The sequence below is a fragment of the Ambystoma mexicanum genome, chromosome 11 (assembly GCF_040938575.1).
Source record: "Ambystoma mexicanum isolate Mex_15411 chromosome 11, UKY_AmexF1_1, whole genome shotgun sequence".
Taxonomy (NCBI): domain Eukaryota; kingdom Metazoa; phylum Chordata; class Amphibia; order Caudata; family Ambystomatidae; genus Ambystoma; species Ambystoma mexicanum.
Window position 1 is genome coordinate 777,079,107 of NC_090934.1, and position 72,089 is coordinate 777,151,195.

Sequence of the window (72,089 nt, forward strand, 5' to 3'; positions counted from 1 at the left end):
TGCATGGGTCCCTGTGGAGAGGAGGTGAGGCTGGCTAGGCCTACAAGGGCATGGCATAGGTTCCGTGGTAGAGGAAGAAAGCATAGAGGCAGCACAGAGGAGGCCAGGAAGTGCACGGTAAATAAAGGAGAAGGTGGGGCAGGCGAAAGAGTAGTGCTGGATGAGGAAAAAAATGTCAGTTCATGGTCCATTCCACCATCTATGGGGTACCCTTATTTTCCCCTCATCACTGGCCCCTTGCCCGATTAGATCACACCTTTACTCCCCTCCCACAATTCAGGGCTCTCTTCCCCCCTGACACCGTCCCCAGGGTCCACTTTAACCTACATCCCCACGACCCTCACACCCCCCTCACCCATCCCCTCCTCCTCCTATACAGCCTCTATGGTGCAGCCACCCTGGTAGCTTAGGGTTAGGATATGTGCTCTTCAACATAAGCCTGGCCAACCAGGCCCCAGAGAGTTTCACGGCGTGCACTGTAATCCCCTAGTGATGGTGGCCTTAGTGACAATATTCTTGCTGGAATACTGATGCCTTTTTTCCTCACAGAAGCCCCAGGAGCCTAGTCAAATGAAGCGGTGTGCACCTCTCACTGGCCTCTGTTCACCCTCTGGCTAACTGAAATTAGTTGTGGGCTCTCCAGGCAAATGTATCCATTCGGGAGAGAGGTAGGAATAGGAAGGCTCTTTCTGCAGGCACGGTGGGGCAGAGTCAGAGAGCTACATCCCTGAGGCCTCTTTCCTCCTCCCTCGCTCATTGTGTTCCCTAACTTCTAACTCTCTGCCAGGCCAGGCCCTGTTTCTTTTACTGCCAACCCCCTGACCCCTCGTCGTCCACCTACTTCCCGCTCTATTATGCCTTTTCCTTTTTTGCTCTCTTCCATGGCCCTTTGAAAAGAAATGCAGGCCTAGCTGAGCCTCATGAAGGAAATCTACCAACAAAAGATGCATTCCTCGCTTATGGGAGGTGCTGTGAGAAGAGTAACAAGGGCTGAAGGGGTGATTGGGTTGTTGAGTTGGGAAGCACCAGAGGCGTAGCCAGGATTGTCTAGCAAATGGGGCCTGATGCTAATGTCGTTGGGCCCTCTGCACTGACAAAAATATCTGTAATACCCACACAGCGCTGCTGATTGGGCATTTACAGATTTTGTGTGGGCCTTGCCCTTCAGGCCCAACCCTGCCTGCGCCTCTGCTCTCTCCCTCAGGGCAAAGAGTGGGAAAAGCTTGCTACAGCAAGAGTCTTTCAAATCTTTCACTTTTGAAAGCAGAGTGTTTACATTTAAGATCTTGAACAAGCAGCAATAAGGAAGCCTACAGAAGCACAGGACAGAAGACTGCCCTGCGCATATCAGTACACCCCAATGACAAAGGCAAAGATTTAACTGACCTGCTTAGCTATTAGTGGCTCACACCTCACAATTAATATCATCTCTCCGTGAAGCAAAACATACTCTGAATTGGGGTGAAAGATAGATCTAATGGGCCAAAGGAAGGTAACATGGAAATTCAGTTTCCTGCTCTCAGAGGAAGGAGGGCAGACAGCCCAATGGGTTAATGCACCTACTGCAACCTCCTATGTGTAGCCTGCAGGCGACAAATTCAGTTGCTGGTGAGATGCTGATACAGGCTTGCTTGCTATGCAGGGGCCGGTGGTCACCTCGCAGCGCCTCGAGAAGGTGTCCTGTTTGAGTCCCTGTGCAAATATCTTATCAACCATGACCCGTAGGTTACACTCTTTCCCCTTGTGTTTTCCAGTCAGTTGGGGCCAGAGAGACAAGCTTTTGTATGGACGTTACCAAGGCCAGAGTGCAGAAAACAAATGCACAAGTGTTAGTAGGAATGCAGGTATTGAAGGGGCATTAGCTGTTGGCTGATCGCACAGGGCAATGCATACCCATTTTCAAAAAAAAGAAAAAAAGATTTTTTCCCTTTTTAAAAAAAACATGGCAAGGTGACTCCGAACATTGGGTTAGAACTCAGGTCTCCATCATTCCAAGACCAATCACCACTTGAGCAACAGGTGGCTGTGTGTCTGACTGTAGCTTTTGGGCATATATATCTTTCTTTTGCATGCCCCTGTGAGCATACCCATTTACATTGTGAAACATATTCACTGAAGAAAATGAGGAAGGAACAACTGGGCCCCAGCTCCAGCAAATACCAGCTAACTGCAGTGGCCCAGTGATTAATTGCTTGCGTTACAGCGCTGGGTTCGAGTCCTGCTAACAGCACATAAACGGAATAGTTGTGTAGTCTCCTTGTACAGTTGCAGTAGAAGAAAGCAGAGAGGCGGTGCTGTGGGAGTGAAGGCTAATGGAGGAGGTGAGCAGGCTAAAGGGGGAGGTAGGGGTATATGCATGGGTCCCTGTGGAGAGGAGGTGAGGTTGGCTAGGCCTACAACGGCATGGCATAGGTTCCGTGGTAGAGGAAGAAAGCATAGAGGCAGCACCGAGGAGGCCAGGAAGTGCACGGTAAATAAAGGAGAAGGTGGGGCAGGCGAAAGAGTAGTGCTGGATGAGGAAAAAAATGTCAGTTCATGGTCCATTCCACCATCTATGGGGTACCCTTTTTTTCCCCTCATCACTGGCCCCTTGCCCGATTAGATCACACCTTTACTCCCCTCCCACAATTCAGGGCTCTCTTCCCCCCTGACACCGTCCCCAGGGTCCACTTTATCCTACATCCCCACGACCCTCACACCCCCCCTCACCCATCCCCTCCTCCTCCTATTCAGATGGACCCCCTTCATCCAGCCACACCACCCTCTTTAACCTGCCCCGTCTCCTCCTTTATTTACCCTGCACTTCCTCTCCCCCGCTTCCGCAGTCCCGCCTCTCCACCCTCCCTTGACCACAGAACTCATTACATATCCACAGAACCTTTTATTCCACAGAACTCATTACATATCCACAGAACCTTTTATTCCGTTTATGTGCTGAAAGCAGGACTCGAACCCAGGCCCCCAGTGCTGTAACGCAAACACTTAACCTCTAGGCAACTACAGTTAGCTGGTATTTAGTGGAGCGGGGGGCCAGATATTCTGTCCTCGTCTTCGGCTTCAGTGAACATGGTTCACATCGCAAATGGGTATGCCACATGGGCATGCAGGAGAAAGATATATATGCTCAAAAGCTGTTCTTAGCAGCACTGCCACCAGTGGCTCAAGTGGTAAGTGCTTGGTCTGGGAGTGCTGGAGACCTGAGTTCTAATCCAATGTCCGGAATCTCCTGGGCATGCATCATTTTTTTATAAATGTTTTTTTATTTTTAATTGAAAATGGGTATGCATTGCCCTGCGCGATCAGCGAACAGCTCATGCCCCTTCAATACCTGCATTCCGACTAACAGTTTTGTCTTTTTTCCTGCATTCTGGCCTTGGTAACGCCCATACAAAAGCTTGTTTTTCTGGCCCCAATTGACTGGAAAAAAACCGAGGGGAAAAGGTGCAATGTACGGCTCATGGTTGATACAATACTTGCCCTGGGACTCAAACTGGACACCTTCTTGAGGTGCTGTGAGGTGACCACCGGTCCCTGCATAGCAAGCAAACCTGTTTCAGCAACTCACCGGCAACTGAATGTGTCGCCTGCAGGCTACACATAAGAGGCAGCAGTAGGTGCATTAACGCATTGGGCTGTCGACCTTCCTTCCTCTGAGAGCTGGAAACTGAATTTCCATGTTGCCTTCCTTTGACACATTAGATCTATCTTTCAACCCAATTCAGAGGATGTTTTGCTTCACGGAGAGATGATAATCATTGTGAGGTGTCAGCCACTAATAGCTAAGCAGGTCAGTTAAATCTTTGACTTTGTCATTGGGGTGTACTGATATGCGCAGGGCAGTCTTCTGTTTTCTGCTACTGTATGATTCCTAAATGTAAACACTCTGCTCTCAAAAGTGAAAGATTTGAAAGACTCTTGATGTAACAAGCCTTTCCCACTCTTTGCCCTGGGGGTGAAAGGGCTGCTTTCTGCCTTTAACACCCTGACTTTTGGAGTGGCTGGGTCCACCACTGAGAATCAGAGCCTACTGCTGGAGGGAAACAGACAGAGGTCTGCGCCCTGCGTCCTCCACGCGTCCCAAACGCGACCACAGACCTTACGGGCACAGCCCTATGTCCTGGCCGGTACAGCCTCTATGGTGCAGCCACCCTGGTAGCTTAGGGTTAGGATATGTGCTCTTCAACATAGGCCTGGCCAACCAGGCCCCAGAGAGTTTCACGGCGTGCACTGTAATCCCCTAGTGATGGTGGCCTTAGTGACAATATTCTTGCTGGAATACTGATGCCTTTTTTCCTCACAGAAGCCCCAGGAGCCTAGTCAAATGAAGCGGTGTGCACCTCTCACTGGCCTCTGTTCACCCTCTGGCTAACTGAAATTAGTTGTGGGCTCTCCAGGCAAATGTATCCATTCGGGAGAGAGGTAGGAATAGGAAGGCTCTTTCTGCAGGCACGGTGGGGCAGAATCAGAGAGCTACATCCCTGAGGCCTCTTTCCTCCTCCCTCGCTCATTGTGTTCCCTAACTTCTAACTCTCTGCCAGGCCAGGCCCTGTTTCTTTTACTGCCAACCCCCTGACCCCTCGTCGTCCACCTACTTCCCGCTCTATTATGCCTTTTCCTTTTTTGCTCTCTTCCATGGCCCTTTGAAAAGAAATGCAGGCCTAGCTGAGCCTCATGAAGGAAATCTACCAACAAAAGATGCATTCCTCGCTTATGGGAGGTGCTGTGAGAAGAGTAACAAGGGCTGAAGGGGTGATTGGGTTGTTGAGTTGGGAAGCACCAGAGGCGTAGCCAGGATTGTCTAGCAAATGGGGCCTGATGCTAATGTCGTTGGGCCCACTGCACTGACAAAAATATCTGTAATACCCACACAGCGCTGCTGATTGGGCATTTACAGATTTTGTGTGGGCCTTGCCCTTCAGGCCCTACCCTGCCTGCGCCTCTGCTCTCTCGCTCAGGGCAAAGAGTGGGAAAAGCTCGCTACAGCAAGAGTCTTTCAAATCTTTCACTTTTGAAAGCAGAGTGTTTACATTTAAGATCTTGAACAAGCAGCAATAAGGAAGCCTACAGAAGCACAGCACAGAAGACTGCCCTGCGCATATCAGTACACCCCAATGACAAAGGCAAAGATTTAACTGACCTGCTTAGCTATTAGTGGCTCACACCTCACAATGAATATCATCTCTCCGTGAAGCAAAACATACTCTGAATTGGGGGGAAAGATAGATCTAATGGGCCAAAGGAAGGTAACATGGAAATTCAGTTTCCTGCTCTCAGAGGAAGGAGGGTAGACAGCCCAATGGGTTAATGCACCTACTGCAACCTCCTATGTGTAGCCTGCAGGCGACAATTTCAGTTGCTGGTGAGATGCTGATACAGGCTTGCTTGCTATGCAGGGGCCGGTGGTCACCTCGCAGCGCCTCGAGAAGGTGTCCTGTTTGAGTCCCCGTGCAAATATCTTATCAACCATGACCCGTAGGTTACACGCTTTCCCCTTGTGTTTTACAGTCAGTTGGGGCCAGAGAGACAAGCTTTTGTATGGACGTTACCAAGGCCAGAGTGCAGAAAACAAATGCACAAGTGTTAGTAGGAATGCAGGTATTGAAGGGGCATTAGCTGTTGGCTGATCGCACAGGGCAATGCATACCCATTTTCAAAAAAAAGAAAAAAAGATTTTTTCCCTTTTTAAAAAAAACATGGCAAGGTGATTCCGAACATTGGGTTAGAACTCAGGTCTCCATCATTCCAAGACCAATCACCACTTGAGCCACAGGTGGCTGTGTGTCTGACTGTAGCTTTTGGGCGTATATATCTTTCTTTTGCATGCCCCTGTGAGCATACCCATTTGCATTGTGAAACATATTCACTGAAGAAAATGAGGAAGGAACAACTGGGCCCCAGCTCCACCAAATACCAGCTAACTGCAGTGGCCTAGTGGTTAATTGCTTGCGTTACAGCGCTGGGTTCGAGTCCTGCTAACAGCACATAAACAGAATAGTTGTGTAGTCGCCTTGTACAGTTGCAGTGGAAGAAAGCAGAGAGGCGGCGCTGTGGGAGTGAAGGCTAATGGAGGAGGTGGGCAGGCTAAAGGGGGAGGTAGGGCTATATGCATGGGTCCCTGTGGAGAGGAGGCGAGGCTGGCTAGGCCTACAAGGGCATGGCATAGGTTCCGTGGTAGAGGAAGAAAGCATAGAGGCAGCACCGAGGAGGCCAGGAAGTGCACGGTAAATAAAGGAGAAGGTGGGGCAGGCGAAAGAGTAGTGCTGGATGAGGAAATAAAATGTCAGTTCATGGTCCATTCCACCATCTATGGGGTACCCTTTTTTTCCCCTCCTCACTGCCCCTTGCCCCATTAGATCAAACCTTTACTCACCCCCCCCACAATTCAGGGCCCTCTTCCCCCCTGACATCGTCCCCAGGGTCCACTTTATCCTACATCCCCACGACCCTCACACCCCCAGCTCACCCATCCCCTCCTCCTCCTATTCAGATGGACCCCTTCATCCAGCCACACCACCCTCTTTAGCCTGCCCCGTCTGCTCCTTTATTTACCCTGCACTTCCTCTCCCCCGCCTACGCAGTCTCGCCTCTCCCCCCTCCCTTTAACACAGAACTCATTACATATCCACAGAACCTTTTATTCCGTTTATGTGCCGAAAGCAGGACTCGAACCCAGGCCCCCAGCGCAAGCACTTAACCTCTAGGCAACTGCAGTTAGCTGGTATTTAGTGGAGCGGGGGGCCAGATATTCTGTCCTCGTTGTCGGCTTCAGTGAACATGGTTCACATCGCAAATGGGTATGCTCACATGGGCATGCAGGAAAAATATATATATGCCCAAAAGCTGGGCTCAAGTGGTAAGTGCTTGGTCTGGGAATGCTGTAGACCTGAGTTCTAATCCAATGTCCGGAGTCTCCTGGTCATGCATCATTTTTTTAAAAATGTTTTTTTTATTTTTAATTGGAAATGGGTATGCATTGCCCTGCGCGATCAGCGAACAGCTAATGCCCCTTCAATACCTGCATTCCGACTAACAGTTTTGTCTTTTTTCATGCATTCTGGCCTTGGTAACGCCCATACAAAAGCTTGTTTTTCTGTCCCCAATTGACTGGAAAAGAACCGAGGGGAAAAGGTGCAATGTACGGCTCATGGTTGATACAATACTTGCCCTGGGACTCAAACTGGACACCTTCTCGAGGTGCTGTGAGGTGACCACCGGTCCCTGCATAGCAAGCAAACCTGTTTCAGCATCTCACCGGCAACTGAATGTGTCGCCTGCAGGCTACACATAAGAGGCAGCAGTAGGTGCATTAACGCATTGGTTCGTCGACCTTCCTTCCTCTGAGAGCTGGAAACTGAATTTACATGTTGCCTTCCTTTGGCACATTAGATCTATCTTTCAACCCAATTCAGAGGATGCTTTGCTTCACGGAGAGATGATAATCATTGTGAGGTGTCAGCCACTAATAGCTTAGCAGGTCAGTTAAATCTTTGACTTTGTCATTGGGGTGTACTGATATGCGCAGGGCAGTCTTCTGTTTTCTGCTACTGTATGATTCCTAAATGTAAACACTCTGCTCTCAAAAGTGAAAGATTTGAAAGACTCTTGATGTAACAGGCCTTTCCCACTCTTTGCCCTGGGGGTGAAAGGGCTGCTTTCTGCCTTTAACACCCTGAATTTTGGAGTGGCTGGGTCCACCACTGAGAATCAGAGCCTACTGCTGGAGGGAAACGACAAAGGTCTGCGCCCTGCATCCTCCACGCATCCCAAACGCAACCACAGCCCTTACAGGCACAGCCCTATGTCCTGGCCGGTACAGCCTCTGTGGTGCAGCCACCCTGGTAGCTTAGGGTTAGGATATGTGCTCTTCAACATAAGCCTGGCCAACCAGGCCCCAGAAAGTTTCACGGTGTGCACTGTAATCCCCTAGTGATGGTGGCCTTAGTGACAATATTCTTGGTGGAATACTGCTGCCTTTTTTCCTCACAGAAGCCCCAGGAGCCTAGTCAAATGAAGCGGTGTGCACCTCTCACTGGCCTCTGTTCACCCTCTGGCTAACTGAAATTAGTTCTGGGCTCTCCAGGCAAATGTATCCATTCGGGAGAGAGGTAGGAATAGGAAGGCTCTTTCTGCAGGCACGGTGGGGCAGAGTCAGAGAGCTACATCCCTGAGGCCTCTTTCCTCCTCCCTCGCTCATTGTGTTCCCTAACTTCTAACTCTCTGCCAGGCCAGGCCCTGTTTCTTTTACTGCCAACCCCCTGACCCCTCGTCGTCCACCTACTTACCGCTCTATTATGCCTTTTCCTTTTTTGCTCTCTTCCATGGCCCTTTGAAAAGAAATGCAGGCCTAGCTGAGCCTCATGAAGGAAATCTACCAACAAAAGATGCATTCCTCGCTTATGGGAGGTGCTGTGAGACGAGTAAGAAGGGCTGAAGGGGTGATTGGGTTGTTGAGTTGGGAAGCACCAGAGGCGTAGCCAGGATTGTCTAGCAAATGGGGCCTGATGCTAATGTCGTTGGGCCCACTGCACTGACAAAAATATCTGTAATACCCACACAGCGCTGCTGATTGGGCATTTACAGATTTTGTGTGGGCCTTGCCCTTCAGGCCCTACCCTGCCTGCGCCTCTGCTCTCCCCCCCCAGGGCAAAGAGTGGAAAAAGCTTGCTACAGCAAGAGTCTTTCAAATCTTTCACTTTTGAAAGCAGAGTGTTTACATTTAAGATCTTGAACAAGCAGCAATAAGGAAGCATACAGTAGCACAGGACAGAAGACTGCCCTGCGCATATCAGTACACCTCAATGACAAAGGCAAAGATTTAACTGACCTGCTTAGCTATTAGTGGCTCACACCTCACAATGAGTATCATCTCTCCGTGAAGCAAAACATACTCTGAATTGGAGTGAAAGATAGATCTCATGTGCCAAAGGAAGGTAACATGGAAATTCAGTTTCCTGCTCTCAGAGGAAGGAGGGTCGACAGCCCAATGGGTTAATGCACCTACTGCAACCTCCTATGTGTAGCCTACAGGCGACAAATTCAGTTGCTGGTGAGATGCTGATACAGGCTTGCTTGCTATGCAGGGGCCGGTGGTCACCTCGCAGCGCCTCGAGAAGGTGTCCAGTTTGAGTCCCCTTGCAAAAATCTTATCAACCATGACCCGTAGGTTACACTCTTTCCCCTTGTGTTTTCCAGTCATTTGGGGCCAGAGAGACAAGCTTTGTATGGACGTTACCAAGGCCAGAGTGCAGAAAACAAATGCACAAGTGTTAGTAGGAATGCAGGTATTGAAGGGGCATTAGCTGTTGGCTGATCGCACAGGGCAATGCATACCCATTTTCAAAAAAAAGAAAAAAAGTTTTTTTCCCTTTTTAAAAAAAACATGGCAAGGTGACTCCGAACATTGGGTTAGAACTCAGGTCTCCATCATTCCAAGACCAATCACCACTTGAGCCACAGGTGGCTGTGTGTCTGACTGTAGCTTTTGGGCTTATATATCTTTCTTTTGCATGCCCCTGTGAGCATACCCATTTGCATTGTGAAACATATTCACTGAGGAAAATGAGGAAGGAACAACTGGGCCCCAGCTCCACCAAATACCAGCTAACTGCAGTGGCCTAGTGGTTAATTGCTTGCGTTACAGCGCTGGTTTCGAGTCCTGCTAACAGCACATAAACGGAATAGTTGTGTAGTCTCCTTGTACAGTTGCAGTGGAAGAAAGCAGAGAGGCGGCGCTGTGGGAGTGCAGGCTAATGGAGCAGGTGGGCAGGCTAAAGGGGGAGGTAGGGCTATATGCTTGGGTCCCTGTGGAGAGGAGGCGAGGCTGGCTAGGCCTACAAGGGCATGGCATAGGTTCTGTGGTAGAGGAAGAAAGCAGAGAGGCAGCACCGAGGAGGCCAGGAAGTGCACGGTAAATAAAGGAGAAGGTGGGGCAGGCGAAAGAGTAGTGCTGGATGAGGAAAAAAATATCAGCTCATGCTCCATTCCACCCTCTATGGGGTACACTTTTTTTACCCTCCTCACTGGCCCCTTGCCCCATTAGATCACGCCTTTACTCACCCCCCCCCACAATTCAGGGCCCTTTTCCCCCTGACACCGTCCCCAGGGTCCACTTTATCCTACATCCCCACGACCCTCACACCCCCAGCTCACCCATCCCCTCCTCCTCCTATTCAGATGGACCCCTTCATCCAGCCACACCACCCTCTTTAGCCTGCCCCGTCTGCTCCTTTATTTACCCTGCACTTCCTCTCCCCCGCCTATGCAGTCCCGCCTCTCCACCCTCCCTTTACCACAGAACTCATTACATATCCACAGAACCTTTTATTCCGTTTATGTGCCGAAAGCAGGACTCGAACCCAGGCCCCCAGCGCAAGCACTTAACCTCTAGGCAACTGCAGTTAGCTGGTATTTAGTGGAGCGGGGGGCCAGATATTCTGTCCTCGTCATCGGCTTCAGTGAACATGGTTCACATCGCAAATGGGTATGCTCACATGGGCATGCAGGAGAAAGATATATATGCCCAAAAGCTGCTCTTAGTAGCACTGCCACCAGTGGCTCAAGTGGTAAGTGCTTGGTCTGGGAATACTGGAGACCTGAGTTCTAATCCAATGTCCGGAGTCCCCTGGGCATGCATCATTTTTTTATAAATGTTTTTTTTATTTTTAATTGAAAATGGGTATGCATTGCCCTGCGCGATCAGCGAACAGCTAATGCCCCTTCAATACCTGCATTCCGACTAACAGTTTTGTCTTTTTTCCTGCATTCTGGCCTTGGTAACGCCCATACAAAAGCTTGTTTTTCTGGCCCCAATTGACTGGAAAAAAACCGAGGGGAAAAGGTGCAATGTACGGCTCATGGTTGATACAATACTTGCCCTGGGACTCAAACTGGACACCTTCTCGAGGTGCTGTGAGGTGACCACCGGTCCCTGCATAGCAAGCAAACCTGTTTCAGCATCTCACCGGCAACTGAATGTGTCGCCTGCAGGCTACACATAAGAGGCAGGAGTAGGTGCATTAACGCATTGGGCTGTCGACCTTCCTTCCTGTAAGAGCTGGAAACTGAATTTCCATGTTGCCTTCCTTTGGCACATTAGATCTATCTTTCAACCCAATTCAGAGGATGTTTTGCTTCACGGAGAGATGATAATCATTGTGAGGTGTCAGCCACTAATAGCTAAGCAGGTCAGTTAAATCTTTGACTTTGTCATTGCGGTGTACTGATATGCGCAGGGCAGTCTTCTTTTTTCTGCTACTGAGTGGCATTACAGATTTACAGATTTTTCTGCTCTGCGCTGCTGAGTGGGCATTTACAGATTTTGTGTGGGCCTTGCCCCTCAGGCCCTACCCTGCCTGCGCCTCTGCTCTCTCCCCCAGGGCAAAGAGTGGGAAAAGCTTGCTACAGCAAGAGTCTTTCAAATCTTTCACTTTTGAAAGCAGAGTGTTTACATTTAAGATCTTGAGCAAGCAGCAATAAGGAAGCATACTGTCATGATGCCTGCCCCTGGGAAGCCAGACCAGGCCCAGCAACCCCGGAAACAGGCATCATGCCATTTGAAGCATGCCCCAAAACCCCAGTTAGGGGCTGTTTGGGTGCAGTCCTGGCGCCTACGGCGCCAGGCTCATAAGGATAAAGTCAGTCCTGGCGCCATGGGCGCCAGGCGCATTACAGAAAACTTACCTAATGCAGACCATGCTGCATACTCACCTGGTGCAGACCATGCTGCACAAAGCCACAAGCCAAATGGGGCTTAGGAGGGACTATTTTTCCTAGGGTCTACTTTTTTCTCGGGTGGGGGCTGTGGAAGAATACTTACCTGGGACTTCTTCCTAGGCTATTTAAACCACGCCCGGACAGCCACACGTGCTTCGCGTTATTCTGCATTCAGCAGCGTAACGCTCACCGTGCCTCCAGCATCTTCCAGTCTTCAGCCACGCCCGCTTCAGTCCTGGACCACCTGGAAACGAAAAGAAAGAAGGCGAAGAGGTTCAAACTTGAAACCTTACCTGAATTCTTGATCCATCGCGCCGTCGATCTTGAAGAAGGAGTCATCGCACGCGCATCATCATGCACCTCGCAGCGCCGCGCTGCACTCACCATCCAGTGCAGCTTTTCCTCACTCCATCGCAGACTCTGCATTTCCACACCGCTCTCCGATATCTAAGGGGACAAGAAAAGCCAGGTGAGCACGGGAATGCAAAAGGGCAATACAAACTACCCCCAAAGACTTACCGGATTACCATGGGGGTACTCACCTCATCTCGGGTCGGCGCAGTTAACTCTGCATCACCGCCGCACCCCGGCCCCTAAGGGGAATCCACTGGACATTACAAGCAACCCCCCAAAGACTTACCTGATTTACCGCAGGGGGTACTCACCTCATATCGGGTCGGCGCAGTTAATTCTGCATCATCGCCATACCCCGGCCCCTAAGGGGAAAACCACTATAGACTTACCTGACTCTCACCAACTGCCCTTTGGACTCTTCGTGGTGGTTAAGTCGGCAACCTACAAGGAATCGGAAAGAGTGAAGATCAGACATTTGAACTCTTACAAACTATTGGATCCTAGAGTCAATACTGGAACTCACCAATTCCTCCATGCCAGTGAAGTAACTGGTCATCTACGCGCCCCTGCGCTCGATGCAGGATGGAGAGCCCACCTTTCTAAACCATCAGGTAAGAACAAGAGAGAACATCGGGAGTGGTCAGTGGGCAGACAACGGGAGTGGAAGGTGGGTTAACGCTCGAATTACGGGAGGTTAATTCCCTTTCTCCTTTGCAGAAAGATATTCATACGAGCCGACAAACGAAGTAAGTGGGGGTGTCCAGTCAGTCATCTCGGCTCTACGTGGCACCAGGCCAGTCCAGACCAACGTCCCCCTGGGAACCAGGTGAGCGTAACAGAACACGATGCCTACCCACAAATACCCACCTGGGCGTCATGGAGACCTCGGAAACGGATCAGTTGGCCCAATTATTAGGGGAATTAAGGGCCGAAGTGCATTCTGCCCGTCAAGAAACTAATGCCCTCAGGACAGAACTGATAGTATCAAAAGAACAAACCGATGATTTGGCCAGACAACTATTGCAAAGCCAGGCTGGACAAACACCTCTACCAGGACTTGGGGCAAGTCCAGCTCCAGTACCACTGAGTAACCCGGTGCAGATAAATCTACCTGGAGCCGTTCCCTTGTCTCTGCCTGAACGCTTTGCCGGAGACCCAAAAAGGTTTGCTATATTCATGAATCAATGCCGCTTGCACTTTTTATGTAGACCCGGAGCCTTCCCGAACGATCAGGCCAAGGTGGCCTTTGTGCTGTCATATCTCAGCGGCAGTGCGGCGGATTGGTCCATTCCACTAGTCAATCAGGTTGACCCGATTCTTCGAGATTTCCAGGGTTTTCGAACAAGCATGGAAAGACTATTCGCCCGACACTCCCAAGGACAGTCTTTGGATAACAAACTTTTATCCTTACGGCAAGGTAATCAGGATCTTTTATCTTACATTGCAACCTTTAACAGATTAGTAGTGGAAACCGAATGGCCTGAAGCCAAGCGAATCACATTATTCCATCGAGGGCTTCGAGGAGAACTCAAAGATGTTTTAGCCCAAATAGTGAGCCCGCCTCAGGACTGTGCTGAATATATAGATTTAGTGGTCCAGTTGGATCACAGACTTCAAACCAGAAAGGCTGACCAAACCAAGTTTGAGAATAGGGTGTTGTTTAAAACCCACGTAAGCTCCAAGGGAGTAGATGCCCCAGAACCTATGCAACTTGGGGGGGTTAGAGGACCCCTAACGCAGAAGGAAAGAGAAAGAAAACGACAACTGCAATTATGTCTCTATTGCGGAGCTAGCGGTCATTTCCTTCGGGACTGCCCAGTAAAACCACCCAAGAAAACTATAGGAGCAGCAGACGAAAGCCATTTAGAACCTGACTCGGGAAACAATCAAGCCCGGCAAGTGTAGAGGTCCGCTTGCCGAGCCTAAAGAAGGACACTCTGACCTCGCATTTCACCATACCCATGGTCCTTGTAGATCCAGAGCAACCATCACGCATGCACGCGGTAAAGGCGTACGTTGATAGTGGAGCCATAGGAAACTATTTGGACTGTGAATTGGCTTCCAGGATGAATCTATCTCTCATCCGAAAGACCACTGCCGATGTCGTCACCACAGTGGATGGAACAGAAATTTTCTCTGGGCCCGTAACTCATTCCACTGCAGAAATGACATTTCTGGGTCAAGATGGGCACCGAGAGGTTATTGTGTTTGATTTGATCAAGGCCCAACAGTTCCAACTAATACTGGGAATACCTTGGTTAGAAAAACATAATCCCTGCATTGATTGGCGAGAGAAGAGACTAACCTTCCCAGAATGTGCTCACACCTGCTACCCTAAGAAAACTCAAAACACAGTCTTGGCCCCAGTAATCCCAGCTGCCACGCAATTACCTGCTGAATACCAAAACTTTCAGGATGTCTTCCAAAAGGAACAGGCAAACACTTTACCACCTCGCAGATCGTATGATTGTCAAATAGATCTTGTACCGGAAGCACAACCACCTTGCAGCAGAATCTATGCCCTTACGGAACCCGAAAATCTCCACTTGCGCCAGTACCTTGACCAGTACCTTGCTAATGGTTTCATTCGCCCGTCCAAGTCCCCTGCATCTTCAGCTTTGTTCTTCGTACCAAAAAAGGAAGGCGACCTTAGAACATGCATAGACTACCGCTCTCTGAATCAAATAACCATCAAGAATCGATACCCATTACCTTTGATACCTGAACTACTAGACCAGGTGAAGGACGCTTGTATATACACTAAACTAGACCTTCGGGGGGCATATCATCTGGTACGTGTCAAAGAGGGCGATGAATGGAAGACTGCTTTTCGCACCAAGTACGGATTATTTGAGTACCAGGTGATGCCTTTCGGACTATGCTATGCACCAGCAGCCTTCCAATTCTTCATGAATGATGTCCTCCGAGAGCTCATCGATGTTTGTGTGGTCGTTTACATCGAGGATATCTTAGTATACTCCTTATCAGAATCTGATCATGTAAAGCACGTCCGAGCAGTCCTAGAGAAGTTACGCCAGCATAAACAATATGCTAAACTGGAAAAGTGCGTCTTTCACACTACGGAAGTGGAATTCCTTGGATTTATTCTGACCCCGAGAGGAATCAGGATGGATACACGTAAGGTGGATGCAATTCTTAATTGGCCTTCGCCAACTTCAGTCAAAGGCGTCCAAAGCATGCTTGGCTTTGCCAATTTCTACCGCAGGTTTATCCCGGACTTCTCACACATTGTGCATCCCATTACTACGCTACTGCGAAAGAATAAACGCTTTGTGTGGACAGAGGAAGCCGAAAGCGCCTTCCAAGAGTTAAAAGTAAAATTCACATCTGCGCCTGTATTAAGACACCCGCGCCCTGAGCTTCCATACATAGTGGAAATGGATGCATCCAGTTCAGCCATGGGAGCAGTGCTCTCCCAAAGGGACTCCGAAACTAACCAGCTTCATCCAGTGGCATTCTGGTCAAGGAAATTCTCGGCACCCGAATTAAACTATGCCATTACCGACAAGGAGCTGTTAGCCATCAAGTCCGCCTTCAAGGCTTGGCGGCACTATCTGCTGGGTGCCAGACATACCATCACGGTCGTCACCGATCACCGAAACTTGCAATACCTAAAGACAGCTAAGGCCCAATCTTCGCGCCAACTCCGTTGGGCATTATTCTTCGCCGAGTTTGATTTTGTAATAACCTATCGACCAGGTTGTAAAAATGGTAAAGCAGACGCCTTGTCCCGAATTGGAATGGGAGAAACAGAATAGCCTTAGAACCTGTACCCATAATTCCCGAACAAAGGATCCTTGGCCTGACGTCCATACATTCACTGGAGGACATTCAAGAAAAGATCCACCAGCTCTTTGATTCAGTTGCCTTACAGGACTGGGTCAAGAAAGGTCCAGAGTATTCTGTCACCGATGATTTACCTTATTACCAAGGCCGGCTATTTCTGCCATAAAGGGAACTACAAGAACTTATAATTTCCCGGTACCATGATACCTTACTGGAAGGACATCCTGGTATTGCAAAAACTGAAGCCAAAATTAAGAAACAATTCTGGTGGCCCACCTGGCGCAAAGACATTAAATTGTTTGTCATGTCTTGTGGCATTTGCGCCCAAAATAAAAGTCAAAAGAAAAGACCTGCTGGACTATTGCAACCTTTGGATATCCCACCCACTCCTTGGCATACCTTGTCATTAGACTTTATAACAGATCTACCCTTGTGCAATGGCTTTAACACCATTTTAGTTATTGTGGACCTTTTTTCCAAAATGGCTCACTTTATTCCTTTAAAAGGGATACGTTCAGCTTTAGTCTTGCCCAAAGAGTTCCTTGAAAACATTGTTCGCCTACACGGCTTTCCATCCGTGTTGATTTCGGACCAGGGCAGTCAATTCATTTCGCATTTTTGGAGAAAATGTTGCCAATTGGCGCAGATAAATGTTAGGCTTTCCACCAGTCACCACCCTCAGACCGACGGTGAAACAGAGAGGACCAACCAGACTCTTGAGCAGTACTTGCGTTGTATGCTACATCAGTCTGAGGGTACCTGGAAAGACATTCTTTGGATTGCCAAGTATGCGTACAATAATTCCATACACTCGGGAACCGGACAAAGCCCTTTTTTTACCATCTATGGACACCATCCTGTTATTACACAAGCCTTTAAGGAAGCAACTGCACACTTGCGAAGGGCTAAGGAAAAATACAAGAAAGATGCGGATCTGCACAGGAGTGAAGCACCGCAATACCAGATAGGGGACCACGTATGGTTGGCCACTAAGCACATCCCACTCAATGGAACACGGACCTTTAACCCTAGGTATTTAGGACCTTACTCCATCAAGGCCATCATTAACCCGGTGGCTGTCAAGTTGGACCTACCTGCTCATATGCGGATTCATCCTGTTTTTCACGTATCCCTTTTGAAGCCAGTACAACCTGGAACAAGACTAACCAAACCTCCAGACCCCATCCTCATAGACGGAGAGCCCGAATTTGAGGTTAAGAGCATCTTGGACTCAAAAAAAGTGAGATCAAAAATCTTTTATCTAATCGACTGGAAAGGCTACAGTCCTCAGGAAAGGTCTTGGGAACCTAGTGACCACGTGCATGCACCTCAATTAGTGAAGAGGTTCCACCGAGAATTTCCTAACAAACCAAGGCCAGGGGGAAGAACGACTTTAGGAGGGGCCTTGAGGGGGAGTGCTGTCATGATGCCTGCCCCCGGGAAGCCAGACCAGGCCCAGCAACCCCGGAAACAGGCATCATGCCATTTGAAGCATGCCCAAAAACCCCAGTTAGGGGCTGTTTGGGTGCAGTCGTGGCACCTATGGTGCCAGGCTCATAAGGATAAAGTCAGTCCTGGCGCCATGGGTGCCAGGCACATTACAGAAAACTTACCTAATGCAGACCATGCTGCATACTCACCTGGTGCAGACCATGCTGCACGAAGCCACAAGCCAAATGGGGCTTAGGAGGGACTATTTTTCCTAGGAACTACTTTTTTCTCGGGTGGGGGCTGTGGAAGAATACTTACCTGGGACTTCTTCCTAGGCTATTTAAACCACGCCCGGACAGCCACACGTGCTTCGTGTTATTCTGCATTCAGCAGCGTAACGCTCACTGTGCCTCCAGCATCTTCCAGTCTTCAGCCATGCCCGCTTCAGTCATGGACCACCTGGAAACGAAATGAAAGGAGAAGAGGTTCAAACTTGAAACCTTACCTGAATTCTTGATCCATCGCGCCGTCGATCTTGAAGAAGGAGTCATCGCATGCGCATCGTCACGCACCTCGCAGCGCCGCGCTGCACTCACCATCCAGTGCAGCTTTTCCTCACTCCATCACAGACTCTGCATTTCCACACCGCTCTCCGATATCTAAGGGGACAAGAAAAGCCAGGTGAGCACGGGAATGCAAAAGGGCAATACAAACTACCCCCAAAGATTTACCGGATTACCACGGGGGTACTCACCTCATCTCGGGTTGGCGCAGTTAACTCTGCATCACCGCCGCACCCCGGCCCCTAAGGGGAAACCACTGGACATTACAAGCAACCCCCCAAAGACTTACCTGATTTACCGCAGGGGGTAGTCACCTCATATCGGGACGGCGCAGTTAATTCTGCATCATCGTCGTACCCCGGCCCCTAAGGGGAAAACCACTATAGACTTACCTGACTCTCACCAACTGCCCTTTGGACTCTTCGTGGTGGTTAAGTCGGCAACCTACAAGGAATCGGAAAGAGTGAAGATCAGACATTTGAACTCTTACAAACTATTGGATCCTAGAGTCAATACTGGAACTCACCAATTCCTCCACGCCAGTGAAGTAACTGGTCATCTACGCGCCCCTGCGCTCGATGCAGGATGGAGAGCCCACCTTTCTAAACCATCAGGTGAGAACAAGAGGGAACATCGGGAGTGGTCAGTGGGCAGACAACAGGAGTGGAAGGTGGGTTAACGCTCGAATTACGGGAGGTTAATTCCCTTTCTCCTTTCCAGAAAGATATTCATACAAGCCGACAAACGAAGTAAGTGGGGGTGTCCAGTCAGTCATCTCGGCTCTAAGTGGCACCAGGCCGGTCCAGACCGACGTCCCCGTGGGAACCAGGTGAGCGTAACACATACAGTAGCACAGGACAGAAGACTGCCCTGCGCATATCAGTACACCCCAATGACAAAGGCAATGATTTAACTGACCTGCTTAGCTATTAGTGGCTCACACCTCACAATGAGTATCATCTCTCCGTGAAGGAAAACATACTCTGAATTGGGGTGAAAGATAGATCTCATGTGCCAATGGAAGGTAACATGGAAATTCAGTTTCCTGCTCTCAGAGGAAGGAGGGTCGACAGCCCAATGGGTTAATGCACCTACTGCAACCTCCTATGTGTAGCCTGCAGGTGACAAATTCAGTTGCTGGTGAGATGCTGATACAGGTTTGCTTGCTATGCAGGGGGCGGTGGTCACCTCGCAGCGCCTCGAGAAGGTGTCCTGTTTGAGTCACCGTGCAAATATCTTATCAACCATGACCCGTATGTTACACTCTTTCCCCTTGTTTTTTCCAGTCAGTTGGGGCCAGAGAGACAAGCTTTTGTATGGACGTTACCAAGGCCAGAGTGCAGAAAACAAATGCACAACTGTTAGTAGGAATGCAGGTATTGAAGGGGCATTAGCTGTTGGCTGATCGCACAGGGCAATGCATACCCATTTTCAAAAAAAAGAAAAAAAGATTTTTTCCCTTTTTAAAAAAAACATGGCAAGGTGACTCCGAACATTGGGTTATAACTCAGGTCTCCAGCATTCCAAGACCAATCACCACTTGAGCCACAGGTGGCTGTGTGTCTGACTGTAGCTTTTGGGCGTATATATCTTCCTTTTGCATGCCCCTGTGAGCATACCCATTTGCATTGTGAAACATATTCACTGAAGAAAATGAGGAAGGAACATCTGGGCCCCAGCTCCACCAAATACCAGTTAACTGCAGTGGCCTAGTGGTTAATTGCTTGCGTTACAGTGCTGGGTTCTAGTCCTGCTAACAGCACATAAACGGAATAGTTGTGTAGTCTTCTTGTACAGTTGCAGTGGAAGAAAGCAGAGAGGCGGCGCTGTGGGAGTGCAGGCTAATGGAGCAGGTGGGCCGGCTAAAGGGGGAGGTATGGCTATATGCATGGGTCCCTGTGGAGAGGAGGCGAGGCTGGCTAAGCCTACAAGGCCATGGCATAGGTTCCGTGGTCGAGGAAGACAGCATAGAGGCAGCACCGAGGAGGCCAGGAAGTGCACGGTAAATAAAGGAGAAGGTGGGGCAGGCGAAAGAGTAGTGCTGGATGAGGAATAAAATGTCAGCTCATGGTCCATTCCACCTTCTATGGGGCACCCTTTTTTTCCCCTCCTCACTGGCCCCTTGGCCCATTAGGTCACGCCTTTACTCACCCCCCCCACCCTCCACAATTCAGGGCCCTCTTCCCCCCTGACACCGTCCCCAGGGCCCACTTTATCCTACATCCCCACGACCCTCACACCCCCCACTCACCCAGACACTCCTATCCAGATGGACCCCTTCATTCAGCCACCCCACCCTTTTTAGCCTGCCCCGTCTCCTCCTTTATTTACCCTGCACTTCCTCACCGCCGCCTCCGCAGTCCCGCATCTCCACTTACTTCCAGCCTCCCTTTACCATGGAACTCATTACATAATCACAGAACCTTTTAGAAGGAGTGTGGGTACCCATCACTGTAACGCAAGCACTTAACCTCTAGGCAACTGCAGTTAGCTGGTATTTAGTGGAGCGGGGGGCCAGATATTCTCTCCTCGTCGTCGGCTTCAGTGAACATGTTTCACATCGCAAATGGGTATGCTCACATGGGCATGCAGGAGAAAGATATATACGCCCAAAAGCTGCTTTCAGAAGCACTGCCACCAGTGGCTCAAGTGGTAAGTGCTTGGTCTGGGAATGCTGGAGACCTGAGTTCTAATCCAATGTCTGTAGTTTCCTGGGCATGCATCATTTTTTTATAAATGTTTTTTTAATTTTTAATTGAAAATGGGTATGCATTACCCTGCGCAATCAGCGAAAAGCTAATGCCCCTTCAATACCTGCATTCCGACTAACAGTTTTGTCTTTTTTTCCTGCACTCTGGCCTTGGTAACGCCCCTACAAAAGCTTGTTTTTCTGGCCCCAATTGACTGGAAAAAAACCGAAGGGAAAAGGTGCAATGTACGGCTCATGGTTGATACAATATTTGCCCTGGGACTCAAAATGGACACCTTCTCGAGGTGCTGTGAGGTGACCACCGGTCCCTGCATAGCAAGCACAACTGTTTCAGCATCTCACCAGCAACTGAATGTGTCGCCTGCAGGCTACACATAAGAGGCAGCAGTAGGTGCATTAACGCATTGGGCTGTCGACCTTCCTTCCTCTGAGAGCTGAAAACTGAATTTGCATGTTGCCTTCCTTTGGCACATTAGATCTATCTTTCAACCCAATTCAGAGGATGTTTTGCTTCACGGAGAGATGATAATCATTGTGAGGTGTCAGCCACTAATAGCTAAGCAGGTCAGTTAAATCTTTGACTTTGTCATTGGGGTGTACTGATATGCGCAGGGCAGTCTTCTGTCTTCTGCTACTGTATGATTCCTAAATGTAAACACTCTGCTCTCAAAAGTGAAAGATTTGAAAGACTCTTGATGTAACAAGCCTTTCCCACTCTTTGCCCTGGGGGTCAAAGGGCTGCTTTCTGCCTTTAACACCCTGAATTTTGGAGTGGCTGGCTCCACCACTGAGAATCAGAGCCTACTGCTGGAGGGAAACAGACAGAGGTCGGCACCCTGCGTTCCAAACGCGACCATACCTCTAACGGGCACAGCCCTATGTCCGGTACAGCCTCTATGGTGCAGCCACCCAGGTATCTTAGGGTTAGGATATGTGCTCTTCAACATAAGCCTGGCCAACCAGGCCCCGGAGAGTGTCACAGCATGCACTGTAATACCCTAGTGATGGTGGCCTTGGTGACAATATTCTTGCTGGAATACTGATGCCTTTTTTCCTCCCAGAAGCCCCAGGAGCCTAGTCAAATGAAGGGGTGTGCACATCTCACTGGCCTCCGTTTACCCTCTGGCTAACTGAAATTAGTTCTGGGCTCTCCAGGCAAATGTATCCTTTCGGAAGAGAGGTAGGAATAGGAAGGCTCTTTCTGCAGGCACGGTGGGGAAGAGTCAGAGAGCTACATGCCTGAAGAATCTTTCCTCCTCCCTCGCTCATTGTGTTCCCTAACTTCTAACTCTCTGCCAGGCCAGGCCCTGTTTCTTTTACTGCCAACCCCCTGACCACTCGTCGTCCACCTACTTCCCGCTCTATTATGCCTTTTCCTTTATTGCTCTCTTTCATGGCCCTTTGAAAAGGAATGCAGGCCTAGCTGAGCCTGATGAAGGAAATCTACCAACAAAAGATGCATTCCTCGCTTATGGCAGGTGCTGTGAGACGAGTAACAAGGGCTGAAGGGATGATTGGGTTGTTGAGTTGCGAAACACCAGAGGCGTAGCCAGGATTGTCTAGCAAATGGGGCCTGATGCTAATGTAGTTGGGCCCACTGCATTGACAAAAATATCTGTAATACCCACACAGCGCTGTTGAGTGGGCATGTACAGATTTTGTGTGGGCCTTGCCCCTCAGGCCCTACCCTGCCTGCGCCTCTGCTCTCTCCCCCAGGGCAAAGAGTGGGAAAAACTCGCTACAGCAAGAGTCTTTCAAATCTTTCACTTTTGAAAGCAGAGTGTTTACATTTAAGATCTTGAACAAGCAGCAATAAGGAAGCATACCGTAGCACAGGACAGAAGACTGCACTGCGCATATCAGTACACCCCAATGACAAAGGCAAAGATTTAACTGACCTGCTTAGCTATTAGTGGCTCACACCTCACAATGAGTATCATCTCTCCGTGAAGCAAAACATACTCTGAATTGGGGTGAAAGATAGATCTCATGTGCCAAAGGAAGGTAACATGGAAATTCAGTTTCCTGCTCTCAGAGGAAGGAGGGTCGACATCCCAATGGGTTAATGCACCTACTGCAACCTCCTATGTGTAGCCTGCAGGTGACAAATTCAGTTGCTGGTGAGATGCTGATACAGGTTTGCTTGCTATGCAGGAGCCGGTGGTCACCTCGCAGCGCCTCGAGAAGGTGTCCTGTTTGAGTCCCCGTGCAAATATCTTATCAACCATGACCCGTAGGTTACACTCTTTCCCCTTGTTTTTTCCAGTTAGTTGGGGCCAGAGAGACAAGCTTTTGTATGGGCGTTACCAATGCTACAGTGCAGAAAACAAATGCACAACTGTTAGGAGGAATGCAGGTATTGAAGGGGCATTAGCTGTTGGCTGAACGCACAGGGCAATGCATACCCATTTTCAAAAAAAAGTAAAAAAAGATTTTTTCCCTTTTTAAAAAAAACATGTCAAGGAGACTTCAAACATTGGATTAGAACTCTGGTCTCCAACATTCCAAGACCAATCACTTACCACTTGAGCCACAGGTGGCTGTGTTTTTGACCATAGCTTTTGGGAATATATATCTTTCTTTTGCATGCCCCTGTGAGCATACCCATTTGCATTGTGAAACATGTTCACTAAAGAAAATGGGGAAGGAACCTCTGGGCCCCAGCTCAACCAAATACCAGCTAACTGCAGTGACCTAGAGGTTAAGTGCTTGCATTACAGCGCTAGGGGAATGGGCTGAGTCCTGCTAACAGAATAGTTGTGTAGTCTCCTTGTACAGTTGCAGTGGAAGAAAGCAGAGAGGCAGTGCTGTGAGAATGCAGGCTAATGGAGCAGGTGGGCAGGCTAATGGAGGAGGTAGGGCAGGCTACAGGGGGAGGTAGGGCAATATACCTGGGTCCCTGTGGAGAGGAGGCGAGGCTGGCTAGGCCTTCAAGGGCATGGCATAGGTTCCGTGGTAGAGGAAGAAAGCATAGAGGCAGCACTGAGGAGGCCAGGAAGTGCAAGGTAAATAAAGGAGAAGGTGGGGCAGGCGAAAGAGTAGTGCTGGATGAGGGAAAAAATGTCAGCTCATGGTCCATTCCACCCTCTCTGGGGCACCCTTTTTGTGCTTACAGGGGCATTCAGTTGAAAGATATATATGCCCAAAAGCTGCTTTCTGAAGCACTGCCACCAGTGGCTCAAGTGGTAAGTGCTTGGGCTGGGAATGCTGGAGACCTGAGTTCTAATCCAATGTCTGTAATCTCCTTGGCATGCATCATTTTTTTATAAATGTTTTTTTAATTTTTAATTGAAAATGGGTATGCATTGCCCTGCGCGATCAGCGAAAAGCTAATGCCCCTTCAATACCTGCATTCCGACTAACAGTTTTGTCTTTTTTTCCTGCACTCTGGCCTTGGTAACGCCCATACAAAAGCTTGTTTTTCTGGCCCCAATTGACTGGAAAAAAACCGAGGGGAAAAGGTGCAATGTACGGCTCATGGTTGATACAATATTTGCCCTGGGACTCAAAATGGACACCTTCTCGAGGTGCTGTGAGGTGACCACCGGTCCCTGCATAGCAAGCAAAACTGTTTCAGCATCTCACCAGCAACTGAATGTGTCGCCTGCAGGCTACACATAAGAGGCAGCAGTAGGTGCATTAACGCATTGGGCTGTTGACCTTCCTTCCTCTGAGAGCTGAAAACTGAATTTCCATGTTGCCTTCCTTTGGTACATTAGATCTATCTTTCAACCCAATTCAGAGGATGTTTTGCTTCAAGGAGAGATGATAATCATTGTGAGGTGTCAGCCACAAATAGCTAAGCAGGTCAGTTAAATCTTTGACTTTGTCATTGGGGTGTACTGATATGCGCAGGGCAGTCTTCTGTCTTCTGCTACTGTATGATTCCTAAATGTAAACACTCTGCTCTCAAAAGTGAAAGATTTGAAAGACTCTTGATGTAACAAGCCTTTCCCACTCTTTGCCCTGGGGGTCAAAGGGCTGCTTTCTGACTTTAACACCCTGAATTTTGGAGTGGCTGGCTCCACCACTGAGAATCAGAGTCTACTGCTGGAGGGAAACGGACAGAGGTCGGCACCCTGCGTTCCAAACGCGACCATACCTCTAACGGGCACAGCCCTATGTCCGGTACAGCCTCTATGGTGCAGCCACCCAGGTATCTTAGGGTTAGGATATGTGCTCTTCAACATAAGCCTGGCCAACCAGGCCCCGGAGAGTGTCACAGCATGCACTGTAATACCCTAGTAATGGTGGCCTTGGTGACAATATTCTTGCTGGAATACTGATGCCTTTTTCCTCCCAGAAGCCCCGGGAGCCTAGTCAAATGAAGGGGTGTGCACATCTCACTGGCCTCTGTTTACCCTCTGGCTAACTGAAATTAGTTCTGGGCTCTCCAGGCAAATGTATCCATTCGGGAGAGAGGTAGGAATAGGAAGGCTCTTTCTGCAGGCACGGTGGGGAAGAGTCAGAGAGCTACATGCCTGAGGCATCTTTCCTCCTCCCTCGATCATTGTGTTCCTTAACTTCTAACTCTCTGCCAGGCCCTGTTTCTTTTACTGCCAACCCCCTGACCACTCGTCGTCCACCTACTTCCCGCTCTATTATGCCTTTTCCTTTTTTGCTCTCTTTCATGGCCCTTTGAAAAGGAATGCAGGCCTAGCTGAGCCTGATGAAGGAAATCTACCAACAAAAGATGCATGCCTCGCTTATGGGAGGTGCTGTGAGACGAGTAAGAAGGACTGAAGGGGTGATTGGGTTGTTGAGTTGCGAAACACCACAGGCTTAGCCAGGATTGTCTAGCAAATGGGGCCTGATGCTAATGTAGTTGGGCCCACTGCATTGACAAAAATATCTGTAATACCCACACAGCGCTGCTGAGTGGGCATTTACAGATTTCGTGTGGGCCTTGCCCCTCAAGCCCTACCCTGTGTGCGCCTCTGCTCTCTCCCCCAGGGCAAAGAGTGGGAAAAGCTCGCTACAGCAAGAGTCTTTCAAATCTTTCACTTTTGAAAGCACAGTGTTTACATTTATGATCTTGAACAAGCAGCAATAAGGAAGCATACCGTACCACAGCACAGAAGACTGCCCTGCGCATATCAGTACACCCCAATGACAAAGGCAAAGATTTAACTGACCTGCTTAGCTATTAGTGGCTCACACCTCACAATGAGTATCATCTCTCCGTGAAGCAAAACATACTCTGAATTGGGGTGAAAGATAGATCTCATGTGCCAAAGGAAGGTAACATGGAAATTCAGTTTCCTGCTCTCAGAGGAAGGAGGGTCGACATCCCAATGGGTTAATGCACCTACTGCAACCTCCTATGTGTAGCCTGCAGGTGACAAATTCAGTTCCTGGTGAGATGCTGATACAGGTTTGCTTGCTATGCAGGGGCCGGTGGTCACCTTGCAGCGCCTCGAGAAGGTGTCCTGTTTGAGTCCCCGTGCAAATATCTTATCAACCATGACCCATAGGTTACACTCTTTCCCCTTGTTTTTTCCAGTTAGTTGGGGCCAGGGAGACAAGCTTTTGTATGGGCGTTACCAATGCCAGAGTGCAGAAAACAAATGCACAACTGTTAGGAGGAATGCAGGTATTGAAGGGGCATTAGCTGTTAGCTGATCGCACAGGGCAATGCATACCTATTTTCAAAAAAAAGTAAAAAAAGATTTTTTCCCTTTTTAAAAAAAACATGGCAAGGAGACTCCAAACATTGGATTAAAACTCTGGTCTCCAGCATTCCAAGACCAACCACTTACCACTTGAGCTACAGGTGGCTGTGTTTTGGACTATAGCTTTTGGGCGTATATATCTTTCTTTTGCATGCCCCTGTGAGCATACCCATTTGCATTGTGAAACATGTTCACTAAAGAAAATGAGGAAGGAACCTCTGGGCCCCAGCTCAACCAAATACCAGCTAACTGCAGTGGCCTAGAGGTTAAGTGTTTGCGTTACAGCGCTGGGGGCATGGGTTCGAGTCCTGCTAACAGAATAGTTGTGTAGTCTCCTCGTACAGTTGCAGTGGAAGAAAGCAGAGAGGCGGTGCTGTGAGAATGCAGGCTAATGGAGGAGGTAGGGCAGGCTACAGGGGGAGGTAGAGCAATATGCATGGGTCCCTGTGGAGAGGAGGCAAGGCTGGCTAGGCCTACAAGGGCATGGCATAGGTTCCGTGGTAGACGAAGAAAGCATAGAGGCAGCACTGAGAAGGCCAGGAAGTGCAAGGTAAATAAAGGAGAAGGTGGGGCAGGCGAAAGAGTAGTGCTGGATGATGGAAAAAATGTCAGCTCATGGTCCATTCCACCCTCTCTGGGGAACCCTTTTTTTGCTTACAGGGGCATGCAGTTGAAAGATATATACGCCCAAAAGCTGCTTTCAGAAGCACTGCCACCAGTGGCTCAAGTGGTAAGTGCTTGGTCTGGGAATGCTGGAGACCTGAGTTCTAATCCAATGTCTGTAGTCTCCTGGGCATGCATCATTTTTTTATAAATGTTTTTTTAATTTTTAATTGAAAATGGGTATGCATTACCCTGCGCAACCAGCGAAAAGCTAATGCCCCTTCAATACCTGCATTCCGACTAACAGTTTTGTCTTTTTTTCCTGCACTCTGGCCTTGGTAACGCCCATACAAAAGCTTGTTTTTCTGGCCCCAATTGACTGGAAAAAAAACAAGGGGGAAAGGTGCAATGTACGGCTCATGGTTGATACAATATTTGCCCTGGGACTCAAAATGGACACCTTCTCGAGGTGCTGTGAGGTGACCACCGGTCCCTGCATAGCAAGCAAAACTGTTTCAGCATCTCACCAGCAACTGAATGTGTCACCTGCAGGCTACACATAGGAGGTTGCAGTAGGTGCATTAACGCATTGGGCTGTCGACCTTCCTTCCTCTCAGAGCTGAAAACTGAATTTCCATGTTGCTTTCCTTTGGCACATTAGATCTATCTTTCAACCCAATTCAGAGGATGTTTTGCTTCACGGAGAGATGATAATCATTGTGAGGTGTCAGCCACTAATAGCTAAGCAGGTCAGTTAAATCTTTGACTTTGTCATTGGGGTGTACTGATATGCGCAGGGCAGTCTTCTGTCTTCTGCTACTGTATGATTCCTAAATGTAAACACTCTGCTCTCAAAAGTGAAAGATTTGAAAGACTCTTGATGTAACAAGCCTTTCCCACTCTTTGCCCTGGGGGTCAAAGGGCTGCTTTCTGCCTTTAACACCCTGAATTTTGGAGTGGCTGGCTCCACCACTAAGAATCAGAGCCTACTGCTGGAGGGAAACGGACAGAGGTCGGCACCCTGCGTTCCAAACGCGACCATACCTCTAACGGGCACAGCCCTATGTCCGGTACAGCCTCTATGGTGCAGCCACCCAGGTATCTTAGGGTTAGTATATGTGCTCTTCAACATAAGCCTGGCCAACCAGGCCCCGGAGAGTGTCACAGCATGCACTGTAATACCCTAGTGATGGTGGCCTTGGTGACAATATTCTTGCTGGAATACTGATGCCTTTTTTCCTCCCAGAAGCCCCAGGAGCCTAGTGAAATGAAGGGGTGTGCACATCTCACTGGCCTCTGTTTACCCTCTGGCTAACTGAAATTAGTTCTGGGCTCTCCAGGCAAATGTATCCATTCGGGAGAGAGGTAGGAATAGGAAGGCTCTTTCTGCAGGCACGGTGGGGAAGAGTCAAAGAGCTACATGCCTGAGGCATCTTTCCTCCTCCCTCGCTCATTGTGTTCCCTAACTTCTAACTCTCTGCCAGGCCAGGCCCTGTTTCTTTTACTGCCAACCCCCTGACCACTCGTCGTCCACCTACTTCCCGCTCTATTATGCCTTTTCCTTTTTTGCTCTCTTTCATGGCCCTTTGAAAAGGAATGCAGGCCTAGCTGAGCCTGATGAAGGAAATCTACCAACAAAAGATGCATTCCTCGCTTATGGGAGGTGCTGTGAGACGAGTAAGAAGGGCTGAAGGGGTGATTGGGTTGTTGAGTTGCGAAACACCAGAGGCGTAGCCAGGATTGTCTAGCAAATGGGGCCTGATGCTAATGTAGTTGGGCCCACTGCATTGACAAAAATATCTGTAATACCCACACAGCGCTGCTGAGTGGGCATTTACAGATTTTGTGTGGGCCTTGCCCCTCAGGCCCTACCCTGCCTGCGCCTCTGCTCTCTCCCCCAGGGCAAAGAGTGGGAAAAGCTCGCTACAGCAAGAGTCTTTCAAATCTTTCACTTTTGAAAGCAGAGTGTTTACATTTAAGATCTTGAACAAGCAGCAATAAGGAAGCATACCGTAGCACAGGACAGAAGACTGCACTGCGCATATCAGTACACCCCAATGACAAAGGCAAAGATTTAACTGACCTGCTTAGCTATTAGTGGCTCACACCTCACAATGAGTATCATCTCTCCGTGAAGCAAAACATACTCTGAATTGGGGTGAAAGATAGATCTCATGTGCCAAAGGAAGGTAACATGGAAATTCAGTTTCCTGCTCTCAGAGGAAGGAGGGTCGACATCCCAATGGGTTAATGCACCTACTGCAACCTCCTATGTGTAGCCTGCAGGTGACAAATTCAGTTGCTGGTGAGATGCTGATACAGGTTTGCTTGCTATGCAGGGGCCGGTGGTCACCTCGCAGCGCCTCGGGAAGGTGTCCTGTTTGAGTCCCCGTGCAAATATCTTATCAACCATGACCCGTAGGTTACACTCTTTCCCATTGTTTTTTCCAGTTAGTTGGGGCCAGAGAGACAAGCTTTTGTATGGGCGTTACCAATGCCAGAGTGCAGAAAACAAATGCACAACTGTTAGGAGGAATGCAGGTATTGAAGGGGCATTAGCTGTTGGCTGATCGCACAGGGCAATGCATATCCATTTTCAAAAAAAAGTAAAAAAAGATTTTTTCCCTTTTTAAAAAAAACATGGCAACGAGACTCCAAACATTGGATTAGAACTCTTGTCTCCAGTATCCAAACATTGGATTAGAACTCTTGTCTCCAGCATTCCAAGACCAACCACTTACCACTTGAGCTACAGGCGGCTGTGTTTTGGACTATAGCTTTTGGGCGTATATATCTTTCTTTTGCATGCCCCTGTGAGCATGCCCATTTGCATTGTGAAACATGTTCACTAAAGAAAATGAGGAAGGAACCTCGGGGCCCCAGCTCAACCAAATACCAGCTAACTGCAGTGGCCTAGAGGTTAAGTGCTTGTGTTACAGCGCTGGGGGCATGGGTTCGAGTACTGTTAACAGAATAGTTGTGTAGTCTCCTTGTACAGTTGCAGTGGAAGAAAGCAGAGAGGCGGTGCTGTGAGAATGCAGGCTAATGGAGCAGGTGGGCAGGCTAAAGGAGGAGGTAGGGCAGGCTACAGGGGGAGGTAGGGCAATATACATGGGTCCCTGTGGAGGGGAGGCTGGCTAGGCCTACAAGGGCATGGAATAGGTTCCGTGGTAGAGGAAGAAAGCATTGAGGAGGCCAGGAAGTGCAAGGTAAATAAAGGAGAAGGTGGGGCAGGCGAAAGAGTAGTGCTGGATGAGGGAACAAATGTCAGCTCATGGTCCATTCCACCCTCTCTGGGGCACCCTTTTTTTGCTTACAGGGGCATGCAGTTGAAAGATATATACGCCCAAAAGCTGCTTTCAAAAGCACTGCCACCAGTGGCTCAAGTGATAAGTGCTTGGTCTGGGAATGCTGGAGACCCAATGTCTGTAGTCTCCTGGGCATGCATCATTTTTTTATAAATGTTTTTTTAATTTTTAATTGAAAATGGGTATGCATTGCCCTGCGCGATCAGCGAAAAGCTAATTCCCCTTCAACACCTGCATTCCGACTAACAGTTTTGTCTTTTTTTCCTGCACTCTGGCCTTGGTAACGCCCATACAAAAGCTTGTTTTTCTGGCCCCAATTGACTGGAAAAAAACTGAGGGGAAAAGGTGCAATGTACGGCTCATGGTTGATACAATATTTGCCCTGGGACTCAAAATGGACACCTTCTCGAGGTGCTGTGAGGTGACCACCGGTCCCTGCATAGCAAGCAAAACTGTTTCAGCATCTCACCAGCAACTCAATGTGTCGCCTGCAGGCTACACATAAGAGGCAGCAGTAGGTGCATTAACGCATTGGGCTGTCGACCTTCCTTCCTCTGAGAGCTGAAAACTGAATTTCCATGTTGCCTTCCTTTGGCACATTAGATCTATCTTTCAACCCAATTCAGAGGATGTTTTGCTTCAAGGAGAGATGATAATCATTGTGAGGTGTCAGCCACTAATAGCTAAGCAGGTCAGTTAAATCTTTGACTTTGTCATTGGGGTGTACTGATATGCGCAGGGCAGTCTACTGTCTTCTGCTACTGTATGATTCCTAAATGTAAACACTCTCCTCTCAAAAGTGAAAGATTTGAAAGACTCTTGATGTAACAAGCCTTTCCCACTCTTTGCCCTGGGGGTCAAAGGGCTGCTTTCTGCCTTTAACACCCTGAATTTTGGAGTGGCTGGCTCCACCACTGAGAATCAGAGCCTACTGCTGGAGGGAAACGGACAGAGGTCGGCACCCTGCGTTCCAAACGCGACCATACCTCTAACGGGCACAGCCCTATGTCCGGTACAGCCTCTATGGTGCAGCCACCCAGGTATTTTAGGGTTAGGATATGTGCTCTTCAACATAAGCCTGGCCAACCAGGCCCCGGAGAGTGTCACAGCATGCACTGTAATACCCTAGTGATGGTGGCCTTGGTGACAATATTCTTGCTGGAATACTGATGCCTTTTTTCCTCCCAGAAGCCCCAGGAGCCTAGTCAAATGAAGGGGTGTGCACATCTCACTGGCCTCTGTTTACCCTCTGGCTAACTGAAATTAGTTCTGGGCTCTCCAGGCAAATGTATCCATTCGGGAGAGAGGTAGGAATAGGAATGCTCTTTCTGCAGGCACGGTGGGGAAGAGTCAAAGAGCTACATGCCTGAGGCATCTTTCCTCCTCCCTCGCTCATTGTGTTCCCTAACTTCTAACTCTCTGCCAGGCCAGGCCCTGTTTCTTTTACTGCCAACCCCCTGACCACTCGTTGTCCACCTACTTCCCGCTCTATTATGCCTTTTCCTTTTTTGCTCTCTTTCATGGCCCTTTGAAAAGGAATGCAGGCCTAGCTGAGCCTGATGAAGGAAATCTACCAACAAAAGATGCATTCCTCGCTTATGGGAGGTGCTGTGAGACGAGTAAGAAGGGCTGAAGGGGTGATTGGGTTGTTGAGTTGCGAAACACCAGAGGCGTAGCCAGGATTGTCTAGCAAATGGGGCCTGATGCTAATGTAGTTGGGCCCACTTCATTGACAAAAACATCTGTAATACCCACACAGCGCTGCTGAGTGGGCATTTACAGATTTTGTGTGGGCCTTGCCCCTCAGGCCCTACCCTGCCTGCGCCTCTGCTCTCTCCCCCAGGGCAAAGACTGGGAAAAGCTTGCTACAGCAAGAGCCTTCCAAATCTTTCACTTTTGAAAGCAGAGTGTTTACATTTAAGATCTTGAACAAGCAGCAATAAGGAAGCATACCGTAGCACAGCACAGAAACTGCCCTGCGCATATCAGTACACCCCAATGACAAAGGCAAAGATTTAACTGACCTGCTTAGCTATTAGCGGCTCACACCTCATAATGAGTATCATCTCTCCGTGAAGCAAAACATACTCTGAATTGGGGTGAAAGATAGATCTCATGTGCCAAAGGAAGGTAACATGGAAATTCAGTTTCCTGCTCTCAGAGGAAGGAGGGTCGACATCCCAATGGGTTAATGCACCTACTGCCACCTCCTATGTGTAGCCTGCAGGTGACAAATTCAGTTGCTGGTGAGATGCTGATACAGGTTTGCTTGCTATGCAGGGGCTGGTGGTCACCTCGCAGCGCCTCGAGAAGGTGTCCTGTTTGAGTCCCCGTGCAAATATCTTATCAACCATGACCCGTAGGTTACACTCTTTCCCCTTGTTTTTTCCAGTTAGTTGGGGCCAGAGAGACAAGCTTTTGTATGGGCGTTACCAATGCCAGAGTGCAGAAATCAAATGCACAACTGTTAGGAGGAATGCAGGTATTGAAAGGGCATTAGCTGTTGGCTGATCGCACAGGGCAATGCATACCCATTTTCAAAAAAAAGTAAAAAAAGATTTTTTCCCTTTTTAAAAAAAACATGGCAAGGAGACTCCAAACATTGGATTAGAACTCTGGTTTCCAGCATTCCAAGACCAATCACTTACCACTTGAGCCACAGGTGGCTGCGTTTTTGACCATAGCTTTTGGGCGTATATATCTTTCTTTTGCATGCCCCTGTGAGCATACCCATTTGCATTGTGAAACATGTTCACTAAAGAAAATGAGAAAGGAACCTCTGGGCCCCAGCTCAACCAAATACCATCTAACTGCAGTGGCCTAGAGGTTAAGTGCTTGCGTTACAGTGCTGGGGGCATGGGTTCGAGTCCTGCTAACAGAATAGTTGTGTAGTCTCCTTGTACAGTTGCAGTGGAAGAAAGCAGAGAGGCGGTGCTGTGAGAATGCAGGCTAATGGAGCAGGTGGGCAGGCTAAAGAAGGAGGTAGGGCAGGCTACAGGGGGAGGTAGGGCAATATACATGGGTCCCTGTGGAGAGGAGGCGAGGCTGGCTAGGCCTACAAGGGCATGGCATAGGTTCTGTGGTAGAGGAAGAAAGCATAGAGGCAGCACTGAGGAGGCCAGGAAGTGCAAGGTAAATAAAGGAGAAGGTGGGGCAGGCGGAAGAGTAGTGCTGGATGAGGGAAAAAATGTCAGCTCATGGTCCATTCCACCCTCTCTGGGGCACCCTTTTTTTGCTTACAGGGGCATGCAGTTGAAAGATATATATGCCCAAAAGCTTCTTTCAGAAGCACTGCCACCAGTGGCTCAAGTGGTAAGTGCTTGGTCTGGGAATGCTGGAGACCTGAGTTCTAATCCAATGTCTGTAGACTCCTGGGCATGCATCATCATTTTTTTATAAATGTTTTTTTAATTTTTAATTGAAAATGGGTATGCATTGCCCTGCGCGATCAGCGAAAAGCTAATGCCCCTTCAATACCTGCATTCCGACTAACAGTTTTGTCTTTTTTTCCTGCACTCTGGCCTTGGTAACGCCCATACAAAAGCTTGTTTTTCTGGCCCCAATTGACTGGAAAAAAACCGAGGGGAAAAGGTGCAATGTACGGCTCATGGTTGATACAATATTTGCCCTGGGACTCAAAATGGGCACCTTCTCGAGGTGCTGTGAGGTGACCACCGGTCCCTGCATAGCAAGCAAAACTGTTTCAGCATCTCACCAGCAACTCAATGTGTCGCCTGCAGGCTACACATAAGAGGCAGCAGTAGGTGCATTAACGCATTGGGCTGTCGACCTTCCTTCCTCTGAGAGCTGAAAACTGAATTTGCATGTTGCCTTCCTTTGGCACATTAGATCTATCTTTCAACCCAATTCAGAGGATGTTTTGCTTCACGGAGAGATGATAATCATTGTGAGGTGTCAGCCGCTAATAGCTAAGCAGGTCAGTTAAATCTTTGACTTTGTCATTTGGGTGTACTGATATGCGCAGGGCAGTCTTCTGTCTTCTGCTACTGTATGATTCCTAAATGTAAACACTCTGCTCTCAAAAGTGAAAGATTTGAAAGACTCTTGATGTAACAAGCCTTTCCCACTCTTTGCCCTGGGGGTCAAAGGGCTGCTTTCTGCCTTTAACACCCTGAATTTTGGAGTGGCTGGCTCCACCACTGAGAATCAGAGCCTACTGCTGGAGGGAAACGGACAGAGGCCGGCACCCTGCGTTCCAAACGCGACCATACCTCTAACGGGCACAGCCCTATGTCCGGTACAGCCTCTATGGTGCAGCCACCCAGGTATCTTAGGGTTAGGATATGTGGTCTAGAACATAAGCCTGTCCAACCAGGCCCCGGAGAGTGTCACAGCATGCACTGTAATACCCTAGTGATGGTGGCCTTGGTGACAATATTCTTGCTGGAATACTGATGCCTTTTCTTTTTTCCTCCCAGAAGCCCCAGGAGCCTAGTCAAATGAAGGGGTGTGCACATCTCACTGGCCTCTGTTTACCCTCTGGCTAACTGAAATTAGTTCTGGGCTCTCCAGGCAAATGTATCCATTCGGGAGAGAGGTAGGAATAGGAAGGCTCTTTCTGCAGGCACGGTGGGGAAGAGTCAGAGAGCTACATGCCTGAAGAATCTTTCCTCCTCCCTCGCTCATTGTGTTCCCTAACTTCTAACTCTCTGCCATACCAGGCCCTGTTTCTTTTACTTCCAACCCCCTGACCACTCGTCGTCCACCTACTTCCCGCTCTATTATGCCTTTTCCTTTATTGCTCTCTTTCATGGCCCTTTGAAAAGGAATGCAGGCCTAGCTGAGCCTGATGAAGGAAATCTACCAACAAAAGATGCATTCCTCGCTTATGGGAGGTGCTGTGAGACGAGTAAGAAGGGCTGAAGGGGTGATTGGGTTGTTGAGTTGCGAAACACCAGAGGCGTAGCCAGGATTGTCTAGCAAATGGGGCCTGATGCTAATGTAGTTGGGCCCACTGCATTGACAAAAATATCTGTAATACCCACACAGCGCTGTTGAGTGGGCATTTACAGATTTTGTGTGGGCCTTGCCCCTCAGGCCCTACCCTGCCTGCGCCTCTGCTCTCTCCCCCAGGGCAAAGAGTGGGAAAAGCTCGCTACAGCAAGAGTCTTTCAAATCTTTCACTTTTGAAAGCAGAGTGTTTACATTTAAGATCTTGAACAAGCAGCAATAAGGAAGCATACCGTAGCACAGGACAGAAGACTGCACTGCGCATATCAGTACACCCCAATGACAAAGGCAAAGATTTAACTGACCTGCTTAGCTATTAGTGGCTCACACCTCACAATGAGTATCATCTCTCCGTGAAGCAAAACATACTCTGAATTGGGGTGAAAGATAGATCTCATGTGCCAAAGGAAGGTAACATGGAAATTCAGTTTCCTGCTCTCAGAGGAAGGAGGGTCGACATCCCAATGGGTTAATGCACCTACTGCAACCTCCTATGTGTAGCCTGCAGGTGACAAATTGAGTTGCTGGTGAGATGCTGATACAGGTTTGCTTGCTATGCAGGGGCCGGTGGTCACCTCGCAGCGCCTCGAGAAGGTGTCCTGTTTGAGTCCCCGTGCAAATATCTTATCAACCATGACCCGTAGGTTACACTCTTTCCCCTTGTTTTTTCCAGTTAGTTGGGGCCAGAGAGACAAGCTTTTGTATGGGCGTTACCAATGCCAGAGTGCAGAAATCAAATGCACAACTGTTAGGAGGAATGCAGGTATTGAAGGGGCATTAGCTGTTGGCTGATCGCACAGGGCAATGCATACCCATTTTCAAAAAAAAGTAAAAAAAGATTTTTTCCCTTTTTAAAAAAAACATGGCAAGGAGACTCCAAACATTGGATTAGAACTCTAGTCTCCAGCATTCCAAGAGCAATCACTTACCACTTGAGCCACAGGTGGCTGTGTTTTTGACCATAGCTTTTGGGCGTATATATCTTTCTTTTGCATGCCCCTGTGAGCATACCCATTTGCATTGTGAAACATGTTCACTAAGAAAATGAGAAAGGAACCTCTGGGCCCCAGCTCAACCAAATACCAGCTAACTGCAGTGGCCTAGAGGTTAAGTGCTTGCGTTACAGTGCTGGGGGCATGGGTTCGAGTCCTGCTAACAGAATAGTTGTGTAGTCTCCTTGTACAGTTGCAGTGGAAGAAAGCAGAGAGGCGGTGCTGTGAGAATGCAGGCTAATGGAGCAGGTGGGCAGGCTAAAGGAGGAGGTAGGGCAGGCTACAGGGGGAGGTAGGGCAATATACATGGGTCCCTGTGGAGAGGAGGCGAGGCTGGCTAGGCCTACAAGGGCATGGCATAGGTTCCGTGGTAGAGGAAGAAAGCATAGAGGCAGCACTGAGGAGGCCAGGAAGTGCAAAGTAAATAAAGGAGAAGGTGGGGCAGGCGGAAGAGTAGTGCTGGATGAGGGAAAAAATGTCAGCTCATGGTCCATTCCACCCTCTCTGGGGCACCCTTTTTTTGCTTACAGGGGCATGCGGTTGAAAGATATATACGCCCAAAAGCTGCTTTCAGAAGCACTGCCACCAGTGGCTCAAGTGGTAAGTGCTTGGTCTGGGAATGCTGGAGACCTGAGTTCTAATCCAATGTCTGTAGTCTCCCAGGCATGCATCATTTTTTTATAAATGTTTTTTTAATTTTTAATTGAAAATGGGTATGCATTGCCCTGCGCGATCAGCGAAAAGCTAATGCCCCTTCATACCTGCATTCCGACTAACAGTTTTGTCTTTTTTTCCTGCACTCTGGCCTTGGTAACGCCCATACAAAAGCTTGTTTTTCTGGCCCCAATTGACTGGAAAAAAACCGAGGGGAAAAGGTGCAATGTACGGCTCATGGTTGATACAATATTTGCCCTGGGACTCAAAATGGACATCTTCTCGAGGTGCTGTGAGGTGACCACCGGTCCCTGCATAGCAAGCAAAACTGTTTCAGCATCTCACCAGCAACTGAATGTGTCGCCTGCAGGCTACACATAAGAGGCAGCAGTAGGTGCATTAACGCATTGGGCTGTCGACCTTCCTTCCTCTGAGAGCTGAAAACTGAATTTCCATGTTGCCTTCCTTTGGCACATTGGATCTATCTTTCAACCCAATACAGAGGATGTTTTGCTTCACAGAGAGATGATAATCATTGTGAGGTGTCAGCCACTAATAGCTAAGCAGGTCAGTTAAATCTTTGACTTTGTCATTGGGGTGTACTGATATGCGCAGGGCAGTCTTCTGTCTTCTGCTACTGTATGATTCCTAAATGTAAACACTCTGCTCTCAAAAGTGAAAGATTTGAAAGACTCTTGATGTAACAAGCCTTTCCCACTCTTTGCCCTGGGGGTCAAAGGGCTGCTTTCTGCCTTTAACACCCTGAATTTTGGAGTGGCTGGCTCCACCACTGAGAATCAGAGTCTACTGCTGGAGGGAAACGGACAGAGGTCGGCACCCTGCGTTCCAAACGCGACCATACCTCTAACGGGCACAGCCCTATGTCCGGTACAGCCTCTATGGTGCAGCCACCCAGGTATCTTAGGGTTAGGATATGTGCTCTTCAACATAAGCCTGGCCAACCAGGCCCCGGAGAGTGTCACAGCATGCACTGTAATACCCTAGTGATGGTGGCCTTGGTGACAATATTCTTGCTGGAATACTGATGCCTTTTTCCTCCCAGAAGCCCTAGGAGCCTAGTCAAATGAAGGGGTGTGCACATCTCACTGGCCTCTGTTTACCCTCTGGCTAACTGAAATTAGTTCTGGGCTCTCCAGGCAAATGTATCCATTCGGGAGAGAGGTAGGAATAGGAAGGCTCTTTCTGCAGGCACGGTGGGGAAGAGTCAGAGAGCTACATGCCTGAGGCATCTTTCCTCCTCCCTCGCTCATTGTGTTCCCTAACTTCTAACTCTCTGCCAGGCCCTGTTTCTTTTACTGCCAACCCCCTGACCACTCGTCGTCCACCTACTTCCCGCTCTATTATGCCTTTTCCTTTTTTGCTCTCTTTCATGGCCCTTTGAAAAGGAATGCAGGCCTAGCTGAGCCTGATGAAGGAAATCTACCAACAAAAGATGCATGCCTCGCTTATGGGAGGTGCTGTGAGACGAGTAAGAAGGGCTGAAGGGGTGATTGGGTTGTTGAGTTGCGAAACACCACAGGCGTAGCCAGGATTGTCTAGCAAATGGGGCCTGATGCTAATGTAGTTGGGCCCACTGCATTGACAAAAATATCTGTAATACCCACACAGCGCTGCTGAGTGGGCATTTACAGATTTTGTGTGGGCCTTGCCCCTCAGGCCCTACCCTGCGTGCGCCTCTGCAATCTCCCCCAGGGCAAAGAGTGGGAAAAGCTCGCTACAGCAAGAGTCTTTCAAATCTTTCACTTTTGAAAGCACAGTGTTTACATTTATGATCTTGAACAAGCAGCAATAAGGAAGCATACCGTACCACAGCACAGAAGACTGCCCTGCGCATATCAGTACACCCCAATGACAAAGGCAAAGATTTAACTGACCTGCTTAGCTATTAGTGGCTCACACCTCACAATGAGTATCATCTCTCCATGAAGCAAAACATACTCTGAATTGGGGTGAAAGATAGATCTCATGTGCCAAAGGAAGGTAACATGGAAATTCAGTTTCCTGCTCTCAGAGGAAGGAGGGTCGACATCCCAATGGGTTAATGCACCTACTGCAACCTCCTATGTGTAGCCTGCAGGTGACAAATTGAGTTGCTGGTGAGATGCTGATACAGGTTTGCTTGCTATGCAGGGGCCGGTGGTCACCTCGCAGCGCCTTGAGAAGGTGTCCTGTTTGAGTCCCCGTGCAAATATCTTATCAACCATGACCCATAGGTTACACTCTTTCCCTTTGGGGGGCGTGGCCAGCGCGCATGTAGTGAAGGCGGCTTTCCGAGGAGCTCCTGCCCATGATCCTGCAGCACAAGAAATAACGGCGAAAATAATGAAGCTCCAGGGCTGAAATTTGACCGGGCCATAATAGAGCCTTTCAAGAGCACCCGACCGAAATATCGGGAAAAATCGGTGCAGGTAAAGCCGTAAACGAAGCACCCAGAGTCTACCCCCCTGCGACATCCAAGATGGCGGCCCGCAACGGAGAGACCCACTAAGCGAGGCGAGACGGAGACAGGACCTGCGGGCCTCCGCTGAACACCACAACAACCTGCCTCCCCCCGGACGGAAACACCAACACCGGGCTCCCACAGCTCCATCCCAAGCAGGAGGGGGCGAAGACGCTTGGAACGACCCAGGAGAGGTAGCGGATAGCGGGACCCGGTGGGCCCCAGACGAGGAGACTGAACGGCGCTCGCCTGCCATTCCTGTCGAGCAGTCCAGAGGGAGTGCGCCCGAGGGCGACCCGCCCCCACACGACCGGGAGCCTCAAACGGAGCCGCAGGAGGGCCGGCCCACCCTGAAGCAACCCACCACGAGCCACAAGAATCCCAACGACAACTGTGGACCCACCCGACCCAAAACGAAGTAAGTGGCTGCCCCACTTAAGACCGCACCACCCCATACTGTCACCAGTTATACGAGGGCAACTGTCCTCCCTGCGCAGGCCATAGACGGCGAACTAGGTGCTAAGGGAAGTGCCTTGTAACAGCCTCTGCTTAACTATCGCATCGGGTCAGCCACTGAGGGGTCAGAATCGCGCATAACTCAACCTCATATTCGAAGACGTCAAATTAAGGCCACCGACCATACACGAAAACCCGGACACCCCGTATGGTGCGATGTCTCCTCCCAAAAACAGGTCCAGAACCGTAACGATGGACTCGTTCACCACAGCTCGACCGAAGACACATATGCCACAGGGAGAGGACACCATGACCGAACCACCGACCCCGCCGGAGGACCCTCGTGACTCACAGATCCTCCAGGCGATCGCAGCAATGAAAACAACTGTTGAAGATATGAGAGGAGAAATAAAATCGGAACTACAACTAATAAGGCAAGATGCCCGTAACCTGGCCGAGAGAGTCACTGCCACCGAAGCCACTCTACAGGAAACTACAGAGACCACACAGGAGCTAAAAGCGAAAGTTAAAGAGCTGGAAACAACAGTGGCCCGTTTGGAAACACGCTCCGAAGATGCGGAGGGCCGGGCCCGCCGAAATAACGTCCGAATTCTGGGAATTCCGGAAGACATGGAGGGCTCAAACCCCACAGAGTTCATAGAAACACTGCTGATACAGGAAATTGGAGCGGGTAATCTCACCCAGGGGTTCTCTGTGGAGCGGGCCCACAGGTCTCTTCAGAAGCGGCCACCCCCCGGGTCTTACCCTAGACCAATGATTGCGAAAATACTGAATTTCAGAGACCGAGAGACTATACTGAGGTTCTCGAGGGAGGGAGGTGAAATCAAAAGAAGCAATGCATCGATAGTCATGTATCCCGACTATACCCCTTCGGTGCAGCGGGAAAGGAACTCCTACATTCCCATAAAGGCCAGACTACGAAAACTGAACCTTAAATATATGCTGCTGTATCCAGCAAGACTCAAAATACTATACAAGGGAAAGGCCGTTTTCCTAGAGACCCCGGCCGCAGCGAACCTATGGCTCGAACACAATAACCTCGCAGAAGACACTGAGGAATTGCTGGAACACAACAAAAGATGAAACCACAGGAAGGCCCCATGTGCACCCAAATACTGTGACCAAATTTACTGCCGCACCAAGGAAATGTCACAACTGGGCAGGAAACCGGAAGCCCGATCACAGGTCCGCTGATGACCCCCCCAAACTGGAAAGGTGTAGGTAAAAAACCTACACACTACCTGAGCCGAAAGACCTGGACAGGACTGGAAGGCCCAGGAGCCCCCGAGCGTTGTCAGTTCGGAACGACTGCTGGGGGCAGTTCCTCGTTGTTGTTCCTAGTTAATTCATTCCACGGAATGACAGTTCAAACAGTTACTAAGTCTCCATTCAGTAAAATGCAGCCAGCGATTTGGCGAGTCGAAACGGCGGTCGAGGAGGGCTGGAACCCACGAGTTGGCAGGGACCCTAGGGCCCTGGTCGAGACCACAAGCACTTCAGGGGAAGCGAGCGTCTCCCGCACCCTCCAGCGATACCAAGATGGCAGTGCACATTAAGATATTAACTTGGAATGTGAGGGGCCTAGGCACCTATCTTCGCAGAAATAGAATACAATCCTACTTGCAAAGGAAAAAAGTAGACATTGCCCTACTGCAGGAAACACACTGCACCACGGAAACCAATGCAAAGCTGCAAGAACACTGGGGAGGACAAGGTTTCGGAGCACCCTACTCCAAATACGCCAGAGGGGTTTACACCTGGATCAACCCCCAAGTGCCATTCCACTTGACTAGCATGGAGAAGGACCCAGAGGGCAGATACCTAATAATTTGGGGCACTTTCGAGCAAAGGGAGATCTGCATAGTAAACTCATATTTCCCCAACAATAATATCCCTGCCCATTTGAAAACACTCAGCGCCAAGATGGTGCAATATAGAGAGGGCTTTTTCTTGTGGGGAGGAGACTTCAATTGTGTCCACGATTCTGTGCTGGACAGGTCTTGGCCTCCAGTGAGGGGTCCCTCCACAGCCACCATGTCCCTAGCCACTCTGGTCAGGGAACTAGACCTGACAGATGCATGGCGAGAATTACATCCAGACGAGAGAGCCTACTCATATTACTCATCCCCCCACAAACTCCATACTAGGCTGGACTATCTCTTCATAAGCAAGGAGCACCTGCCACAAGTAGGGGGCATGCAATATTTGGGGAGGACCATCTCTGACCATTCCCCACTCCTGATGGACTGGCATCACAACAGTCCCAGACCACCCATCCCCATGTGGAGGATGCCTACCAATGCCCTGAAAGACCCAGTCTTCAGGGAGGAAATGCAAGAATCCATAGAGAATTACATAACAGAAAATTCAGGCAGCGTAGAACACATCAGCGTGGTTTGGGAAGCCCTAAAAGTAGTTACCCGAGGGGAAGTTATAGCGAAAGCGGGAGGCATCAGAAAAGCACTAAGAGCTGTACTTGAGCAGAAAGAAGGCGAGATCCAGAAGCTGGAGGCCACCCCAATAGAAACCCCTGGGAGGGAAGATGACCTCAGAACCCTTAGAGATGCTTGCTCCAGCACGTGGAATAGACTAGCCAAATTTGACTTTAGCGCCAGGACTGACAGAACACACGCGGAAGCAGATAAACCAGGCCGGTTATTGGCCTGGCTGTGCAAACGTGAACACCCCAGACAGATAACCACAACATTAAGGGACGAACACGACACAGAGCACAGAACCCAGCAGAGCATCAACGATACTTTTAAACTCTATTACACGGATTTATACTCCCATACGGACAAGATCCCACCAGAACGAATTGCAGATACACTGGAGGAAATAGGCTTACCTAAGCTATCACCAGCACAATCCGACACCTTGAACTCCGACATTACACCAGAAGACATAACAGACGCCATCCGGTCCCTAGCCACGTGTAAAACCCCGGGAAGCGACGGGCTGCCCCCTGAGTTTTATAAAGCATTTGAACCCTCCCTAACGCCACTACTACACCAGGTCTTCTCAGAAGCATACGAAAGAGGCGTCCTTCCAGACAGTATGAGAGAGACCCTAGTGATCCCAATGCTTAAGCCCGATAGGCCCCCAGACAAATGCGACTCTTATCGCCCACTCGCCATGCTCAACTACGACGTTAAAATATTAACAACGATCCTAGCAAAACGACTATCCAAAGTGATAGGAGAAATAGTACATACAGACCAAAACGGCTTCATACCCGGCCGCAACACATCCCTAACTTTGCGCAGGCTCCAACACATCATAACCCAGACTGACACATCCGACGAACATCTAGCACTACTATCCTTAGACGCCATTAAGGCTTTCGACTCCGTATATTGGGAGTGGCTAATAGCAGTCCTGGAGGGCTTCGGAATCGGCCAGGGATTCATCAGATGGGTCAAGATCCTGTACAACAAACCTAAGGCCAGGCTGAAATCTGGGAAATACGTGTCAGAAAAATGGGACATTCAGAGGGGCACTAGGCAGGGCTGTCCGCTCTCCCCCATGCTCTATGTTCTAGGATTGGAACCTATAGCAATTTATTTCAGACAGCAATTTTTCGATGCAGGGATCAGGTTGGCAGGAATCGACCATATCATCTCATTATATGCTGATGATGTTCTAATATATGTTAACAATCCACACCTAAATGTACCGACAATATTAGAAGTCCTCGACAACTTCGCCAAATACTCCGGCATCAAGTTTAGCAAAACTAAATCCTGCCTGTTCCCTCTGGCAGGACTGAAAAACAGAAGCTGCGAAGATCTCCCCAGGGTGGGTGTCAAATGGCAGACGACCTCCTTCCGCTACCTAGGGATCCAAATAATGCATACCCCGGAGTTAATGCACATACACAATACGAAGGCTGCAGTACCCGCACTACGTAAATCCATAAGATTCTGGGAGAAGCTTCCATTATCCATGCTAGGGAGGGCCTCGATAGCCAAGATGATCATCCTCCCCAGATTCCTATATGGATTCCAAAATGTCCATTTTTACATCAAAAAACCCCTTTTCCAACTTCTTGACACGATAATCAAGGAATTTCTTTGGGGTAAGGGCAGACACCGGGTAGCCCTAGCCACGCTAGTCCTACCGTACGATCAAGGTGGCATCCAACTACCAAATCTAGAAAAGTACTATCTGGCGGCCCAACTGAGCCATGTGTCCAAGTGGTTAGCGGATGAAGCCACGTCCGAGACCCCCCTGCTACAGGCCATGATTGCCCCGATCCACCTGAAAGAATGGCTTTGGGCCCCACAGAAACTGATACATAGGCCACCATTACTGGCGACCCTGGGCAAGCAGATATGGCACAGAACCATAATGGTCTTGCGCCTGAAACACCCATACTCCCGTGAAGTGCCAATCATCTCAGGGCCCGACAAAACAGATACCAACCTATACAATATCAGGCTATGGGAAAAGAAAGGGATATATACTTGGGGTGACCTATACACCGACGGCACATTCAGAGAATTCTCTGAACTACAGGCGGTAGAAGATATCCAGGCCGGCCAATTCCTGTGGTATCAAAAGATCCGCAGCTTAGCCCGCACGAGATGGGCCACCTGGCCAGAAGAACCTGAAGAGGACCCCTTCTTGACGCTGATGTACAACTTGAACGAAGGAGGAAAAGCGATATCTCAAATATATAGCCTTCTAAGGGACATCCCCAATCCTCGCAGTGCTGCACTAAAGACCTGCTGGGAAAAGGACATGGAACATGAAATGACAGAAAGTGAATGGCTTAGAGCATTGTCCTTCCCAAAAGAGGTCTCCAGGAACCAAAGATTCCGATCAATACAAATCAATGTATTATACCGCACCTACTTGACCCCGAGCAGGATAGCGAAGTTCAAAAGAACCACTGAGACACAATGCACCTGGTGCGGGACAGATGGGGCAGACTTGATTCACATGTTATGGAACTGCAACAAGGCACAGAACCTCTGGTCGAAAGTAAAGCAAACCTGCGAAAAAGCAGAAGTCACAAGATACAAATGGACTCCAGCTGAGTGCCTCCTAGGCAGCTATCCTAGGCCAGCCAAACTTAAACACGCTGTAAAAATGATGGACCTGCTGTGCATAACGGCCAAAAGAACCATCGCCATGGCCTGGAAAAAGCCCACAGGACCAAGCCATAAAGCATGGCGCAAAGAACTGGAAAGGTGGGCGAACGCCGAAACCAGAGCCAGGGAGGACAGCGTAACTAGGTCCACTGAAGACTCAAGCATGGCACTGGAGGCATGGAAGGACACCTTATCCAAACTGTTCAGATCCTCGGATGATAAACCCCCCTGAATGACGCAGATGTTTATCCCACTGCTAAACGTGAAGGCATAGAACACTAAACACCATACCCCCCAGCCCTTGAACTACTCCAGAAAGGACTCCTCCCGCTCCCCTGTGGAAATTGAACTCGCCCTCCCCGACAATACCAACCACCACTCGCCCATTGTAAGGAGACTGTTAATGTTAAGTTTGTTGTACGAATGTTGTTATTTTGTTTCATAAACAAGGCATAACTGCAATAAGTCTGTCAGGGGTCCTGAATAAAGGCCCGGACTAGTATTAATGTAAAACGCTCTTAACCATAAATGCCAATAAACAAATTTTAAAATAAAATAAAAATAAAATACACTCTTTCCCCTTGTTTTTTCCAGTTAGTTGGGGCCAGAGAGACAAGCTTTTCTATGGGCGTTACCAATGCCAGAGTGCAGAAAACAAATGCACAACTGTTAGGAGGAATGCAGGTATTGAAGGGGCATTAGCTGTTAGCTGATCGCACAGGGCAATGCATACCTATTTTCAAAAAAAAGTAAAAAAAGATTTTTTCCCTTTTTAAAAAAAACATGGCAAGGAGACTCCAAACATTGGATTAGAACTCTGGTCTCCAGCATGCCAAGACCAACCACTTACCACTTGAGCCACAGGTGGCTGCGTTTTGGACTATAGCTTTTGGGCGTATATATCTTTCTTTTGCATGCCCCTGTGAGCATACCCATTTGCATTGTGAAACATGTTCACTAAAGAAAATGAGGACGGAACCTCTGGGCCCCAGCTCAACCAAATACCAGCTAACTGCAGTGGCCTAGAGGTTAAGTGCTTGCGTTACAGCGCTGGGGGCATGGGTTCGAGTCCTGCTAACAGAATAGTTGTGTAGTCTCCTTGTACAGTTGCAGTGGAAGAAAGCAGAGAGGCTGTGCTGTGAGAATACAGGCTAATGGAGCAGGTGGGCAGGCTAAAGGAGGAGGTAGGGCAGGCTAGAGGGGGAGGTAGGGCAATATACATGGGTCCTTGTGGAGAAGAGGCGAGGCTGGCTAGGCCTACAAGGGCATGGCATAGGTTCCGTGGTAGAGGAAGAAAGCACTGAGGAGGCCAGGAAGTGCAAGGTAATTAAAGGAGAAGGTGGGGCAGGCGAAAGAGTAGTGCTGGATGAGGGAAAAAATGTCAGCTCATGGTCCACTCCACCCTCTCTGGGGCACCCTTTTTTTGCTTACAGGGGCATGCAGTTGAAAGATATATACGCCCAAAAGCTGCTTTCAAAAGCACTGCCACCAGTGGCTCAAGTGGTAAGTGCTTGGTCTGGGAATGCTGGAGACCTGAGTTCTAATCCAATGTCTGTAGTCTCCTGGGCATGCATCATTTTTTTATAAATTTTTTTTAATTTTTAATTGAAAATGGGTATGCATTGCCCTGCGCGATCAGCGAAAAGCTAATGCCCCTTCAATACCTGCATTCCGACTAACAGTTTTGTCTTTTTTTCCTGCACTCTGGCCTTGGTAACGCCCATACAAAAGCTTGTTTTTCTGGCCCCAATTGACTGGAAAAAAACCGAGGGGAAAAGGTGCAATGTACGGCTCATGGTTGTTTCAATATTTGCCCTGGGACTCAAAATGGACACCTTCTCGAGGTGCTGTGAGGTGACCACCGGTCCCTGCATAGCAAGCAAAACTGTTTCAGCATCTCACCAGCAACTCAATGTGTCGCCTGCAGGCTACACATAAGAGGCAGCAGTAGGTGCATTAACGCATTGGGCTGTCGACCTTCCTTCCTCTGAGAGCTGAAAACTGAATTTCCATGTTGCCTTCCTTTGGCACATTAGATCTATCTTTCAACCCAATTCAGAGGATGTTTTGCTTCATGGAGAGATGATAATCATTGTGAGGTGTCAACCACTAATAGCTAAGCAGGTCAGTTAAATCTTTGACTTTGTCATTGGGGTGTACTGATATGCGCAGGGCAGTCTTCTGTCTTCTGCTACTGTATGATTCCTAAATGTAAACACTCTGCTCTCAAAAGTGAAAGATTTGAAAGACTCTTGATGTAACAAGCCTTTCCCACTCTTTGCCCTGGGGGTCAAAGGGCTGCTTTCTGCCTTTAACACCCTGAATTTTGGAGTGGCTGGCTCCACCACTGAGAATCAGAGCCTACTGCTGGAGGGAAACGGACAGAGGTCGGCACCCTGCGTTCCAAACGCGACCATACCTCTAACGGGCGCAGCCCTATGTCCGGTACAGCCTCTATGGTGCAGCCACCCAGGTATCTTAGGGTTAGGATATGTGCTCTTCAACATAAGCCTGGCCAACCAGGCCCCGGAGAGTGTCACAGCATGCACTGTAATACCCTAGTGATGGTGGCCTTGGTGACAATATTCTTGCTGGAATACTGATGCCTTTTTTCCTCCCAGAAGCCCCAGGAGCCTAGTCAAATGAAGGGGTGTGCACATCTCAATGGCCTCTGTTTACCCTCTGGCTAACTGAAATTAGTTCTGGGCTCTCCAGGCAAATGTATCCATTCGGGAGAGAGGTAGGAATAGGAAGGCTCTTTCTGCAGGCACGGTGGGGAAGAGTCAGAGAGCTACATGCCTGAGGCATCTTTCCTCCTCCCTCGCTCATTGTGTTCCCTAACTTCTAACTCTCTGCCAGGCCAGGCCCTGTTTCTTTTACTGCCAACCCCCTGACCACTCTTCGTCCACCTACTTCCCGCTCTATTATGCCTTTTCCTTTATTGCTCTCTTTCATGGCCCTTTGAAAAGGAATGCAGGCCTAGCTGAGCCTGATGAAGGAAATCTACCAACAAAAGATGCATTCCTCGCTTATGGGAGGTGCTGTGAGACGAGTAAGAAGGGCTGAAGGGGTGATTGGATTGTTGAGTTGCGAAACACCAGAGGCGTAGCCAGGATTGTCTAGCACATGGGGCCTGATGCTAATGTAGTTGGGCCCACTGCATTGACAAAAATATCTGTAATACCCACACAGCGCTGCCGATTGGGCATTTACAGATTTTGTGTGGGCTTTGCCCCTCTGGCCCTACCCTGCCTGCCCCTCTGCTCTCTCCCCCAGGGCAAAGAGTGGGAAAAGCTCGCTACAGCAAGAGTCTTTCAAATCTTTCACTTTTGAAAGCAGAGTGTTTACATTTAAGATCTTGAACAAGCAGCAATAAGGAAGCATACCGTAGCACAGGACAGAAGACTGCACTGCGCATATCAGTACACCCCAATGACAAAGGCAAAGATTTAACTGACCTGCTTAGCTATTAGTGGCTCACACCTCACAATGAGTATCATCTCTCCGTGAAGCAAAACATACTCTGAATTGGGGTGAAAGATAGATCTCATGTGCCAAAGGAAGGTAACATGGAAATTCAGTTTCCTGCTCTCAGAGGAAGGAGGGTCGAGATCTCCATGGGTTAATGCACCTACTGCAACCTCCTATGTGTAGCCTGCAGGTGACAAATTCAGTTGCTGGTGAGATGCTGATACAGGTTTGCTTGCTATGCAGGGGCCGGTGGTCACCTCGCAGCGCCTCGAGAAGGTGTCCTGTTTGAGTCCCCGTGCAAATATCTTATCAACCATGACCCGTAGGTTACATTCTTTCCCCTTGTTTTTTCCAGTTAGTTGGGGCCAGAGAGACAAGCTTTTGTATGGGCGTTACCAATGCCAGAGTGCAGAAAACAAATGCACAACTGTTAGGAGGAATGCAGGTATTGAAGGGGCATTAGCTGTGGCTGATCGCACAGGGCAATGCATACCCATTTTCAAAAAAAAGTAAAAAAAGATTTTTTACCTTTTTTTAAAAAACATGGCAAGGAGACTCCAAACATTGGATTAGAACTCTGGTCTCCAGCATTCCAAGACCAATCACTTAACACTTGAGCCACAGGTGGCTGCGTTTTTGACCATAGCTTTTGGGCGTATATATCTTTCTTTTGCATGCCCCTGTGAGCATACCCATTTGCATTGTGAAACATGTTCACTAAAGAAAATGAGGAAGGAACCTCTGGGCCCCAGCTCAACCAAATACCAGCTAACTGCAGTGGCCTAGCGGTTAAGTGCTTGCATTACAGCGCTGGGGGCATGGGATCGAGTCCTGCTAACAGAATAGTTGTGTAGTCTCCTTGTACAGTTGCAGTGGAAGAAAGCAGAGAGGCGGTGCTGTGAGAATGCATGCTAATGGAGCAGGTGGGCAGGCTAAAGGAGGAGGTAGGGCAGGCTACAGGGGGAGGTAGGGCAATATGCATGGGTCCCTGTGGAGAGGAGGCGAGGCTGGCTAGGCCTACAAGGGCATGGCATAGGTTCTGTGGTAGAGGAAGAAAGCACTGAGGAGGCCAGGAAGTGCAAGGTAAATAAAGGGGAAGGTGGGGCAGGCGAAAGAGTAGTGCTGGATGAGGGAAAAAATGTCAGCTCATGGTCCATTCCACCCTCTCTGGGGCACCCTTTTTTTGCTTACAGGGGCATGCAGTTGAAAGATATATACGGCCAAAAGCTGCTTTCAGAAGCACTGCCACTAGTGGCTCAAGTGGTAAGTGCTTGGTCTGGGAATGCTGGAGACCTGAGTTCTAATCCAATATCTGTAATCTCCTGGGCATGCATCATTTTTTTATAAATGTTTTTTTAATTTTTAATTGAAAATGGGTATGCGTTGCCCTGCGCGATCAGCGAAAAGCTAATGCCCCTTCATACCTGCATTTCGACTAACAGTTTTGTCTTTTTTTCCTGCACTCTGGCCTTGGTAACGCCCATACAAAAGCTTGTTTTTCTGGCCCCAATTGACTGGAAAAAAACCGAGGGGAAAAGGTGCAATGTACGGCTCATGGTTGATACAATATTTGCCCTGGGACTCAAAATGGACACCTTCTCGAGGTGCTGTGAGGTGACCACCGGTCCCTGCATAGCAAGCAAAACTGTTTCAGCATCTCACCAGCAACTGAATGTGTCGCCTGCAGGCTACACATAAGAGGCAGCAGTAGGTGCATTAACGCATTGGGCTGTCGACCTTCCTTCCTGAGAGCTGAAAACTGAATTTCCATGTTGCCTTCCTTTGGCACATTGGATCTATCTTTCAACCCAATTCAGAGGATGTTTTGCATCACGGAGAGATGATAATCATTGTGAGGTGTCAGCCACTAATAGCTAAGCAGGTCAGTTAAATCTTTGACTTTGTCATTGGGGTGTACTGATATGCGCAGGGCAGTCTTCTGTCTTCTGCTACTGTATGATTCCTAAATGTAAACACTCTGCTCTCAAAAGTGAAAGATTTGAAAGACTCTTGATGTAACAAGCCTTTCCCACTCTTTGCCCTGGGGGTCAAAGGGCTGCTTTCTGCCTTTAACACCCAGAATTCTGGAGTGGCTGGCTCCACCACTGAGAATCAGAGCCTACTGCTGGAGGGAAACGGACAGAGGTCGGCACCCTGCATTCCAAACGCGACCATACCTCTAACGGGCACAGCCCTATGTCCGGTACAGCCTCTATGGTGCAGCCACCCAGGTATCTTAGGGTTAGGATATGTGCTCTTCAACATAAGCCTGGCCAACCAGGCCCGGAGAGTGTCACAGCATGCACTGTAATACCCTAGTGATGGTGGCCTTGGTGACAATATTCTTGCTGGAATACTGATGCCTTTTTTCCTCCCAGAAGCCCCAGGAGCCTAGTCAAATGAAGGGGTGTGCACATCTCACTGGCCTCTGTTTACCCTCTGGCTAACTGAAATTAGTTCTGGGCTCTCCAGGCAAATGTATCCATTCGGGAGAGAGGTAGGAATAGGAAGGCTCTTTCTGCAGGCACGGTGGGGAAGAGTCAGAGAGCTACATGCCTGAGGCATCTTTCCTCCTCCCGCGCTCATTGTGTTCCCTAACTTCTAACTCTTTGCCAGGCCAGGCCCTGTTTCTTTTACTGCCAACCCCCTGACCACTCGTCGTCCACCTACTTCCCGCTCTATTATGCCTTTTCCTTGTTTGCTCTCTTTCATGGCCCTTTGAAAAGGAATGCAGGCCTAGCTGAGCCTGATGAAGGATATCTACCAACAAAAGATGCATTCCTCGCTTATGGGAGGTGCTGTGAGACGAGTAAGAAGGGCTGAAGGGGTGATTGGGTTGTTGAGTTGCGAAACAACAGAGGCGTAGCCAGGATTGTCTAGCAAATGGGGCCTGATGCTAATGTAGTTGGGCCCACTGCATTGACAAAAATATCTGTAATACCCACACAGCGCTGCTGAGTGGGCATTTACAGATTTTGTGTGGGCCTTGCCCCTCAGGCCCTACCCTGCCTGCGCCTCTGCTCTCTCCCCCAGGGCAAAGATTGGGAAAAGCTCGCTACAGCAAGAGTCTTTCAAATCTTTCACTTTTGAAAGCAGAGTGTTTACATTTAAGATCTTGAACAAGCAGCAATAAGGAAGCATACCGTAGCACAGGACAGAAGACTGCACTGCGCATATCAGTACACCCCAATGACAAAGGCAAAGATTTAACTGACCTGCTTAGCTATTAGTGGCTCACACCTCACAATGAGTATCATCTCTCCGTGAAGCAAAACATACTCTGAATTGGGGTGAAAGATAGATCTCATGTGCCAAAGGAAGGTAACATGGAAATTCAGTTTCCTGCTCTCAGAGGAAGGAGGGTCGACATCCCAATGGGTTAATGCACCTACTGCAACCTCCTAAGTGTAGCCTGCAGGTGACAAATTCAGTTGCTGGTGAGATGCTGATACAGGTTTGCTTGCTATGCAGGGTCCGGTGGTCACCTCGCAGCACCTCGAGAAGGTGTCCTGTTTGAGTCCCCGTGCAAATATCTTATCAACCATGACCCGTAGGTTACACTCTTTCCCCTTGTGTTTTCCAGTCAGTTGGGGCCAGAGAGACAAGCTTTTGTATGGGCGTTACCAATGCCAGAGTGCAGAAAACAAATGCACAACTGTTAGGAGGAATGCAGGTATTGAAGGGGCATTAGCTGTTGGCTGATTGCACAGGGCAATGCATACCCATTTTTAAAAAAAAGTAAAAAAAGATTTTTTCCCTTTTTAAAAAAAACATGGCAAGGAGACTCCAAACATTGGATTAGAACTCTGGTCTCCAGCATTCCAAGACCAATCACTTACCACTTGAGCCACAGGTGGCTGTGTTTTTGACCATACCTTTTGGGCGTATATATCTTTCTTTTGCATGCCCCTGTGAGCATACCCATTTGCATTGTGAAACATGTTCACTAAAGAAAATGAGGAAGGAACCTCTGGGCCCCAGCTCAACCAAATACCAGCTAACTGCAGTGGCCTAGAGGTGGTTACGTGCTTGCGTTACAGCGCTGGGGGCATGGGTTCGAGTCCTGCTAACAGAATAGTTGTGTAGTCTCCTTGTACAGTTGCAGTGGAAGAAAGCAGAGAAGCGGTGCTGTGAGAATGCATGCTAATGGAGCAGGTGGGCAGGCTAAAGGAGGAGGTAGGGCAGGCTACAGGGGGAGGTAGGGCAATATGCATGGGTCCCTGTGGAGAGGAGGCGAGGCTGGCTAGGCCTACAAGGGCATGGCATAGGTTCTGTGGTAGAGGAAGAAAGCACTGAGGAGGCCAGGAAGTGCAAGGTAAATAAAGGGGAAGGTGGGGCAGGCGAAAGAGTAGTGCTGGATGAGGGAAAAAATGTCAGCTCATGGTCCATTCCACCCTCTCTGGGGTACCCTTTTTTTGCTTACAGGGGCATGCAGTTGAAAGATATATATGCCCAAAAGCTGCTTTCAGAAGCACTGCCACCAGTGGCTCAAGTGGTAAGTGCTTGGTCTGGGAATGCTGGAGACCTGAGTTCTAATCCAATGTCTGTAGTCTCCTGGGCATGCATCATTTTTTTATAAATGTTTTTTTAATTTTTAATTGAAAATGGGTATGCATTGCCCTGCGCGATCAGCGAAAAGCTAATGCCCCTTCATACCTGCATTTCGACTAACAGTTTTGTCTTTTTTTCCTGCACTCTGGCCTTGGTAACGCCCATACAAAAGCTTGTTTTTCTGGCCCCAATTGACTGGAAAAAAACCGAGGGGAAAAGGTGCAATGTACGGCTCATGGTTGATACAATATTTGCCCTGGGACTCAAAATGGACACCTTCTCGAGGTGCTGTGAGGTGACCACCGGTCACTGCATAGCAAGCAAAACTGTTTCAGCATCTCACCAGCAACTCAATGTGTCGCCTGCAGGCTACACATAAGAGGCAGCAGTAGGTGCATTAACGCATTGGGCTGTCGACCTTCCTTCCTCTGAGAGCTGAAAACTGAATTTCCATGTTGCCTTCCTTTGGTACATTAGATCTATCTTTCAACCCAATTCAGAGGATGTTTTGCTTCAAGGAGAGATGATAATCATTGTGAGGTGTCAGCCACAAATAGCTAAGCAGGTCAGTTAAATCTTTGACTTTGTCATTGGGGTGTACTGATATGCGCAGGGCAGTCTTCTATCTTCTGCTACTGTATGATTCCTAAATGTAAACACTCTGCTCTCAAAAGTGAAAGATTTGAAAGACTCTTGATGTAACAAGCCTTTCCCACTCTTTGCCCTGGGGGTCAAAGGGCTGCTTTCTGCCTTTAACACCCTGAATTTTGGAGTGGCTGGCTCCACCACTGAGAATCAGAGCCTACTGCTGGAGGGAAACGGACAGAGGTCGGCACCCTGCGTTCCAAACGCGACCATACCTCTAACGGGCACAGCCCTATGTCCGGTACAGCCTCTATGGTGCAGCCACCCAGGTATCTTAGGGTTAGGATATGTGCTCTTCAACATAAGCCTGGCCAACCAGGCCCCGGAGAGTGTCACAGCATGCACTGTAATACCCTAGTGATGGTGGCCTTGGTGACAATATTCTTGCTGGAATACTGATGCCTTTTTCCTCCCAGAAGCCCCAAGAGCCTAGTCAAATGAAGGGGTGTGTACATCTCACTGGCCTCTGTTTACCCTCTGGCTAACTGAAATTAGTTCTGGGCTCTCCAGGCAAATGTATCCATTCGGGAGAGAGGTAGGAATAGGAAGGCTCTTTCTGCAGGCACGGTGGGGAAGAGTCAGAGAGCTACATGCCGAGGCATCTTTCCTCCTCCCTCGCTCATTGTGTTCCCTAACGTCTAACTCTCTGCCAGGCCAGGCCCTGTTTCTTTTACTGCCAACCCCCTGACCACTCGTCGTCCACCTACTTCCCGCTCTAATATGCCTTTTCCTTTTTTGCTCTCTTTCATGGCCCTTTGAAAAGGAATGCAGGCCTAGCTGAGCCTGATGAAGGGAGTCTACCAACAAAAGATGCATTCCTCGCTTATGGGAGGAGCTGTGGGACGAGTAAGAAGGGCTGAAGGGGTGATTGGGTTGTTGAGTTGCGAAACACCAGAGGCGTAGCCAGGATTGTCTAGCAAATGGGGCCTGATGCTAATGTAGTTGGGCCCACTGCATTGACAAAAATATCTGTAATACCCACACAGCGCTGCTGAGTGGGCATTTACAGATTTTGTGTGGGCCTTGCCCCTCAGGCCCTACCCTGCCTGCGCCTCTGCTCTCTCCCCCAGGGCAAAGAGTGGGAAAAGCTCGCTACAGCAAGAGTCTTTCAAATCTTTCACTTTTGAAAGCAGAGTGTTTACATTTAAGATCTTGAACAAGCAGCAATAAGGAAGCATACCGTAGCACAGGACAGAAGACTGCACTGCGCATATCAGTACACCCCAATGACAAAGGCAAAGATTTAACTGACCTGCTTAGCTATTAGTGGCTCACACCTCACAATGAGTATCATCTCTCCGTGAAGCAAATCATACTCTGAATTGGGGTGAAAGATAGATCTCATGTGCCAAAGGAAGGTAACATGGAAATTCAGTTTCCTGCTCTCAGAGGAAGGAGGGTCGACAGCCTAGTGGTTTAATGCACCTACTGCAACCTCCTAAGTGTAGCCTGCAGGTGACAAATTCAGTTGCTGGTGAGATGCTGATACAGGTTTGCTTGCTATGCAGGGTCCGGTGGTCACCTCGCAGCACCTCGAGAAGGTGTCCTGTTTGAGTCCCCGTGCAAATATCTTATCAACCATGACCCGTAGGTTACACTCTTTCCCCTTGTGTTTTCCAGTCAGTTGGGGCCAGAGAGACAAGCTTTTGTATGGGCGTTACCAATGCCAGAGTGCAGAAAACAAATGCACAACTGTTAGGAGGAATGCAGGTATTGAAGGGGCATTAGCTTTTGGCTGATCGCACAGGGCAATGCATACCCATTTTCAAAAAAAAGTAAAAAAAGATTTTTTCCCTTTTTAAAAGAAACATGGCAAGGAGACTCCAAACATTGGATTAGAACTCTGGTCTCCAGCATTCCAAGACCAATCACTTACCACTTGAGCCACAGGTGGCTGTATTTTTGACCATACCTTTTGGGCGTATATATCTTTCTTTTGCATGCCCCTGTGAGCATACCCATTTGCATTGTGAAACATGTTCACTAAAGAAAATGAGGAAGGAACCTCTGGGCCCCAGCTCAACCAAATACCAGCTAACTGCAGTGGCCTAGAGGTGGTTACGTGCTTGTGTTACAGCGCTGGGGGCATGGGTTCGAGTCCTGCTAACAGAATAGTTGTGTAGTCTCCTTGTACAGTTGCAGTGGAAGAAAGCAGAGAAGCAGTGCTGTGAGAATGCATGCTAATGGAGCAGGTGGGCAGGCTAAAGGAGGAGGTAGGGCAGGCTACAGGGGGAGGTAGGGCAATATGCATGGGTCCCTGTGGAGAGGAGGCGAGGCTGGCTAGGCCTACAAGGGCATGGCATAGGTTCTGTGGTAGAGGAAGAAAGCACTGAGGAGGCCAGGAAGTGCAAGGTAATTAAAGGAGAAGGTGGGGCAGGCGAAAGAGTAGTGCTGGATGAGGGAAAAAATGTCAGCTCATGGTCCATTCCACCCTCTCTGGGGTACCCTTTTTTTGCTTACAGGGGCATGCAGTTGAAAGATATATACGCCCAAAAGCTGCTTTCAGAAGCACTGCCACCAGTGGCTCAAGTGGTAAGTGCTTGGTCTGGGAATGCTGGAGACCTGAGTTCTAATCCAATGTCTGTAGTCTCCTGGGCGTGCATCAATTTTTTATAAATGTTTTTTTAATTTTTAATTGAAAATGGGTATGCATTGCCCTGCGCGATCAGCGAAAAGCTAATGCCCCTTCATACCTGCATTCCGACTAACAGTTTTGTCTTTTTTTCCTGCACTCTGGCCTTGGTAACGCCCATACAAAAGCTTGTTTTTCTGGCCCCAATTGACTGGAAAAAAACCGAGGGGAAAAGGTGCAATGTACGGTTCATGGTTGATACAATATTTGCCCTGGGACTCAAAATGGACACCTTCTCGAGGTGCTGCGAGGTGACCACCGGTCCCTGCATAGCAAGCAAAACTGTTTCAGCATCTCACCAGCAACTGAATGTGTCGCCTGCAGGCTACACATAAGAGGCAGCAGTAGGTGCATTAACGCATTGGGCTGTCGACCTTCCTTCCTCTGAGAGCTGAAAACTGAATTTCCATGTTGCCTTCCTTTGGCACATTGGATCTATCTTTCAACCCAATTCAGAGGATGTTTTGCTTCACGGAGAGATGATAATCATTGTGAGGTGTCAGCCACTAATAGCTAAGCAGGTCAGTTAAATCTTTGACTTTGTCATTGGGGTGTACTGATATGCGCAGGGCAGTCTTCTGTCTTCTGCTACTGTATGATTCCTAAATGTAAACACTCTGCTCTCAAAAGTGAAAGATTTGAAAGACTCTTGATGTAACAAGCCTTTCCCACTCTTTGCCCTGGGGGTCAAAGGGCTGCTTTCTGCCTTTAACACCCTGAATTTTGGAGTGGCTGGCTCCACCACTGAGAATCAGAGTCTACTGCTGGAGGGAAACGGACAGAGGTCAGCACCCTGCGTTCCAAACGCGACCATACCTCTAACGGGCACAGCCCTATGTCCGGTACAGCCTCTATGGTGCAGCCACACAGGTCTATTAGGGTTAGGATATGTGCTCTTCAACATAAGCCTGGCCAACCAGGCCCCGGAGAGTGTCACAGCATGCACTGTAATACCCTAGTGATGGTGGCCTTGGTGACAATATTCTTGCTGGAATACTGATGCCTTTTTCCTCCCAGAAGCCCCAGGAGCCTAGTCAAATGAAGGGGTGTGCACATCTCACTGGCCTCTGTTTACCCTCTGGCTGACTGAAATTAGTTCTGGGCTCTCCAGGCAAATGTATACATTCGGGAGAGAGGTAGGAATAGGAAGGCTCTTTCTGCAGGCACGGTGGGGAAGAGTCAGAGAGCTACATGCCTGAGGCATCTTTCCTCCTCCCTCGCTCATTGTGTTCCCTAACTTCTAACTCTCTGCCAGGCCAGGCCCTGATTCTTTTACTGCCAACCCCCTGACCACTCGTCGTCCACCTACTTCCCGCTCTATTATGCCTTTTCCTTTTTTGCTCTCTTTCATGGCCCTTTGAAAAGGAATGCAGGCCTAGCTGAGCCTGATGAAGGGAGTCTACCAACAAAAGATGCATTCCTCGCTTATGGGAGGAGCTGTGGGACGAGTAAGAAGGGCTGAAGGGGTGATTGGGTTGTTGAGTTGCGAAACACCAGAGGCGTAGCCAGGATTGTCTAGCAAATGGGGCCTGATGCTAATGTCGTTGGGCCCACTGCACTGACAAAAATAACTGTAATACCCACACAGCGCTGTTGATTGGGCATTTACAGATTTTGTGTGGGCCTTGCACTTCAGGCCCTACCCTGCCTGCGCCTCTGCTCTCTCCCCCAGGGTAAAGAGTGGGAAAAGCTTGCTACAGCAAGAGTCTTTCAAATCTTTCACTTTTGAAAGCAGAGTGTTTACATTTAAGATCTTGAACAAGCAGCAATAAGGAAGCATGCAGTAGCACAGGACAGAAGACTGCCCTGCGCATATCAGTACACCCCAATGACAAAGGCAAAGATTTAACTGACCTGCTTAGCTATTAGTGGCTCACACCACACAATGAGTATCATCTCTCCGTGAAGCAAAACATACTCTGAATTGGGGTGAAAGATAGATCTCATGTGCCAAAGGAAGGTAACATGGAAATTCAGTTTCCTGCTCTCAGAGGAAGGAGCGTCGACAGCCCAATGGGTTAATGCACCTACTGTAACCTCCTATGTGTAGCCTGCAGGCGACAAATTCAGTTGCTGGTGAGATGCTGATACAGGCTTGCTTGCTATGCAGGGGCCGGTGGTCACCTCGCAGCGCCTCGAGAAGGTGTCGTGTTTGAGTCCCCGTGCAAATATCTTATCAACCATGACCCGTAGGTTACACTCTTTCCCCTTGTGTTTTCCAGTCAGTTGGGGCCAGAGAGACAAGCTTTTGTATAGACGTTACCAAGGCCAGAGTGCAGAAAACAAATGCACAACTGTTAGTAGGAATGCAGGTATTGAAGGGGCATTAGCTGTTGGCTGATCGCACAGGGTAATGCATACCCATTTTCAAAAAAAAGAAAAAAAGATTTTTTCCCTTTTTAAAAAAAAAACATGGCAAGGTGACTCCGAACATTGGGTTAGAACTCAGGTCTCCATCATTCCAACACCAATCACCACTTGAGCCACAGGTGGCTGTGTGTCTGACTGTAGCTTTTGGGCGTATATATCTTTCTTTTGCATGCCCCTGCGAGCATACCCATTTGCATTGTAAAACACATTCACTGAAGAAAATGAGGAAGGAACAACTGGGCCCCAGCTCCACCAAATACCAGCTAACTGCAGTGGCCTAGTGGTTAATTGCTTGCGTTACAGCGCTGGGTTCGAGTCCTGCTAACAGCACATAAACGGAATAGTTGTGTAGACTCCTTGTACAGTTGCAGTGGAAGAAAGCAGAGAGGCGGTGCTGTGGGAGTGCAGGCTAATGGAGCAGGTGGGCAGGCTAAAGGGGGAGGTAGGGCTATATGCATGGGTCCCTGTGGAGAGGAGGCGAGGCTGGCTAGGCCTACAAGGGCATGGCATAGGTTCCGTGGTAGAGGAAGAAAGCATAGAGGCAGCACCGAGGAGGCCAGGAAGTGCACGGTAAATAAAGGAGAAGGTGGGGCAGGCGAAAGAGTAGTGCTGGATGAGGAAAAAAATGTCAGCTCATGGTCCATTCCACCCTCTATGGGGCACCCTTTTTTCCCCTCCTCACTGGCCCCTTGCCCCATTAGGTCACACCTTTACTCACCCCCCCCACAATTCAGGGCCCTCTTCCCCCCTGACACTGTCCCCAGGGCCCACTTTATCCTACATCCCCACGACCCTCACACCCCCCACTCACCCATCCCCTCCTCCTCCTATTCAGATGGACCCCTTCATCCAGCCACACCACCCTCTTTAGCCTGCCCCGTCGCCTCCGCAGTCCCGACTCTCCACCCTCCCTTTACCACAGAACTCATTACATACCCACAGAACCTTTTATTCCGTTTATGTGCCGAAAGCAGGACTCGAACCCAGACCCCCAGCGCTGTAACACAAGCACTTAACCTCTAGGCAACTGCAGTTAGTTGGTATTTAGTGGAGCGGGGGGGGGCCAGATATTCTGTCCTCGGCTTCAGTGAACATGGTTCACATCGCAAATGGGTATGCTCACATGGGCATGCAGGAGAAAGATATATATGCCCAAAAGCTGGGTTTAGCAGCACTGACACCAGTGGCTCAAGTAGTAAGTGCTTGGTCTGGGAATGCTGGAGACCTGAGTTCTAATCCAATGTCCTGAGTCTCCTGGGCATGCATCATTTTTTTATGAATGTTTTTTTTATTTTTAATTGAAAATGGGTATGCATTGCCCTGCGCGATCAGCAAACAGCTAATGCCCCTTCAATACCTGCATTCCGACTAACAGTTTTGTCCTTTTTCCTGCATTCTGGCCTTGGTAACGCCCATACAAAAGCTTGTTTTTCTGGCCCCAATTGACTGGAAAAAAACCGAGGGGAAAAGGTGCAATGTACGGCTCATGGTTGATACAATACTGGCCCTGGGACTCAAACTGGACACCTTCTCGAGGTGCTGTGAGGTGACCACCAGTCCCTGCATAGCAAGCAAACCTGTTTCAGCATCTCACCGGCAACTGAATGTGTCGCCTGCAGGCTACACATAAGAGGCAGCAGTAGGTGCATTAACGCATTGGGCTGTCGACCTTCCTTCCTCTGAGAGCTGGAAACTGCATGTCCATGTTGCCTTCCTTTGGCACATTAGATCTATCTTTCAACCCAATTCAGAGGATGTTTTGCTTCACGGAGAGATGATAATCATTGTGAGGTGTCAGCCACTAATAGCTAAGCAGGTCAGTTAAATCTTTGACTTTGTCATTGGGGTGTACTGATATGCGCAGGGCAGTCTTCTGTTTTCTGCTACTGTATGATTCCTAAATGTAAACACTCTGCTCTCAAAAGTGAAAGATTTGAAAGACTCTTGATGTAACAAGCCTTTCCCAGTCTTTGCCCTGGGGGTGAAAGGGCTGCTTTCTGTCTTTAACACCCTGAATTTTGGAGTGGCTGGGTCCACCACTGAGAATCAGAGCCTACTGCTGGAGGGAAACGGACAGAGGTCTGCGCCCTGCGTCCTCCACGCGTCCCAAACGCGACCACAGCCCAGACGGGCACAACCCTATGTCCTGGCCGGTACAGCCTCTATGGTGCAGCCACCCTGGTAGCTTAGGGTTAGGATATGTGCTCTTCAACATAAGCCTGGCCAACCAGGCCCCAGAGAGTTTCACGGCGTGCACTGTAATCCCCTAGTGATGGTGGCCTTAGTGACAATATTCTTGCTGGAATACTGATGCCTTTTTTCCTCACAGAAGCCCCAGGAGCCTAGTCAAATGAAGCGGTGTGCACCTCTTACTGGCCTCTGTTCACCCTCTGGCTAACTGAAATGAGTTCTGGGCTCTCCAGGCAAATGTATCCATTCGGTAGAGAGGTAGGAATAGGAAGGCTCTTTCTGCAGGCACGGTGGGGCAGAGTCAGAGAGCTACATCCCTGAGGCCTCTTTCCTCCTCCCTCGCTCATTGTGTTCCCTAACTTCTAACTCTCTGCCAGGCCAGGCCCTGTTTCTTTTACTGCCAACCCCCTGACCCCTCGTCGTCCACCTACCTCCCGCTCTATTATGCCTTTTCCTTTTTTGCTCTCTTCCATGGCCCTTTGAAAAGAAATGCAGGCCTAGTTGAGCCTCATGAAGGAAATCTACCAACAAAAGATGCATTCCTCGCTTATGGGAGGTGCTGTGAGACGAGTAACAAGGGCTGAAGGGGTGATTGGGTTGTTGAGTTGGGAAGCACCAGAGGCGTAGCCAGGATTGTCTAGCAAATGGGGCCTGATGCTAATGTCGTTGGGCCCACTGCACTGACAAAAATATCTGTATTACCCACACAGCGCTGCTGATTGGGCATTTACAGATTTTGTGTGGGCCTTGCCCTTGAGGCCCTACCCTGCCTGCACCTCTGCTCTCTCCCCCAGGGCAAAGAGTGGGAAAAGCTCGCTACAGCAAGAGTCTTTCAAATCTTTCACTTTTGAAAGCAGAGTGTTTACATTTAAGATCTTGAACAAGCAGCAATAAGGAAGCATACAGTAGCACAGGACAGAAGACTGCCCTGCGCATATCAGTACACCCCATTGACAAAGGCAAAGATTTAACTGACCTGCTTAGCTATTAGTGGCTCACACCACACAATGAGTATCATCTCTCCGTGAAGCAAAACATACTCTGAATTGGGGTGCACGATAGATCTCATGTGCAAAAGGAAGGTAACATGGAAATTCAGTTTCCTGCTCTCAGAGGAAGGAGGGTCGACAGCCCAATGGGTTAATGCACCTACTGTAACCTCCTATGTGTAGCCTGCAGGCAACAAATTCAGTTGCTGGTGAGATGCTGATACAGGCTTGCTTGCTATGCAGGGGCCGGTGGTCACCTCGCAGCGCCTCGAGAAGGTGTCCTGTTTGAGTCCCCGTGCAAATATCTTATCAACCATGACCCGTAGGTTACACTCTTTCCCCTTGTGTTTTCCAGTCAGTTGGGGCCAGAGAGACAAGCTTTTGTATGGACGTTACCAAGGCCAGAGTGCAGAAAACAAATGCACAACTGTTAGTAGGAATGCAGGTATTGAAGGGGCATTAGCTGTTGGCTGATCGCACAGGGTAATGCATACCCATTTTCAAAAAAAAGATTTTTTCCCTTTTTAAAAAAAACATGGCAAGGTGACTCCGAACATTGGATTAGAAGTCAGGTCTCCATCATTCCAAGACCAATCACCACTTGAGCCACAGGTGGCTGTGTGTCTGACTGTAGCTTTTGGGCGTATATATCTTTCTTTTGCATGCCCCTGTGAGCATACCCATTTGCGTTGTGAAACACATTCACTGAAGAAAATGAGGAAGGAACAACTGGGCCCCAGCTCCACAAAATACCAGATAACTGCAGTGGCCTAGTGGTTAATTGCTTGCATGACAGCGCTGGGTTCGAGTCCTGCTAACAGCACATAAACAGAATAGTTGTGTAGTCTCCTTGTACAGTTGCAGTGGAAGAAAGCAGAGAGGCGGCGCTGTGGGAGTGCAGGCTAATGGAGCAGGTGGGCAGGCTAAAGGGGGATGTAGGGCTATATGCATGGGTCCCTGTGGAGAGGAGGCGAGGCTGGCTAGGCCTACAAGGGCATGGCATAGGTTCCGTGGTAGAGGAAGAAAGCATAGAGGCAGCACAGAGGAGGCCAGGAAGTGCACGGTAAATAAAGGAGAAGGTGGGGCAGGCGAAAGAGTAGTGCTGGATGAGGAAAAAAATGTCAGCTCATGGTCCATTCCACCCTCTATGGGGCACCCTTTTTTTCCCCTCCTCACTGGCCCCTTGCCCCATTAGGTCAAACCTTTACTCACCCCCCCCCACAATTCAGGGCCCTCTTCCCCCCTGACACTGTCCCCAGGGTCCACTTTATCCTACATCCCCACGACCCTCACACCCCCCACTCACCCATCCCCTCCTCCTCCTATTCAGATGGACCCCTTCATCCAGCCACACCACCCTCTTTAGCCTGCCCCGTCGCCTCTGCAGTCCCGCCTCTCCACCCTCCCTTTACCACAGAACTCATTACATACCCACAGAACCTTTTATTTCGTTTATGTGCCGAAAGCAGGACTCGAACCCAGACCCCCAGCGCTTTAACACAAGCACTTAACCTCTAGGCAACTGCAGTTAGTTGGTATTTAGTGGAGCGGGGGGGGGGGCCAGATATTCTGTCCTCGGCTTCAGTGAACATGGTTCACATCACAAATGGGTATGCTCACATGGGCATGCAGGAGAAAGATATATATGCCCAAAAGCTGGGTTTAGCAGCACTGACACCAGTGGCTCAAGTAGTAAGTGCTTGGTCTGGGAATGCTGGAGACCTGAGTTCTAATCCAAGGTCCTGAGTCTCCTGGGCATGCATCATTTTTTTATGAATGTTTTTTTTATTTTTAATTGAAAATGGGTATGCATTGCCCTGCGCGATCAGCAAACAGCTAATGCCCCTTCAATACCTGCATTCCGACTAACAGTTTTGTCCTTTTTCCTGCATTCTGGCCTTGGTAACGCCCATACAAAAGCTTGTTTTTCTGGCCCCAATTGACTGGAAAAAAACCGAGGGGAAAAGGTGCAATGTACGGCTCATGGTTGATACAATACTGGCCCTGGGACTCAAACTGGACACCTTCTCGAGGTGCTGTGAGGTGACCACCAGTCCCTGCATAGCAAGCAAACCTGTTTCAGCATCTCACCGGCAACTGAATGTGTCGCCTGCAGGCTACACATAAGAGGCAGCAGTAGGTGCATTAACGCATTGGGCTGTCGACCTTCCTTCCTCTGAGAGCTGGAAACTGCATGTCCATGTTGCCTTCCTTTGGCACATTAGATCTATCTTTCAACCCAATTCAGAGGATGTTTTGCTTCACAGAGAGATGATAATCATTGTGAGGTGTCAGCCACTAATAGCTAAGCAGGTCAGTTAAATCTTTGACTTTGTCATTGGGGTGTACTGATATGCGCAGGGCAGTCTTCTGTTTTCTGCTACTGTATGATTCCTAAATGTAAACACTCTGCTCTCAAAAGTGAAAGATTTGAAAGACTCTTGATGTAACAAGCCTTTCCCACTCTTTGCCCTGGGGGTGAAAGGGCTGCTTTCTGTCTTTAACACCCTGAATTTTGGAGTGGCTGGGTCCACCACTGAGAATCAGAGCCTACTGCTGGAGGGAAACGGACAGAGGTCTGCGCCCTGCGTCCTCCACGCGTCCCAAACGCGACCACAGCCCAGACGGGCACAACCCTATGTCCTGGCCGGTACAGCCTCTATGGTGCAGCCACCCTGGTAGCTTAGGGTTAGGATATGTGCTCTTCAACATAAGCCTGGCCAACCAGGCCCCAGAGAGTTTCACGGCGTGCACTGTAATCCCCTAGTGATGGTGGCCTTAGTGACAATATTCTTGCTGGAATACTGATGCCTTTTTTCCTCACAGAAGCCCCAGGAGCCTAGTCAAATGAAGCGGTGTGCACCTCTTACTGGCCTCTGTTCACCCTCTGGCTAACTGAAATTAGTTCTGGGCTCTCCAGGCAAATGTATCCATTCGGGAGAGAGGTAGGAATAGGAAGGCTCTTTCTGCAGGCACGGTGGGGCAGAGTCAGAGAGCTACATCCCTGAGGCCTCTTTCCTCCTCCCTCGCTCATTGTGTTCCCTAACTTCTAACTCTCTGCCAGGCCAGGCCCTGTTTCTTTTACTGCCAACCCCCTGACCCCTCGTCGTCCACCTACTTCCCGCTCTATTATGCCTTTTCCTTTTTTGCTCTCTTCCATGGCCCTTTGAAAAGAAATGCAGGTCTAGCTGAGCCTCATGAAGGAAATCTACCAACAAAAGATACATTCCTCGCTTATGGGAGGTGCTGTGAGATGAGTAACAAGGGCTGAAGGGGTGATTGGGTTGTTGAGTTGGGAAGCACCAGAGGCGTAGCCAGGATTGTCTAGCAAATGGGGCCTGATGCTAATGTCGTTGGGCCCACTGCACTGACAAAAATATCTGTATTACCCACACAGCGCTGCTGATTGGGCATTTACAGATTTTGTGTGGGCTTTGCCCTTCAGGCCCTACCCTGCCTGCACCTCTGCTCTCTCCCCCAGGGCAAAGAGTGGGAAAAGCTCGCTACAGCAAGAGTCTTTCAAATCTTTCACTTTTGAAAGCAGAGTGTTTACATTTAAGATCTTGAACAAGCAGCAATAAGGAAGCATACAGTAGCACAGGACAGAAGACTGCCCTGCGCATATCAGTACACCCCAATGACAAAGGCAAAGATTTAACTGACCTGCTTAGCTATTAGTGGCTCACACCTCACAATGAGTATCATCTCTCCGTGAAGCAAAACATACTCTGAATTGGGGTGAACGATAGATCTCATGTGCAAAAGGAAGGTAACATGGAAATTCAGTTTCCTGCTCTCAGAGGAAGGAGGGTCGACAGCCCAATGGGTTAATGCACCTACTGTAACCTCCTATGTGTAGCCTGCAGGCGACAAATTCAGTTGCTGGTGAGATGCTGGTACAGGCTTGCTTGCTATGCAGGGGCCGGTGGTCACCTCGCAGCGCCTCGAGAAGGTGTCCTGTTTGAGTCCCTGTGCAAATATCTTATCAACCATGACCCGTAGGTTACACTCTTTCCCCTTGTGTTTTCCAGTCAGTTGGGGTCAGAGAGACAAGCTTTTGTATGGACGTTACAAAGGCCAGAGTGCAGAAAACAAATGTACAACTGTTAGTAGGAATGCAGGTATTGAAGGGGCATTAGCTGTTGGCTGATCGCACAGGGTAATGCATACCCATTTTCAAAAAAAAGAAAAAAAGATTTTTTCCCTTTTTAAAAAAAAACATGGCAAGGTGACTCCGAACATTGGGTTAGAACTCAGGTCTCCATCATTCCAAGACCAATCACCACTTGAGCCACAGGTGGCTGTGTGTCTGACTGTAGCTTTTGGGCGTATATATCTTTCTTTTGCATGCCCCTGTGAGCATACCCATTTGCATTGTGAAACACATTCACTGAAGAAAATGAGGAAGGAACAACTGGGCCCCAGCTCCACCAAATACCAGCTAACTGCAGTGGCCTAGTGGTTAATTGCTTGCGTTACAGCGCTGGGTTCGAGTCCTGCTAACAGCACATAAACGGAATAGTTGTGTAGTCTCCTTGTACAGTTGCAGTGGAAGAAAGCAGAGAGGCGGCGCTGTGGGAGTGCAGGCTAATGGAGCAGGTGGGCAGGCTAAAGGGGGAGGTAGGGCTATATGCATGGGTCCCTGTGGAGAGGAGGCGAGGCTGGCTAGGCCTACAAGGGCATGGCATAGGTTCCGTGGTAGAGGAAAAAAGCATAGAGGCAGCACCGAGGAGGCCAGGAAGTGCACGGTAAATAAAGGAGAAGGTGGGGCAGGCGAAAGAATAGTGCTGGATGAGGAAAAAAATGTCAGCTCATGGTCCATTCCATTCTCTATGGGGCACCCTTTTTTTCCCCTCCTCACTGGCCCCTTGCCCCATTAGGTCACACCTTTACTCACCCCCCGCCACAATTCAGGGCCCTCTTCCCCCCAGAGCTCACTTTATCCTACATCCCCACGACCCTCACCTCCTCCTTCTCCTATTCAGATGGACCCCTTCATCCAGCCACACCACCCTCTTTAGCCTGCCCCGTCTCCGCCTTTATTTACCCTGCACTTCCTCTCCCCCACTTCCGCAGTCCGGCCTCTCCACCTTCCCTTTACCACAGAACTCATTACATATCCACAGAACCTTTTATTCCGTTTATGTGCCGAAAGCAGGACTCGAACCCAGGCCCCCAGTGCTGTAACGCAAGCACTTAACCTCTAGGCACCTGCAGTTAGCTGGTATTTAGTGGAGCGGGGGGCCAGATATTCTGTCCTCGTCGTCGGCTTCAGTGAACATGGTTCACATCGCAAATGGGTATGCTCACAGGGGCATGCAGGAGAAAGATATATATGCCCAAAAGCTGTTCTTGGCATCACCGCCACCAGTGGCTCAAGTGGTAAGTGCTTGGTCTGGCAATGCTGGAGACCTGAGTTCTTATCCAATGTCCGGAATCTCCTGGGCATGCATCATTTTTTTATTAATGTTTTTGTTTTTTTTAATTGAAAATGGGTATGCATTGCCCTGCGCGATCAGCGAACAGCTAATGCCTCTTCAATACCTGCATTCCGACTAACAGTTTTGTCTTTTTTCCTGCATTCTGGCCTTGGTAACGCCGATACAAAAGCTTATTTTTCTGGCCCCAATTGACTGGAAAAAACCGAGGGGAAAAGGTGCAATGTACGGCTCATGGTTGATACAATACTTGCCCTGGGACTCAAACTGGACACCTTCTCGAGGTGCTGTGAGGTGACCACCAGTCCCTGCATAGCAAGCAAACCTGTTTCAGCATCTCACCGGCAACTGAATGTGTCGCCTGCAGGCTACACATAAGAGGCAGCAGTAGGTGCATTAACGCATTGGGCTGTCGACCTTCCTTCCTCTGAGAGCTGGAAACTGAATTTCCATGTTGCCTTCCTTTGGCACATTAGATCTATCTTTCAACCCAATTCAGAGGATGTTTTGCTTCACGGAGAGATGATAATCATTGTGAGGTGTCAGCCACTAATAGCTAAGCAGGTCAGTTAAATCTTTGACTTTGTCATTGGGGTGTACTGATATGCGCAGGGCAGTCTTCTGTTTTCTGCTACTGTATGATTCCTAAATGTAAACACTCTGCTCTCAAAAGTGAAAGATTTGAAAGACTCTTGATGTAACAAGCCTTTCCCACTCTTTGCCCTGGGGGTGAAAGGGCTGCTTTCTGCCTTTAACACCCTGAATTTTGGAGTGGCTGGGTCCACCACTGAGAATCAGAGCCTACTGCTGGAGGGAAACGGACAGAGGTCTGCGCCCTGCGTCCTCCACGCGTCCCAAACGCGACCACAGCCCTTACGGGCACAGCCCTATGTCCTGGCCGGTACAGCCTCTATGGTGCAGCCACCCTGGTAGCTTAGGGTTAGGATATGTGCTCTTCAACATAAGCCTGGCCAACCAGGCCCCAGAGAGTTTCACGGCATGCACTGTAATCCCCTAGTGATGGTGGCCTTAGTGACAATATTCTTGCTGGAATACTGATGCCTTTTTTCCTCACAGAAGCCCCAGGAGCCTAGTCAAATGAAGCGGTGTGCACCTCTCACTGGCCTCTGTTCACCCTCTGGCTAACTGAAATTAGTTCTGGGCTCTCCAGGCAAATGTATCCATTCGGGAGAGAGGTAGGAATAGGAAGGCTCTTTCTGCAGGCACGGTGGGGCAGAGTCAGAGAGCTACATCCCTGAGGCCTCTTTCCTCCTCCCTCACTCATTGTGTTCCCTAACTTCTAACTCTCTGCCAGGCCAGGCCCTGTTTCTTTTACTGCCAACCCCCTGACCCCTCATCGTCCACCTACTTCCCGCTCTATCATGCCTTTTCCTTTTTTGCTCTCTTCCATGGCCCTTTGAAAAGAAATGCAGGCCTAGCTGAGCCTCATGAAGGAAATCTACCAACAAAAGATGCATTCCTCACTTATGGGAGGTGCTGTGACACGAGTAAGAAGGGCTGAAGGGGTGATTGGGTTGTTGAGTTGGGAAGCACCAGAGGCGTAGCCAGGATTGTCTAGCAAATGGGGCCTGAATCTAATGTCGTTGGGCCCACTGCACTGACAAAAATATCTGTAATACCCACACAGCGCTGCTGATTGGGCATTTACAGATTTTGTGTGGGCCTTGTCATTCAGGCCCTACCCTGCCTGCGCCTCTCACACCCCCCACTCACCAAGCCCCTCCTCCTTCTATTCAGATGGACCCCTTCATCCAGCCACACCACCCTCTTTAGCCTGCCCCGTATCCTCCTTTATTTACGCTGCACTTCCTCTCCCCCGCCTCCGCAGTCCCGCCTCTCCACCCTCCCTTTACCACAGAACTCATCACATATCCACAGAACCTTTTATTCCGTTTATGTGCCGAAAGCTGGACTCGAACCCAGGCCCCCAGCGCTGTAACACAAGCACTTAACCTCTAGGCAACTGCAGTTAGCCAGTATTTAATGGAGCGGGGGGGCCAGATATTCTGTCCTCGTCCTCAGCTTCAGTGAACATGGTTCACATCGCAAATGGGTATGCTCACATGGGCATGCAGGGGAAAGATATATATGCCCAAAAGCTGTTCTTAGCAGCACTGCCACCAGTGGCTCAAGTGGTAAGTGCTTGGTCTGGGAATGCTGGAGACCTGAGTTCTAATCCAATGTCCGGAGTCTCCTGGGCATGCATCATTTTTTTATAAATGTTTTTTTCATTTTTAAATGGAAATGGGTATGCATTGCCCTGCGCGATCAGTGAACTGGCTAACTGAAATTAGTTCTGGGCTCTCCAGGCAAATGTATCCATTCGGGAGAGAGGTAGGAATAGGAAAGCTCTTTCTGCAGGCACGGTGGGGCAGAGTCAGAGAGCTACATCCCTGAGGCCTCTTTCCTCCTCCCTCGCTCATTGTGTTCCCTAACTTCTAACTCTCTGCCAGGCCAGGCCCTGTTTCTTTTACTGCCAACCCCCTGACCCCTCGTCGTCCACCTACTTCCCGCTCTATTATGCCTTTTCCTTTTTTGCTCTCTTCCATGGCCCTTTGAAAAGAAATGCAGGCCTAGCTGAGCCTCATGAAGAAAATCTACCAACAAAAGATGCATTCCTCGCTTATGGGAGGTGCTGTGAGACGAGTAAGAAGGGCTGAAGGGGTGATTGGGTTGTTGAGTTGGGAAGCACCAGAGGCGTAGCCAGGATTGTCTAGCAAATGGGGCCTGATGCTAATGTCGTTGGGCCCACTGCACTGACAAAAATATCTGTAATACCCACACAGCGCTGCTGAGTGGGCATTTACAGATTTTGTGTGGGCCTTGCCCTTCAGGCCCTACCATGCCTGCGCCTCTGCTCTCTCCCCCGGGCAAAGAGTGGGAAAAGCTCGCTACAGTAAGAGTCTTTCAAATCTTTCACTTTTGAAAGCAGGGTGTTTACATTTAAGATCTTGAACAAGCAGTAATAAGGTAGCATACAGTAGCACAGGACAGAAGACTGCCCTGCGCATATCAGTACACCCCAATGACAAAGGCAAAGATTTAACTGACCTGCTTAGCTATTAGTGGCTCACACCTCACAATGAGTATCATCTCTCCGTGAAGCAAAACATACTCTGAATTGGGGTGAAAAATAGATCTCATGTGCCAAAGGAAGGTAACATGGAAATTCAGTTTCCTGCACTCAGAGGAAGGAGGGTCGGCAGCCCAATGGGTTAATGCACCTACTGCAACCTCCTATGTGTAGCCTGCAGGCGACAAATACAGTTGCTGGTGAGATGGTGATACAGGTTTGCTTGCTATGCAGGGGCCGGTGGTCACCTCGCAGCGCCTCGAGAAGGTGTCCTGTTTGAGTCCCTGTGCAAATATCTCATCAACCATGACCCGTAGGTTACACTCTTTCCCCTTGTTTTTGCCAGTCAGTTGGGGCCAGAGAGACAAGCTTTTGTATGGACGTTACCAAGGGCAGAGTGCAGAAAACAAATGCACAACTGTTAGTAGGAATGCAGGTATTGAAGGGGCATTAGCTGTTGGCTGATCGCACAGGGCAATGCATACCCATTTTCAAAAAAAAGAAAAAAGATTTTTTCCCTTTTTAAAAAAAACATGGCAAGGTGACTCCGAACATTGGGTTAGAACTCAGGTCTCCATCATTCCAAGACCAATCACCACTTGAGCCAGAGGTGGCTGTGTGTCTGACTATAGCTTTTGGGCGTATATATCTTTCTTTTGCATGCCCCTGTGAGCATACCCATTTGCATTGTGAAACATATTCACTGAAGAATGGGCCTCAGCTCCACCAAATACCAGCTAACTGCAGTGGCCTAGTGGTTAATTGCTTGCGTTACAGCGCTGGGATCGAGTCCTGCTAACAGCACATAAACGGAATAGTTGTGTAGTCTCCTTGTACAGTTGCAGTGGAAGAAAGCAGAGAGGCGGCGCTGTGGGAATGCAGGCTAATGGAGCAGGTGGGCAGGCTAAAGGGGGAGGTAGGGATATATGCATGGGTCCCTGTGGAGAGGAGGCGAGGCTGGCTAGGCCTACAAGGGCATGGCATAGGTTTCGTGGTAGAGGAAGAAAGCATAGAGGCAGCACCGAGGAGGCCAGGAAGTGCACGGTAAATAAAGGAGAAGGTGGGGCAGGTGAAAGAGTAGTGCTGGATGAGGAAAGAATGTCAGCTCATGGTCCATTCCACCCTCTATGGGGCACCCTTTTTTCCCCTCCTCACTGGCCCCTTGCCCCATTAGGTCACGCCTTTACTCACCGCCCCACAATTCAGGGCCCTCTTCCCCCCGACACTGTCCCCAGGGCCCACTTCATCCTACATCCCCACGACCCTCACACCACCCACTCACCCAGCCCCTCCTCCTCCTATTCAGATGGACCCCTTGAGGCCCCCAGCGCTGTAACGCAAGCACTTAACCTCTAGGCAACTGCAGTTAGCTGGTATTTAGTGGACCGGGGGGGGGGCAGATATTTTGTCCTCGTCGTCGGCTTCAGTGAACATGGTTCACATCGCAAATGGGTATGCTCACATGGGCATGTATGAGAAAGATATATATGCCCAAAAGCTGCTCTCAGCAGCACTGCCACCAGTGGCTCAAGTGGTAAGTGCTTGGTCTGGGAATGCTGGAGACCTGAGCTCTAATCCAATGTCCGGACTCTCCTGGGCATGCATCATTTTTTTATAAATGTTTTTTTTATTTTTAAATGGAAATGGGTATGCATTGCCCTGCGCGATCAGTGAACAGCTAATGCCCCTTCAATACCTGCATTCCGACTAACAGTTTTGTCTTTTTTCCTGCATTCTGGCCTTGGTAACGCCGATACAAAAGCTTATTTTTCTGGCCCCAATTGACTGGAAAAAACCGAGGGGAAAAGGTGCAATGTACGGCTCATGGTTGATACAATACTTGCCCTGGGACTCAAACTGGACACCTTCTCGAGGTGCTGTGAGGTGACCACCAGTCC